At 43.9% G+C, this 71,903-nt stretch overlaps 1 protein-coding gene and 1 long non-coding RNA gene across 7 annotated transcripts; one reads left to right on the top strand and one right to left on the bottom strand.

The window, feature by feature from the left end:
• Window positions 1-21,230: 21,230 nt before the first annotated feature.
• On the bottom strand, window positions 21,231-32,823 carry LOC129054953 (uncharacterized). 6 transcript variants are annotated; one of them, XR_008519602.2, is made up of 8 exons: window positions 32,650-32,821; window positions 29,725-29,792; window positions 28,188-28,377; window positions 27,392-27,817; window positions 23,101-23,193; window positions 22,390-22,482; window positions 21,942-22,021; window positions 21,336-21,786 (listed from the first exon to the last, which is right to left on the bottom strand). It is a non-coding gene; the product is annotated as an uncharacterized LOC129054953 (long non-coding RNA). The 6 variants fall into 6 exon arrangements; XR_008519605.2 differs by lacking the exon at window positions 21,942-22,021 and having other exon boundaries at window positions 21,231-21,786; window positions 22,339-22,482; window positions 27,392-27,455; window positions 32,650-32,818; XR_008519604.2 differs by lacking the exon at window positions 21,942-22,021 and having other exon boundaries at window positions 21,231-21,786; window positions 27,392-27,455; window positions 32,650-32,817.
• An 86-nt stretch (window positions 32,824-32,909) lies between these two features.
• On the top strand, window positions 32,910-70,358 carry B4GALNT2 (beta-1,4-N-acetyl-galactosaminyltransferase 2 (SID blood group)). Its single transcript, XM_002834262.4, has 12 exons — window positions 32,910-33,253; window positions 41,614-41,814; window positions 42,402-42,539; window positions 51,872-51,978; window positions 55,635-55,672; window positions 58,112-58,292; window positions 59,636-59,722; window positions 63,172-63,359; window positions 65,193-65,333; window positions 67,757-67,976; window positions 68,592-68,799; window positions 70,238-70,358. Exons 1-11 carry the CDS (start codon window positions 33,027-33,029, stop codon window positions 68,795-68,797), a joined length of 1,734 nt encoding a protein of 577 aa, XP_002834308.3. The 5' UTR covers window positions 32,910-33,026; the 3' UTR covers window positions 68,798-68,799; window positions 70,238-70,358.
• Window positions 70,359-71,903: the final 1,545 nt, after the last annotated feature.

Genomic DNA, 71,903 nt, shown 5'->3' with positions numbered 1-71,903 from the left:
GGACGAGAGACGTGAGAGAGCTGCAGCCACTGGTTGGGACATCATAAATTAGTCAGAATGAGTCACAACCAGAGCTAAACAGAAGAGGGCACAAGGATAATTCTCTCTTAAAATTTGTGTGGGCTGGGCATGGTGGTTTATGCCTGTAATCCCAGCACTTTGGGAGGCCGAGGCGGGAGAATTGCTTGAGCCCAGGAGTTCAAAACCAGCCTGGGTAACATGGTGAAACTTCATCTCTACACAAACACACACACACACACAGACACACACACACACACACACACAGACACACACACACACGAACAAAAAAACAAACAAAAAACTACTGGGTGTGATGATGCATGCCTGTAGTCTCAGCTATTTGGGAGGCTGAGGTAGGAGGATCACTTGAGCCTAAGAAGCAAGTGAAGCCTGCGGTGAACTATGATCATGCCACTCCACTCCAGCCTGGGTGACAGAGTGAGATCTCATCTGGAAAAAAAAATTGTGTGTCTTCCTGAAGCACAGGCTGGAGGATATTGAGCTGTATGTTGAAAAGGAAAACACTGATATGAGTTAACACTTGGTCTTTGACACGAGGATTCTAGCTTATAGCCTGATGTGGTATTTAACATCCTCATCCAGCCATGGAAATATTCCCTTTAGAGCCAGGTACTGAATATATGGAAAAAATATGTGTGTGTGTGTGTGTGTATATTATATATAAGATATATATAAGATATTATATTATTATATATTATATATAAGATATATATTATATATCTTATATATAAGATATATAAGATAGATATATAAGATATATATCATATATATAAGATAGATATCTATATATCTTATATATAAGATATATAAGAGAGATATATGATATATATAAGATGAGATATATATCTTATATATATCATATATATCTTATATATGATAGATATCTTATATGTATCATATATATCTTATATATAAGATAGATATCTATCTTATGTATATCATATATCTATCATATATAAGATAGATATCTATCTTATATATATCATATTTATCTTATATATAAGATATATCTTATATATATCATATTTATCTTATATATAAGATATATCTTATATCTTATATATATCTTATAAGATATATATCTTATATATATCTAGCTTATATATAAGATAGGTTGCAGTGAGCTAGATATATATATCTATCTTATATATATCTATATAAGATATATATGATATATTTATATCTATATCTTATATCTATATATCGATATATATGATATATAAGATATATCTATATCTTATATCGATATATAGATATATAGATATATATAAAATATATACATAAGATATATAAGATATATATGTTATATATATCATATATCTTATATATATCTTATATATAAGATATATATCTTATATATCTATATATCTTATATATCTAAGATATATCTATCTTATATATCTATCTTATATATAAGAAAGATAGATTGATATATCATATATCTATCTTATATCTATCTTATATATCATATATACCTATCTTATATATGATATCTATCTTATATATCATATATCTATCTTATATATGATATATAATATATCATATATCTATCTTATATATGATATATAATATATCATATATCTATCTTATATATGATATATAATATATCATATATCTATCTTATATATGATATACATTATATATCATATCTATCTATCTTATATATGATATACATTATTTATCATATCTATCTATCTTATATATGATATACATTATATATCATACCTATCTATCTTATATATGATATATATTATATATCATATCTATCTATCTTATATATGATATATGATATATCATATCTATCTATCTTATATATGATATATGATATATCATATCTATCTATCTTATATATGATATATCATATATCATATCTATCTATCTTATATATGATATATATTATATATCATATCCATCTCATATATGATATATATTATATATCATATCCATCTCATATATGATATATATTATATATCATATCCATCTCATATATGATATATAATATATCATATCCATCTCATATATGATATATATTATATATCATATCCATCTTATATATGATATATATTATATATCATATCCATCTTATATATGATATATATTATATATCATATCCATCTTATATATGATATATATTATATATCATATCCATCTTATATATGATATATATTATATATAAGATATATCTATCTTATATATGATATATATTATATATAAGATAGATATCTTATATATAATATATTTAAGATATATATCTTATATATAATATATTTAAGATATATATTAGATATATATCTAATTATTAGATATATATTAGATATATATCTAATTATTAGATATATATTGGATATCTAATTATTAGATAATATTAGATTATATATAAAATATATATATTTTATAAGATATATCTATCTTATATATCTTATAATATATACGTATATCTTATATATAAGATATACATATATATCTTACATATAATATATACATATATCATATATAATATATCTGTATATCTTATATATCTTATATATAAGATATACATGTATATCTTATATATACATATATAATAATCTTATATATAATATATACTATATATCTTATATATCATATATACATATATAATATATACATATGTGTGTGTGTATATATACACACATATATACAAAGGGTACTTCTTTTTTTTTTTTTGAGACGTAGTCTTGCTCTGCCAGGCTGGAGTGTGGTGGCACCATCTCAGCTCACTGCAAACGCTGCCTCCTGGGTTCAAGCAATTCTCCTGCCTCAGCCTCCCCAGTAGCTGGGACTACAGGCACGTGCCACCACACCCGGCTAATTTTTGTATTTTTAAGTAGAGACGGGGTTTCACCATGTTGGTCTACTGACCTCGTGATCCGCTTGCCTTGGCCTCCCAAAGTGCTGGGATTATAAGCATGAGCCATAGTACCTGGCCCCACGAAGAGTACTTCTTTACAGAGCCAGCTCAATTCTCCCTCACAATTTTCATGGATAGGCCACAAATATTAGAAAAAGATCACTAAGAAATGTAGTAGCTTGGCAGTGCAAGGATGGAATAATTTTAAAATAAAAGCTTTATGCCTTAGCTATAAAATATAGCTGAAATCACTGCCGCTGATGAAACTCTGTGGCTGGTGCCAGAACAGTACATAACTTGGAAACAGAAATTGTGGGAAGTGGCTTCAGAATTTAATAACGAACATTTTATTATTTTCAGAAGTATAGGAAACTATGTTAATGTTTGTAAATATCAAACACTGGGAATTTATGGTCATAAATGCCAACCAAGAAAAAAAAAGGACACCCGTTTGTAGAAAAGTGAAAGTTCAGCTACCTTATGTCCTGGTTGGTGCTTTCTGGATCAGAAAGCTGTGATGTTAATACTTAAAATCACCTCCCATGTGGTCCAAACCCACAGATCCTAGATCTCAAATTCTTACGTGGAAATTTGGGATTCTCATAAATTTCAAAAGCCAACATGTCTTCTCCTTGGAACCTTCCATTTTCTTCCAGTACTCAGATATAGAAAGAGAAAAAATGGAGTCTTAAGAAAGCTATTGGCTGGGTGCAGTGGCTTACACTGTAATCCCAGCACTGTGGGAGGCCAAGGCGGGAGGATCACTTGAGCCCGGGAGTTCAGAGACCAGCCTGGCCAACCTGATGAAACCCTGTCTCTACAAAAAATAAAAAAATTAGCTGAGCGTGGTGGCATGTGCCTATAGTCCCAGCTTCTTGGGAGGTGGAGGTGGGAGGATTGCTTAAGCCTGGGAGGTGGAAGTTGCAGTGAGCTGTGATGGTGCCACTGCACTCCAGCCTGGGTGACAGAGTGAGACCCTGTCTCAAAATAAGTACATAAAATTTAAAAAGCAAGCCATTGGTGAACAGCTTTGATTTCTAGACCAGTTTTTGAGGCCGATGGCTATTTTAAGGAGGTGTATAAAGCTACTGTTTACCATAACAGTGCTGTGTAACAAACCACCCCAAAGTTAGTGGGATCCAACAGTAAGCAGTAACTATCACACTTACGCTTACAGGTCAGTTCAGTGGGTCAGCCAGAGCAGCTCTGCTTCACGCATCTCTCATTCTTCAGGAGCCACAACATTTTTTTCCCACGACAATGGCAGTGGCATAAGCAAAGTTAATAGAAACATGCAACGCCCCTAAAGGCCTGGGCTCGTTCTGGCACACAGTCACTTCCTCCCATACCCCATTGGCTAAAGCAAGTCACACGGCCCATCCCAACACTAGTGGAGTGGGAAAGTATACTTAACCTCTGATGGGAGGAACTACTAATCTAATACAAAGTCACATCACAGAGGGCACAGATACAACTGGGAACTATAGTATCATCTACTTGGCCGGTGCTGTGGCTCACGCCTGTAATCCCAGAACTTTGAGAGGCCGAGGCAGGTGGATCACCTGAGATCAGGAGTTTGAGACCAGCCTGGCCAACATGGCAAAACCCCATCTCTACTAAAAATCCAAGAATTAGCTGGGCATGGTGGTGCGTGCCTGTAATCCCAGCTACTCAGGAGGCTGAGGCAGGAGAATCGCTAGAACCCGGGAGGTGGAGGTTGCAGTGAGCTGAGATGGTGCCACTGCACAACAGCCTGGGTGACAGAATGAGACTCTGACTCAAAAAAAAATCATCTACTCTAGGTGGTACTTTCATCAGCAGTTTAGTGCGAGGAGGTGTATATGGCCCGGGATTGTGAAGACACCGTCGGGAGGTTGAGAAAGATGAAAACATGTCTAATGTGTAAAAGCATACACTAGACTTAGCAACATGATGATCATTGGTGACCTTAGCAAAAGCAATGCTGGTGACAGAGTGGCGTGGAGTCCTGGTGGGGAGATTAAGTACTGTGGCAGGTGGGGGAATGGTGGCATCAAAGATACACAATTCTTTAGGAAAATCTGGAGGAAGGGAGGAATAAAGGAAGGAGAACAGCAGCTGAAGAGAAAAACAGAGCAGACTTTTTTGTTTTTAGTAAGAGAAATATGAGCATGTTTAAATATTGCCTGTAAGGGTCCAGTGGAGAGGGAGAAGTTGAAGATACAGGAGATTGAGAGGCTATTGAAAGGGTGAGGCTCTGAGAAGGGGGCACGGAGGGACCCAGGGAACAAGTAGGACTTGCACTGTGACTAGGAGAAGGACCTCACCAGGTCCTACTCAACTCATAATGAACTTAGAGGTGACATCAATTCCCTCATCCTTTTCACAAGCGGTGTGGTTATTCCCTGAGTCCATTTTCCAGTAACAGACCAACAGCACAAATCTGAATGTCCCTCTGACCGTTTCATTACTAGATAGAGCCAACATTGGTTTTGTTTCGGTCATCTAGTATATTAGTTACACCTCTCGTCTTTGAACCATCTACCAAGTGCCATCAATATGCAAATTAATATTTATTCTTCTTATCTTTATTCTAAGAGTGTTGGTGTGAGAAGGTGGAGATGATTATAGGGAAAGGATGGGCCAAAAGGAGAGAGTAGAAGTTGAGGCCCAGGGAGGTGAAGCTCAAGGACACGCAGAGCTGGGCACAGTTGGAGCTGGGATCAGGGTTGGGTCTCTTGCATCTTGGCTTAGGGCTCCGCCACAATTAGATAGCCCAGTGAGAACTGTGGAGCCTCATAAATCCCGCTTTGTCCTTTATTCCACGTTTAGTGTGTTATCTGTAGATACGAATTTAAGAGCTGGGCAAACTCCAGTGTCATGCTAATGAATTTTTTTTCAGCTATAATTAACACCTGGCTAAAACAGCTAAAGCAGCCAGGCCATTGATCACTTTGCCTGGAGCCAGGAGAGCCTGCTCCAGGGAGGTTTCAGTGACTCACTGAGGACCTAAGCTCATCCTTTTTTCCTGCTCTGCCATTCTTGCTAGTGTTTCTCTTCATGGTGGAGATGAAGACGGCATCTCCCCAAATGGAGTGAGTGGGTCAGGGGCTCTCTTTCTTGGGGGAATCTTTCCCTGAGGTTCCTGGCACGCTTCCCCGAAGCTTCTTCCCAGCCCCAGCCCTAGCCCTTGGCTGAGCCACATAGAAAAGTCTGGCACAACAAGAGGAGCACTGCTGGAATCCTGATGTTTCAAACTCCTTTCCTAAGCGTGGAAGTTCCAGGCTAGGAATTCCAACAGTTTCAGAACTGGTGGTGTTTGCTTCGAAAGGAGAAATGTTGCTGGAATCCCAGAAGCCACCTTCCTATCCCTGGGTCATTCCTTGTCTCTGAGGAAGATCTCACTCCTTGTTTACTCTAGAAATGAGTGTTAGTGGGAAAGTCTGCAACAATGTTAGTGAGATCAAGGCCACTCAGCTCTTATACTCTGTGACTCAAGCCATTTACCTCATCTTGCTCTTTCCATGTGTTGTGTAATGCCAAGCAAAGCCTTGGAGAGGGGCAGGTTCATTCAGGTGCATTTAGGCCTAGAGAGAAAGGAATAATGTGCTCAGGATACAGAATTTGAAGACATTATGGTGGAATTACATAAGGATGTGAAGGAGTGAATGAAATAGCATTAAAGAAACCTTTAGAGTCTTAAAAATGTTAGCAAATAAGTGTATATAACTATTTAGTATTTACTCCTTTGCCAAACACTGTTCTAAATGCTTCACTTGTATTAACTCTCAATATACTTGATAGCCCTTTAAGTTAAGTACTGTTATCATCATCATTTTACAGATAAAGCAACTAAAGCACAGAGAGGTTAAGGGACTTGCCCATGGTCACACAGCTACAAAGTAGAATAGAAATTTACCCAGACAGTCTGCCTGCAGAGTCTATACTCTTACCCACCTTATTACCCTAACTTACTGCTCCTTAAGAAAATGAAAGAAATGCAAAATCCATCCAAGCAATGAAGAAATTAGATGCAATCTTTGTGAGGGTTGATCTTGTCAACTGAATTGAGGATGTTGAGGCAGAAATATATGTATATATATGTATATATATATATACACACATACACACACACACACATTTTTGTTTTTAGAGACAAGGTCTCACTATGTTGCCCAGGCTGAACTTAACTCCTAGGCTCAAGCGACTCTCTCCCTTCAGTCTCCTGAGTAGCTGGGACTATGGGTATGTGCCGCTGTGCCAAGAAATAATTTTACAAACGTTTATTGAAAGCAAAATGTGAGAATTGACCTGAAGACACAACAACAAAGTCGGAGGTGTTCTGGAGTCTGTCACATAGTGAAAGATTTTTATAGAAAAGTTTAAAAGAAGGGAGGGAGGCTCCTCACACCAGAGTTTTCCCCTCTTCATTGGAGGGTACAATATGGGAGTTATGATCATTAGATACAAATTATATCATGTAGGCTAAAAAAATGTCTACATGAAAGACATTCAGTAGAACTTCATACTTCAGCTAATCCTAAATCAGCCTCCTAGTCAATGTCAACAGGCCATACAATGATTAGTACATCAACAGTCTGAGGAACTTACAATAAGATTCCTTACTCAGTGGCAGAATGTCTCCAAGTCACAAGACCTCTCCAAAGTGGATTGATTTGGAAGCCTGCTTAACATAATGTGACTTTTAGGTTATCAGTTCCCCGCTTTTGATCAGACACTTTCCATGGGAAGTGGAGATTGCAGTGAGCCGAGAGTGCGCCACTGCACTCCAGCGTGGGCCACAGAGCGAGATTCTATCTCAAAACAAAAACAAAAACAAAAACACACCAAAACTCTTCCCGTGGAAATACTGGTGATCAGTCTCTGCTTAGGTTGGAGTGGCACATACCTGTGGTACCAGCTAGGCTGGAGTGAAAGTTCTTCATTCCTTGGCACTGGGAAGTCTCATTGGCAAGAAGTCATGTTTCTCAGCAGGGCAGAAAGAGCCTTGTTACTGCAGGTGGGCCAGGTTGCCAGCAAAGTGGGGCAGTCGTGATTTGAAGCTATTCTCATGCTATTCTCTTGAATAATGAATCATCCCCAGCACTAGAAGAGCATTATTCTGGCCTTAGTCTTTGACCTAAAGCAAACAAAAATGTAATTCATAAGTAACTTAATATTCAGGAAAATAACAATTATGCTTATGATTATAGTAACAACAACTTGAAGACCAGAATGGAATAAAAATTTAGTCCCGAGGGTAACCAATGAAAAATGTCATTTAGAGGATCAGTTTTTATTATACCTGTAACCAATTAGCCTTTTAAGTTACTATTTCTCAAGTTTCCACTTCTGTAGAGGTGTTAATATAGGTACAACAAGTAGTACCAGCTACTATGCAGACACCTCCTTGTTTAGCCAATAAATAGTCCAAGGCAATTCTGTTATTTAGTACTACCTGGGCTAAAGAATTTAAATATTTTTTGTTGAGCTGCAATGCTTTTTGCAGTGTCTCCAGCTATCTGATCCATGGTAGCTGATAGGTTTCTAATTATATGCAGATCCTCTTAGCTTGATGTAGTCCTCTTAGCTCTGTAAGATAGAGAAAAAAGGGATCTTTTCGTTGATTTTTATGCAATGACAAAGGATTTAGAAAATGTCCTAATAAGCATACGCCTTCTATCTGCCAGCTATTAAAGCAAGGCACCCATCCTTATGTAGGCAAGTCAGTCCCAACGCCACATACAAACACAGAACCCATGGGAGGCAGGTGATTCCCCTCAAGGTATTTTTGTTAATAGACTCATTCATGGGGAGTAACAATACCAAATTAAATCAGGGATTTCCTCCTTTGCATGCCTTCCGGAATCCATTTACGTGGTAGCCTATTGATTTATATTGTTGGCATAGTAGAGGCTCATTTTTATCTTAACACATTTGTTTATCCAATAACACACGGATCAAGGAGGTCCTGGAGTATAGTCTGGGTTAAAACTCAAGCCAACCTTAACAACCAGAGACAAATTAAAACAGGGGGTGACAGTATTGGGGTTATGAAGTTAGACCTGGAAAGTTAATCCCCAAAGGGTTGTTCTAAATAAGTGGTGACACCAGGGACATCTGAAAAGTCAGCGACAGGTGTTACTAATGGCATATATTGCTAATGAATAGATCTAGGAATCATATGGCAGATCCAAAAATCAGCTATGTTTCCTCCAGTGGCAATACTTTGGGATAGTTTAATCGAAGTGCTAGCCGGGCATGGTGGCTCATGCCTGCAATCCCAGCACTTTGGGAGGCCTAGGCAGGTGGATCACTTGAGCTCAGGAGTTTGGGACCAGCCTGGGCAACATAGCAAGACCTCATCTCTACTAAAAAATAATAAAAATAAAAAATTATCCAGGCATGGTGGCACACACCTGTGGTGCCCAGGCTAAGTAAGGCAGGAGGAGTGCCTGGCTAATTAAATTTTTCTAAAAAATTGAGACAGAGTTTCACTGTGTTGTCCAGGCTGGTCTTGAACTCCAGGGCTCAAGCGATCCTCCTGCTTCAGTCTCCCAAAGTGCTGGGATTACAGGCATGAGCCACTGTGCCTGACCTGGAGGTCACTCTCTGATTAAACAATCCACTCAGAAGATTTAGTATTTTTTAAAATGAGAAATATTGACTTCTTTTGATTTTGCAGTGCAGGGGTGTGAGGAGTACCTGATAAGGACCTCTCCAACGAGGCTGGAGAGAATCCTTAAAAAGGTCTTTTCCAGGATACAAAATCACCTGGTTTTAAGTTATGAAATTTTTTGTCTTCACCTCTTGGGAGTGCACTATGGAAAGTCCCTTACCGGCCAGCTGTTATTAAGAAACTTAACAAAGTTTTTACAGTAACGTAGAATTTCACCTTTTAGTCCTGTTGAATTAAAACTAGGGTCCTGTGATGATGAAGGCTAATCAGTAATGATTGCATATGGAGACAATTTGTGTTTTCCAAAAGGAGTGGATCTCATGCTAAGCAAGACCAGTGGAAGAGCCTTAGGCCATATAAGGTTAAAAGCTTCTGTTAACTTAGCCAGTTGGGTTTTTATAGTCCCATTAGTGTGCTTAACCAACCCAGAAGACTGAGGGTGAGAGGCACAATGGAAGTGTTGTATAATAGGCAAGATTTCACAAATTGATTTCATGAGCAGTCCTGTAATATGGATTCCTCATCACTGTGGAGTCCCAAGGGGATTCCCCAACATGGGATAATGCGTTCTCATAGCATTCCTCCTACAGTTAAGGTGGTGGCTGTTCTGCACAGAAAGGCTTCCACCCAATAAGAAAACATGCAAATCATAACCAGGACATATTTGTAGCCTTGGGAGGGCGGCATCTGGGTAAAATCCAATTGCCACACCTCAGAAGGTCCAAAGGATGAGGGAAGGTGCCTGGGAGTGCTATGGAAAGACTTGCCCATGTGATACATCCTTTGCAACCACGGGCACTGGTTGATATATCTAGATGCCACCTTCTCTGCTACAGTAAATGATGGTTTTCAATCCCCATTCGGTCATCTTTTTGGGACCCCAGTGGGTCCCCAACTTGTATACACACTCCAAAAATGGAAACTGCAATCCAGTGGGCATTATGGGTTTGTTATCTGGATCTGGGCTGTACCATATACGAGTCTGAGAAGAATATTGTCTCCATTTTCCTTCCCAAACCTTATTTTCTGTATCTGGGGCAGCCTGTTGAGCTTCCCTCAATATTGAGGGGGTTAATTTGAATATTTGTATGAAATAAGAGTTAGGGGAACCAAATTTCTTAGTTAAGGCAACTTCTTTAGCTACCTGATTTGCAAAATAGTTGCCTCTAGCTTCAGGCTCATTTCCTTTAGAGCGGCTATCCAGTCTTTTGGCTTCCCTGGCCCACATTGGAAGAAGAAGAATTGTCTTGGGCCACACATAAAATATGCTAACACTAACAACAGCTGATGAGCTAAAAAAAGAAATCACAAAAAAACCTCATAATATTTTAAGAAAGTTTATGAATTTATGAATTTGTGTTGGGCTGCATTCAAAGCCGTCCTGGGCCTCATGTGGCCCAGGGGTTGTGGGTTGGACAAGCTTGCTTTAGAGTGTCTCAGGACTTTTTTTTTTTGAGACAGGGTCTCACTCTGTTGCCCAGAGAGTAGAGCGAGTACAGTGGTGCAATCATGGCTCACTGCAGCCTCGACCTCCCAGGCTCAAGTGATCCTCCTATCCCAGCCTCCTGAATAGCTGGGACTATAGGTGTGTGCCACCACACCTGGCTAAATTTTTGTATTTTTTGTAGAGATGGGGTTTCACCATGTTGCCCAGGCTGGTCTCAAACTCCTGGGCTCAAGCAATCTGCCTGCCTTGGTCTCCCAAAATGTTGGGATTACACGCGTGATTACAGGTGTGAGCTAGCGCACTTGGCTCTAGGACTTTGATAATGGCCAAAGCTTTAGGTTTTTTGAACTGCACCTAAGAGCTCTGAAACTTGTTTTTCATTTTTAACGCTCCGCCCAGCAGAGGTGAGGAATACTCTTTGTTTTCATAGCATACCAAAATCATGAGCCACACCAATGGCATACCTGCTGTCAGTATAAATGCAGTTTTTCCTTCAACTAAGAAACAAACACGAGTTGAAGCCGCTAATTCTGCCTTCTGGGCTGATGAAACATTAGGGAATCATCCATCCTCAATAACATCCTCGATCAAGTACTTGAAACTACTGCATAACCTGCAGAAAATTTTCTATCTTTACTTCTCAAGTAGGATCCATCTGTGAACCAAATAAAATCTGGATTGTCCAAGGTTCTTTCCAGTAAATCAGCTCTTGGGAGAAGGAGTTGAGCAGTTAAGTGTCAGACAGTTATGGTGAGATGCGTTGAATGGAAGGGGCAAAAGAGTAGCAGAGTTCAACTATTGCATTGAGTAATAGTTACATTAGGAGATGAAAGTAAAAGGATCTCGTAAGAAACCAATGGACTCATTGATTAACATTGGGTGTGATATGAATTTAAGAGTGCTTCAATGGAATGAATGGAGCATATATAGTTATCGGGGACCCATTATTATTTCTTCTATAGACCTAAATAGCAGGGCAGTAGCTGAAATAGCACTTAGACATGGGGGCAGGCCTTGAACCACTGAGTCCACCCTCTGGTTATAGTACCCTGTGGGTCTGTTATGATTCCTATGTTTTTGTATAAGAACTCTCAAGGCATTCCCATGTGTTTAATGCGCAAATAAAGAGAAAGGCATTTTGTAATTTGGGTGTCCTAAAGCTGGAGTTCCGTTAGGGCTTGTTTAATTTGATTTATGGCTTTCTGGCTTTTTTCTGTCCATATTAATAGCTCTGATTGGTCAATTTTTAGTAATTCACAAAGAGGTTGGGTCATTAGAGAAAAATTAGGATTACAGTTTTGACAATATCCTGCCAATCAGAGGAAGCCTCATAGCTATTTCTTAGTGTTTGGTTTTAGAAAGGCAATTATGCCTTTAACTCTATCAGAGTTGATGGAAAACCCCTCTTTAGATATTGAATGACCCAAACATTTAACTTGTTCTTGGCATAACTGGAGTTTTTCTTTAGAGAATTTGTGACATTTGCCTGTGAGTTGCCTTAGAAGATTCAGGCACGCCCATATGAGTGAGCATATGTGATATTTTTCTTTCTGTGCCTGGCTTAAATAAGCTACTTAATATAATGTCCTCCAGTTCCATCTGCATTGTTGCAAATGATAGGATTTCAATCTTTTTTATGGCTGAATAATATTCCATTGCATGTATGTGACACATTTTCTTTATCCATTCATCTATGGATGGACACCTAGGTTGATTCCATATCTTGGCTATTGTAAATAGTGCTGCAGTAAACATGGGAGTGTGGATGTTCTTTTGATAAACTGGTTACCAGAAGCTGGGAAGGGTAGTGGGGAGAGGGATAAAAAGGGGGTGGTTAATGAGTAAAAAAATACAGTTAGACAGAAAAAATAAGATTTAGTATTTGGTAGCACAATAGGTTTACTTTTTTTTTTTTGAGACAAAGTCTTACTCTGTTGCCCAAGCTGGAGTGCACTGGCATGATCTTGGCTCACTGCAACCTCCAACTCCCGGGTTCAAGCAGTTCTCCCACCTCAGCTTCCTGAGTAGCTGGGACTACAAGCACGTGCCACCATGCCCAGCTAATTTTTGTATTTTTTGGTAGAGACGGGGTTTCACTATGTTGGCCCAGCTGGTCTTGAACTCCTGACCTTGTGATCCACCCGCCTTGGCCTCCCAAAGTGCTGGGATTACAGGCGTGAGCCACCGTGCCCGGCTGGGAGACTATTGTTAACAATAATTTATTGTGTATTTTAAATGTTTGAGGTAGTAGATAACTCTAATTACCCTGATTTGATCATTACACATTGTATGCTTGTATCGAAACATCACGTGTACCCCATAAATATGTAGAACTATTATATATCCATAATAATTAAAAATAAAACATCTTTAGAAAGATACAGGCTATCCTGCTGAAAGGTAAACAAGTTAGGTAAACAAACAAGTAAATCATCTATGTACTAAGGTAAAGTAGAAACATTTCAAGTGACAAATCATTTAGATAAACTTTCAGGATCAGTGAAAAATAAATGGGGCTTTCAGTATACCCTTGAGGTATAACAGTCCAAGTATACTGTCAATTATTCTGAGTAAGGCAAACAGATACTGGCTATTAGGATCCACAATAATTCTAATAGACACTATGTAAGTGTACTACTGTAAAAATGGTGCTATTCTCGGGAATGTTAGCTAACAAAGTGTGTGGATTGGGAACCACAGGGTGCTGTGGCACTACAGTGTTGTTGATAGCTGTTAAGTCCTGTACAAATCCCCATCCTTCACCATTAAGCTTTTGAACAGGCAGAATAGGGGTGCTGCACGGACTGGTGCACAGAAGGATAAATCCCTTCTAGATATACTCTTCAATTATGGGTTTAATTCTTTAGAGTGCCTCTGGTCACAAAGGATACTACTTGATGTTTGATTTTTAAGGGTTTACTTCCATTTTAATGGTAGTAGCTGAAAGAATTTCCCCAATATCAGTGAAAGACTGGGACCACAGTGGGCTAGCAAGGTATCAAGCAATTGTTTGATGGACTCAGACGACTTTTCTGGGGGGCCAGAGGTTGCTGAACAAAGTTGAATAGAACAAGCAGGGGAAGAAAAATTTAAGTGACACGTCAGTTCTGCTTCAGTTGGTTCTACTGACAGGTTCAAATACATTTTCCCCTTTGGAAAAAAAGAAATATGTGCGTTGTGTAATTCTAGGAAATCTCTCCCAAGAAGGTGAGTCAGGGCTGAAGGTACAAGTAAAAATTCATGATAACGGACTAAGGCATCTAACTGGAAAGGCAACAGTAACGTTTTGTGCACAGTCATGGGTCGGTTAGAGATTTCCACCATGTTTAAGGTTCCTGCACTCCAAGGAAGGGGCTCTTTAAGGAGGTGGAATTTAAAACAGATAAAGTTGCTCCAGTATCAATTAAAGCCTTGGTCTTTTCACCATTAGTAGTTAAATTCACCTCACCAAGGGCATTAGAAGGAAAGGAAAGGACCCTGGAATTTCCTCGAAGCAGTCCTACTCTGATGGTTCTGTCATGGCCTTTTCTTCCAGTTGCCATCTGAGCTTTCTGGAATCCTTTTTGATGTGACCAGGATTCTTACAATAAAAACGTACATTTCTCTGATCTGGTGAGGGCTGAAACTGCTGTTTTTGAAATCCCCGTTGTGGATTGGCCAACTGTTGCTACTTGAAAGCTTCTAATCCTAGCGGATTTAGACTTTTCTTTTTTGTGAAGGCCACAATATTAACTAGATCACATATCTGAGTGGTTGCTCAATTTATCTGATGTCACTTAACGAGGGTAACAAACTCTTAGTCAAGGCCATTAAGAAAAGCTGAGCTTAACATAGTTTCATTTTTTTCTATTATTAACCCTGTTATCAGACACACCAAAGTATTGTTCAAATGTCTTTTTGAATCATTCAAAATGATCTAAATCTGTTATGTTAGGACTTGGCAGCATTGCCAAATTTTACTCAATCTATATGTTTTGGAAAGACTTTTGGGATGGCATCTAAAAGCTCTCTGGCTAAAGTCCTAGCTTCTATTCTGTTGTATACCCTCATTTGCTCTACTAAAGTTTTCCAGAGGATTTTGCCAATTAGCATTTTTAATCCATTCGGTATCCCTCTCTTCTGAAATCAACAGTCCCCCTAGGAGCTGGGACCACAGGCATGTGCCAATATGCCTGTCAAATTTTTATATTTTTTGAAGAGATGGGCTCAAGCAATCCACCTGCCTTGGCCTCCCAAAATATTGGAATTACAGGCGTGAACCACTGCACGTGGCTATGACCCAATTTTTATGTTCTGTTTTATCCCAGGGAGTATAAACAAGAGCAGGTGTGCCTCAGTTAGTAGATTTTGTCTGGAACGGACAGGGGGCTTCTCAGGAGGATCCAAAAGCAAGGGAGAAGAAAGAGGAGAATTGAGAGTTCAGAGCAAGGAAGTTCAGAAAGGGTAAGGTCTAGTGGCATGGAAAACATATCAACAATGTTGGAGGTGCTCTGGAATTTGTCACAAGGTAGATTTTTATAGAAAAATTTAAAAGAAGGGAGGGGGTAACTCCTTATACCTGAGTTGTCCTCTTTTCATTGGAGGGGACAATACAGAAGTTACAATCATTTGCTACAGATTACATCATACAGATTAATTAGTCATTAATTAGTTTGGAAGCCTGCTTAACATAATGTGAAGTTATCAGCTTCAGTATACTCAAATTTAATGAAAGAATTGATGATGGTGTAGCATGGACTCAAATGGATAGGTCCCATGAGAACTCTGTTACTGGATATAGATTTGCAATTCCAGCTGGCTGAGCTTTTGTTTAAAAAGGGCTCAGCACATCTGTCAGGGAGAATCAAGTTTTGCCTACCAGTCAAAACTTTCCATGTAATAAACAACTCAGCCTACTGAGATGGTAATCCTAGTTATTGCTGGGTAGAGTGAAATTGTCCTCTTAGTAACTAAGTTTATGGACAGTTCAGAGTTTATATATAGAGATAATAAAATAAATCCATTGTATTAGTACTTTTCTGTTATCTTCAGTAATAACACATATTAATAAGCAGTTAAGTAATTGATTCTAAGCACATGATTTTTAAGAGAAATATAAGAATATATGAGGTTTATAAACAGTGATGGAATGTTTGCAGATAACTTGAGATTTACTATATGTTATCAGTTTATTAGGGTTTTCTGATTAGATGCTTAGAGAAGTTGTACTTAGCTGATGAAACAAGTGAAATGCTTAAAAAAGAAATATGACTATGTTATCTTTAACAATGCAAGTTAAAATGTTTAGGGAATTTAATTAACTAAGATTGTCATGGAAAAGAAGGCTATCTGACCACCAAATAAGCTGGGCTCCCTTTCCACAGAAGTCCACTGTAGCTTGTTGTTAATAGGAACTGGCTGCCTGACATGGGACTCCATTTTCAACCTTTTGTGGTTAAGTGGACCAGGTGACCAGCTATAGTCAGTGGGAGGGAGTAGAAGTTAAGTGTGTCCCCTCTGGGCCATCAGGTTTGGGTATCTGGCTTGCTTTTCCCATGAGCGTTTTCCATTGTGTGTTGACTTCAGAGGCCACACATCAAGGATGAAGACTTTACCAGATGGAAAGAGCCTGAGTCCTTGAATCACTTTTTCTTTTTTCTGAGACAGAGTCTATCTCTGTTGCCCAGGCTGCAGTGCAATGGTGCAATCTCAGCTCACTGCAACCTCCACCTCCTGGGTTCAAGCCATTCTCTTGCCTCAGCCTCCAGAGTAGCTGGGATTACAGGTGCCCGCCACCACTCCTGACTAATTTTTGTATTTTTAGTAGAGATGGGGTTTCACCATGTTGGCCAGGCTGGTTTTGAACTCCTGACCGCGAGTGATCCGCCTGCCTCAGCCTCCCAAAGTGCTGGGATTACAGGTGTGAACCACCGTGCCCGGCCCCTGAATCACTCTTTGATGGAAAGCCACCCAACAGAGCGACCCAACCAGGAGCATCCAGGAACCACGAACAGTGGTCTTTACATGAGCAAGAAATAAACTTTTATTGTATGTTAGGCCACTAAGATTTCTTAGTAGCTATTATCCTGTGCCGACTGTTTCAGCTGTGAGAGGGGACTGTGTGCTATTCAGTCTCTGTTCCTCCAGCTCTGTCCTCCTCCCTACTCCACCCTGTTCTGTGATCCAGGAGGACATCCATTGTCTGTGTGACTCATGCTCCCTTCTCCTCTTGTTTCCAGCTGGGTTCCGTCAATGGGAAGAACCAGCAAGAGATGAGAAAGTAGGAGAAGAAAGAGGGCAGAGTATTTATTCCTTCAGCTCCCACCTGGCCAGGCTGAAGTTGAGCAACAGCTGTGGTTCTTTCACCTAAGGCTGCAGGTGTTTCAGGGTTCAGCTATCACTGTTGCCATCCCTTGTTCACTCAAGCCAAAGGCAGTAATAGCTTCCTGCTCTTGCTAGTCCCTGAGCGCTTCTCCATCCCTTGTTAGTTTCCTTAACCCTATGCACATCTCTGTAAATAGGCCCTTGTTCAAACTCCCTGCAGTTACCCCCTTTTGAGTGTGCCATGTTTTCTCTCATGAAACTGACATTGACTGATGCATATGATTGTTTAAGGAAGTTTAAATATTCATCAAAGTTCCCTTGAAACATTTTATTATTTTGAGACAGGGTCTCGCACTGTTGCCCAGGCTGAAGTGCAGTGGTATGATCATGGCTCACTGCAGTCTTGACCTCCCAGGTTCAAGTGATCCTCCCACTTCAGCCTCTCAAGTAGCTGGGACCAGAGGTGTGTGCCACCATGCCCAGCTAATTTTTGTATTTTTTGTAGAGATAGGATGTTACCATGTTGCCAAGGCTGAATTATTTTTAAAATTTATTAGATTTATTGATAGAAACCTGTCTTAGGTGTTTCCTTTTGCAATAATGATGCTATATAACAAACCACCCCAACCATGCTTACAATGAGTTTTATTCTCATGCTTGTGGGTATGAATGTCAACTATAGTTCAGTTGATCTAGGCTGGGCTCAGCTGGGTGACTCTGCTACAGACTGCTGACCAGCTGGGCTTGGCTCCCCCTGGCCATGGGTTCAGTTTGGATCCAATTCCTGGGTTTTCTCCTGGGGCCAAGGCTGAACAGGCAATAGGTCCCTGGAGCATGTTCTTCTAATAGTGGATCACTGGAACTCAGGAGAGAAAGCTGATCCATACAAACATATTTCAGCCTCTGCTTGAGTCCTCATCTGCTAACATCCCTTTGGCTATAGTAAATATTTTGGTCAAGCCCAAGGTTGAGGGGCATTGTCCATTCTGAGGCTATGGCAAGGTGTGATATTCAACTCTTTTATAAGGAAGCAAGGAATTAGAACTAATAGTTCATCCCATCACAAATTAAAAGGTCTGTTTATTGAATATGGAGCTTGTACTTGTGACTTCACTACATTTATTTGTTTATTTTTTTGAAACAGAATCTTGCTCTGTCACCCAGGCTGGAGTGTAGTGGCGTGATCTCAGCTTACTGCAACCTCCGCCTCCTGAGTTCAAGCGATTCTCCTACCTCAGCCTCCCAAGTAGCTGGGATTAAATGTGTGTGCCACCATGCCCAGCTAATTTTTGTATTTTTAGTAGAGACAGGGTCTCATCATGTTGGCCAAGCTGGTCTCAACCTCCTGACCTCAAATGATCCACCTACCTTGGCCTCCAAAAGTGCTGAGATTACAGGCATGAGCCACCATGGCCTGCCTACATTTAATATTAATTTAAACCATAATAACCACAGGAGACTTTTCAATGCACAAAAGATGCCCTTCAAATAATAATTGCTAACACTATGGCAAATGTTACTTCCCAAGCACTGTTTTAAGTACTTTACATTTATTAACGCATTTAATTCTTAAAACAACCTCATGAGGTAGGTGCTGTTATCATCCATATTTTACAACTGAAGATGCTGAGGCACAGAGATGTTTAATCACTTGTTTAAGGTTACACAGCAGGTTGGGAGGAGGAGCAGAGCCAGCCTCCGGAATTCATCTTTTAACTAGGATTGCACTGCCTCTTGAAGACATCAAGATAATTCAGAAGATAATTGAGAAGAAATCCACAGCCCCTCGAGTCTGCACCCCCTTTGCCCTGCTCCACATCAATGACATACACCCATTCACTCATCCTTCTTGACTTCCAGGGTCAGGCTGAAGTCAGCTGGGCAGCATCCTGGACTTCTGTCCCTTCCTCACTGTTCCAGACTTGGCCCTGGCCCTTCCTGACTGTCCTCCTGTCTCCCCTGCATCTCTCCCATTCTCACTAACCTGGATCCTCTGCTTCACCCAGGCAGCAGGGCAGATGTGGGCTGTAGATTCAGTAGAACTGATTCCAGTCCCCTCTGTGTCCCCCTAGAGTTCTGATTTCCACTTTCCTCATGTGAAAGGGAGACAAATACAACACTGAAGAACCAAGATTGTTCGGAGCATTAAATGATAGAATACAATTCATTCATTCCTTTCTCCATCAGACGGTTTTTGAATATCAACTATGAGCCAGCCCCTATGCTGGGGATACAATAGAGAGCAAAACAGGAGTGGCACTGCCTTTCAGGGAACAGGGGAAACAGACAGCAAACAAACATACACAGAGTAATATGCAATTACAAACTCTAATCAGCATTGTGACTGGAAGGTACTGGATGCTGGCTGTCAGGGCACGAAAAGAGGACTCTGACCTACTCTGGTGGCTAGGAAAGGTCTCCTTGAGGAACTAACATTTAACCAGAGGCAGAAGGGTAAAAGTCAGAGAAAAGCACAGGTGAGTGGAGGAGTCTTGTGTGTGTGTGTGTGTGTGTGTGTGTGTGTGTGTGAAACAGAGTCTTGCCCTATTGCCCAGGCTGGAGTGCAGAGGTGCGATCTTGGCTCACTGCAATTTCTGCCTCCTGAGTTCAAGAGATTCTCCTGCCTCAGCCTCCTGAGTAGCTGGGACTACAGGCATGCACCACCATGCCTGGCTAATTTTTTTTTGTATTTTTAGTAGAGACAGGGTTTCTCCATGTCGGCCAGGCTGGTCTCAAATTCCTGGCCTCAAGTGATCCATCCACGTCGGCTTCCCAAAGTGCTGGGAATACAGGCATGAGACACTGTGCCCAGCCTAGAGGAGTGTTTTGAAGAGAGGGAGTATAGCAGGTGAGAACTTGAATAAGCTTCACGCCTCACTGAGATCCTGGGGCAATCTGTTTAGAACCTTCCCCATGATTGAGGACCCAACTCCACACACCTATTGCTTAATCCTCATCCTTGAGCAAGTGACATCACTTGCTTTTTCCTTGAGATTATGACAAGCCTGGATGTTTTGTTCCCACTTCTTCAGTCCTCTGAAGAGCTGACCCCTCATCTTTTTCCTTTCAACATACATTTATTGAGCAACAACAAAGGCTGAATTTGAAGAAGAGGAAGGGTCACTGATCATTTGGGTGGGAAAACACTCCCAGCACTCATGGGAATAGTTCATTCAGTCAATGAATGGTGCCTACTTTGAGCCAGGCCTGTGCAAAGCTCTGGGAGCAGAGCAAGGAATAAGACATGGTCTCATTTCTCTGGAGTCAAGCAGTTGCTAACTGGCATCACCACCTTGTTGGGGTGGCCCAAATTGTTCTACTTTCTTCTTACCTGAGCACTTCTCTTGGTAGGAATTGCTGTTTTAACTGGGCCAAGATGCAAAGCTAGCTTAATCAGTCTTCCAGGAACAACTTTCAGAAAACTCAGTTATGGCACTAGAATCTGTTAGCTGAATCTGTTCCCATGTGGACCACTTGAAGCTTCTCCCATAAGGGACGAGTAGACAGGGGCTTGATGGTGAAAGGTAAAAAGAGTTTGTCCTTTGGCCCAGCAAGACCAGTGCCAGAGGTGGGTATACAGGGCACTGGGAGTAGCTGGAATGACCAAATACAGGGGAGATTCAGGTTACTTAAGAATTTGCCAGTTTGTCAAAGGTGATAACTGGAAATGGGTCCACAGCCAGGGGGAAGTGGAAGTCCTGTAATGGTAGTAAAATGGACCCACCACAGTGAAAAAGCCTGGGGTCACCATTGGGGGTAGTTACCCTCAGACTGACCCCAGACAGGGCCTGCAGTGTGATGTGCACAGGCTGGACAGCTATCAGGGCTCCAGGTGGACTTGGACAGCCATCTCTTCTTTAGTCTTCAGTGTAAGAGTTAAAGAAAGAGGAAAGAAACACGAAAAGCAGCTCAACAGTTAAAGTCAGGTTTATTTTGGAGAATAAACCTGAGAGGGGCTTCTGGCCAATTTCGGTCAGGAGTGCTCTCTCTTACAGACTAAGAGTATTGGTTTTAGGGTGAGAAAGCTTATCACAGGCTTGGAATCTTTCTGTGTGTAGGGGAGAAATTTATTGCAGGTTGGAATGTCTCTGGTCGGAGGAGAGGTTATCTTGGGGCTGGCATGTCTCTGGTCGGGGAGGAATTTATCTTATAGTTGGAATGTTTCTGGTCAGAGATGTCATTTGTGGCTTATGGTCATGCTGACCTTAGCCATTAGGCTGATGCCCTTTGGATTTAGGTGGTTTTTGATCAAGGTAAATTTTAAAATGGCGGTGCTCGTCCAAGATGGTGATGCTCCTGCTCTGTCAATCCAGACCCTATAGTTATAAAAAGGATGAGAGGTGGCATGTTCTTTCTGGCTACTTCCTGATGATGGGAAGACAGAGAGTTTTCTGGTCTCAGATTGACTGTAGGAGTAACATCATCTGTAGATGTTTTTGGGTAGTTGTCTGTGAAATGGCCATGATCCTGTCAGTTAAAAATATTTGAAAAAGTTAATTAGGCAGGGTAAGAACATTAGTCCTAGGCATATTATTAGAAGAGAAGGCCCAGAAATGGGATGACCCATGCTTGATTTTGTTCCCAAACCAATAATCTATTTGGTTGTTTTGGTATTCCCTTACCTTTTCAGCCCTTTCTTTAAATTTTTTAGCAGCATCTCTTACTAGGCCCAACTGGTTGAGATAGAAACAACATTCCTTACCTAATGAGAGGCAGAGGCACATGTTTGGAAAGGCCTGTGTGTTATTTTCTGTTATTAACAATTTTTCCTGCTATGAGGATAATAATTAAGCAAAATGCTACAGTAACTGAGATTCTCTGTCTGATATTCCACCCTGAGGCTGCCACGGCATATAGTCCTACTGCAAATAGTAGAGTGAGTAAAGCAGTTCCCACAGGGTGGCATAGTCGAAAATTTCCATTAAAAGGTTTTAATATTTGGCTGAGAAGGAGAGGTAGGAGCGACAAAAAGTATTTGGTGAAGTAGGGGTGAGACTGAGTAAGATGACTAGTTCTCACTTAGTTACTTATTTTTTATGATTTTCAGCTTAAGATTTCCTATTTCTTTACATTGATATTTAGGATGTTCCTTCGGGCTGTCAGGGGTTGCTTCCTCAGCCTTCCAGGCTTTGACTTGAGTGTGATGTATCCAGGAGTTGATTCCTGTAACAGATACTGTCTCAATTACCCTGGGTTCCATGGACTCACTAGACGTGGGGGCAAAGGATTCTGGGCACCCTCAGTTATTAGTTGTCAGTGCCAGCAGTGAAGAGATTTCCTCCTGTCATGATCGGAGGCTTAGAGGCAGCACCTGCTCAAACAGCTAGTTTTCAGTTCATAGGGCTTTAAGAAAGCACAGCTTATTTTGGAAACTTGTAGCCAGAAAAGTTAGAATTTAATTCAAACTGTAGAAAATAATAAAAATTGAAAAACATTTGGCAACACTAGAATTTAATAACAGGTGTGCTGTAGTTTTTGAAACATAATTTCCTTTCTCCAATTTCCCATTTTTATTAAAAGACAAATCATGGTAGGAATGGCTTGTTTTATTATACTTGGCTTAATTATTTGCATACAGTGCAGCAAGAATAATTATTTGTTACAGAGGCCTTTTAAATTGGCATTGATGGAACTTTGTTCCATAGAAGGAATCTCAGATAAGACTTTTTAAAGCTGAGCCTAGCCATGGAATTGTACCATTAAATACCTATGAGTTTCCCCTTGAGATTCCAAAATAACTTGGGGTTCCTGGCCTATCAGAAAGTGACAGTCTTTACTTACCACAGATCAGAAACCCTGTACAGGGACTGTGTACACAAAACATAAGGCCAATTTCCCAAGAGCTTTCTTGGCTTCATAAGTCAGGTTTGATTCCTTAAAAGAAAGCACACCATTCCAATCAAAGCCTTGGTAAAATAACCAGTATTTCCAGTTGTGTCGTGTTACAAAAGAAAACAGATTCTTATTGCACTTATGCAAATAACTGTACTGCCACAACTTAAGAATACTCACAGTTTCCAAATTCTGGAGAAAATCAGGTAGAGAGAAACAAGTATGCTCCAAATTTTGTTCATGGGAGTATACTAAATTGTTAAAAGCTGTCAATAGCTCAAAAGAAAAGTTTCTTTGACTTTGAAAAGCAAAACAAAGGATTAGCAATATTTTAAGCAAAACATCAAAAAGATCACTTCAGTCTCCTATTAGTTCAGTTAATGCAGTTAATTTCTGTCCTGCTTGATATTAATGAACATTTTAGCTCTTCAAGAGTCCTGAATGTTTTTCCTCTATTCTGATGTCACAATCTCCAAAGTTATCAAAAAACTGCATTCAAGAGCGCCTGTTAGAGCTTTATAGCTGATTATAAGACTACCTTCTAAAGAGGACCAAAACAAGACAACAATTGTTTATGGATGACAAAAAGTTTTAGGGTAGCCATAGTTAAAGTCACAATTGACAAGGATATTTGTTACCTTTGTGGCACACAATAGTTTTAACATAACAATTATAATTATTACTGATAACATACGCTAAGATATATCAGAATTATAGGAGTTTCCCATAACTTTGGAACACATACCAATAACATATTTATACAAATATAGCCCAAAGAAAGCCAAACACCATTTTCTATTTGACAATGCTTCCTGTATGATTTTATACCAAATTTTACCATTATGTTAGTGTCCTATTAATGTTAAGCTCAATTTTTAATAAAACCTTGTAGACAAATTTACCAAATTTTAATGTTTGACCATAAAGTAAAGATTTTTATAAAAATCTTTAAAAAGGTCTATAGACCCTTTTTAACCCGTTATAATTTTTGCTAAGAGCAGGTTAGTGCTTTAAGAGAAACCCGTTGTGCTTTTATTTTAATGCTTAATTTACAGAAAAACTGGATGATACCCCTTCAACTTTAGGCAACATGTTTACACACAGAATTTCCTTTACAATTAACCTCCCAAAAATTGCTTAAACCTTCATTTTTATTTTATTCAACTTAAAACAGTTCTTTAACCTTTTAATCTAGGTAAAAATCCACATTACATTTTCATGCCTTCTTATAATCTTTTTACCAAAAGTATATGTAAACTTTTTTCAATAGTCTTAAATACATGTTACACTGTTAACTTTTAGCAACCTTTACTTTTGTTGGTGTTTGGGATTTTATTTTATTTTTATTTATTTATTTTTGAGATGGAGTTTCACTCTTGTCACCCAGGCTGGAGTGCAATGGTGCAATCTTGACTCACTGCAAACTGTACTTCCTGGGTTCACACGATTCTCTTGCCTCAGCCTCCCGAGTAGCTGGGATTACAGGCGAGCGCCACCATACCTGGCTAATTTTTGTATTTTTAATAGAGACGGGGTTTCACCATGTCGGCCAGGCTGATCTCGAACTCCTGACCTCAGGTGATCCTCTCAACTTGGCCTCCCAAAGTGCTGGGATTACAGACATGAGCCACTATTCCTGGCCAAGCTTGGGATTTTAATTATGTACTAGGTGTAGAGCCTAGGACCTAGACAGAAGTGCAGATAAGGTCTGACTTATCCCAGCATTTAACTCCATGTGTCCTAGGTCTTACCTAGCTTCAATGAAGGCCAGTTGTACAGCTAAGAGTTATAGTGGCATTGTATAAAGCATTCAGGAGGCCTAATCACTTTTAAATCGTACATTTCTTTTTTTTTTTCTTTTTTCTTTTTTCTTTTTTTTGAGATGCAGTCTTGCTCTGTCGCCCCAGGCTGGAGTACATTGGTGCAATCTCGGCTCACTGCAGTCTCCACCTCCTGGGTTCAAGCAATTCTCCTGTTTCAACCTCCTGAGTAGCTGGGACTACAGGTACATGCCACACGCCCAGCTAAATTAACTTTTGTATTTTCAGTAGAGACAGGGTTTCACCATATTGGTCAGGCTGGTCTCGAACTCCTGACCTCAGGTGATCCACCTGCCTTGGCCTCCCAAAGTGCTGGGATTACAGGCATGAGCCACTGTGCCTGGCCTAAATTGTACCTTTCTTACACAAATTCCCTTTTATAAAATTTTTTATGACTTAGACAATTTCTGATGTGCCTCAACTTTCTGACTTGTTGTAAACATTCCTTTCTTTAAACAACCAGTTAATTTACTTTAGGACAAGAATTTACCATATAAGATTCTTTTTTATATAAATTACCTTTTCTTTAATTTCAAGATTAGAAGTTAGGGTATTTCACTAAACAGTTCAAGATGTAGCTATCTTTATTAAACCAATATTAATGTTCATTTATCAAAAAATTACACAAGCAAAGATTATTCTGTTTGGGCTGAGTTACAGTTTTATAGCCCCTATGCCAAATTTTGACACCTTATAGTATTTGCCAGAGATAAGTATGAAATTGCTTGATTAATAAATGCAAACAAAAATGTATGCTGGCAACTCTTAAGACATTTCTAATCTTACTGTACCAGTAAGTTTTAAAGATTAAAGTCATATGAACTGAAGGTCCTACAACTTTTACTTTGTCCTTAAAAATGTTTAAGTGCTTATTTTTCTTAGGCCAATTAATTAGAGCTTTTTAAATACATATTGCACACATAACACATATATAGCCACACAGACAACCAGAAGAAGATCCAGTAATTATAAGATTTAAAAAAAAATTTCCCTATTGGATTAATGGCCTTCTGGTGAGGCCCTTTAAAAACAGGACTAGGAAAACAGTTTCCAGGGCCTAATAAACAAGCATAGCTGGAAGACAAAGACAGATTTTGAGAAGCACTTATTCACCTCTAATTCTAGGGGTTCCATAAGGAAAACAGAGATTTTTCCCAAAACGGGATTTGTGGTGCTTTTTGTTTTCCCAAGGAGTCCCAGGCCACCAGAAGTCATTTTAGGGTCTTTCATACATGCACCAAGAATGGCAAGACAGAGTGGAGGAAAGTAATTCAGTTGATTGGGAGAAAACCTTTCCTAGGAAAATAAGATTTATGAAGAGACAAAACATAAAGGCCTTTTGAATATACTCATAGCTTGGATATCCATTTTAATTAAGCTGAGCACTCTTTTTTTTTTTATCAGGGGTGAGGGTGAAGGTTAGAATTATATAAATGTCAGGCCAGGTTAAAGGATTGGGTTATGTGCAGGAATTCCCTGCGGTAATGAGAGGGATTTTCATAGAAAGATCCTAGGTACTGTTTGATTTGCAACAAATCAGACATGGAGAAAGGGCATGAACACAAGCAATGCCTTCAACCCCAGCCACTTTCCAGAGAGGGAGAATGGCAGAGATGATTTGACTGGATGGAGCAGTTTTTGAACGGGTCACAGGTGGAGAAGGAGGGGAAGCGGGGTTTGGGGCTGAAGGTTTGGGGGCAGGAGGGGCCGCCGGGGCAGAGGGTTCAGATGGGCGAGGAGCAGATGCAGAGGGGAGAATGCAGAGGGGGTTCATCTGCAGGGTCAAAAGGGATTTCAGAGGAAGGGGTTTTGAAAGAAGGAGTTTCAGAGGAAGGAGAGACCTGGGGAAGGTTTTCATTAAGAAGAAGGATTTCATGAAGGGTGCAAGCTTGACACAGGGAGGGTTGGGATCTAAAGTAGAAGAAAGCCTGAATATAGAGAACCTCTTGGCGTTTGCCATTCCTGGTTGTAAAGTTGTCAAGGTCCCTGAGAATTTGAAAGTAAGAGGTGCCATATTTGGGCCTTAGGCTCGAAATTTTAATTTGCCATTATTTAATTTGTACTGGGGCCAGGCCGTGTTGCAATAAAAATTCAAACACTTTGGCTTTATATTTCCTGTAAGCCAAGTTGGTGAGGTTGTGAAGGAGACAGCCCAGTGGAGAGGATGTGGGAATGCAGGATTGTTTGGCACCCATGTGGACTGGTAAGAGGAAGCCGAGGGTGTCTGTTTTAGTTCTAGGCATCCCCAGTCAAAAGACAGAGACCCGGAATCCTCTTTATAAAAAGGATGGTCAAGTTGAGAAGAAACTGGGCGTCCCCAAGATTTCTTCTAGCTTAGTCCCACTGGTTCTCTGAAGACCAGGATGGCAGACCTGACTGTCCCGAGTACCACGAGAAAGAAAGGGGAAGGCAAATCTTACCAGTTAGCTGGATTAGTGTCTGATGTTGGATGTTCCAGCTGGAATTGGCAAAGGGCCTCTTGGACTGGAGCCACAAGAAGTGGGGTTGCGGGGGGAGAGAAAGAGAGAGACAGAGAGAGAGAGAGAGAGAGAGGAGGATGAGTGAGGAGGAGGGGAGAAAGCGAAACACCTGATACCCATTGCAGGCAGTCAGAGGTGGATTCCTGAGACCTGAGGGTTTTGAGGGCTCACTGGAGGGTAGCCCCAGCCCGAGCATTGCAGGCCCTTTCAGGTTAGTTGTCTTCCTTATGCAAATTGCTCAAAAAGTAAAGTGAGAGACAAGATGGGGTGGGTGGCCAGAGAGTCTCAGGATCCAGTGGGATGAGCAGCTGGTGTCCACTGCTTCCTTGGTTGCAAGAGAGCCTCTATCCCCAACACCTGTCCTGGCTTTCAGCACCGTTAAAGAAAGGAAAGAAACACAAAAAGTGGCTGAACCGTCAAAGACAGGTTTATTTTGGAGAGTAAACCTGAGAGGGGCTTCTGGATGATTTTTTTTTTTTTTTTTTTTTTTTTTTTTTTTTGGTCAGGAGCATTCTGTCTTACAGACTAGGAGTATTTATTGGTTTTAGGGTGAGAGAGCTTATCACAAGCCTGGAATATTTCTGTGTGGGGGGGAAGTTTATTGCAGGGTTGGAATGTCTCTGGTCAGAGGAGAGGTTATCTCAGGGCTGGCATGTCTCTGGTTGGGGAGGGATTTACCTTATGGTTGGAATGTTTCTGGTTGGAGATGTCATTTGTGGTTTATGATTATGCTAACCTTAGCCATTAGGCTGATGCCCTTCGGATTTAGGTGGTTTTTGATCAAGGTGAACTTTAAAATTGCGATGTTCGTCCAAGATGGTGATGCTCCTGTCTGTCACTTAGGGCAGCAGCAGGGCAGCTGCTTGGCTGTGGTCTAGACAGCCAGGGACCACAGCTAGCTCTGCCATGGAGAAACCCTGATCAAGCTGAAAAAGAGTAAACACATTCTCCTTTAATCCACTCTCCCTTCCTGCAGTCATCCCTAGAGCAGGGAGAGAGGATCTACAACCATAGAGGGTTCACCTTGGAACCACAATCACCAATCACAACACTAATGTGAAGCAAGAGTTATGCCTGAACTATCCTCTTCCCTGCTTCCAAACCACAGATCTGATGGAAAAGAGCTTTCCTACTTAAATAGAGCTGGTGTGGGGACAAGAGCCACTTTATTTTAAATGCAAATCCGCCTGGTTAACCCCAAGTCCCAGGAGTGCCTCTAAAATGTCTAGTTGGGCCAGGCCCGGTGGCTAATGCCTGTAATCCCAGCACTTTGGGAGGCTGAGGTGGGTGGATCACCTGAGGTCAGGAGTTCAAGATCAGCCTGACCAACATGGTGAAACCCTCGTCTCTACTAAAAATACAAAATTAGCCAGGTGTGGTGGTGCGTGCCTATAATCCCAGCTACTTGGGAGGCTGAGGCAGGAGAATTTCTTGAACCCGGGAGGCAGAGGTTGCAGTGAGCCAAGATCACACCACTGCACTCCAGCTTGGGCAATAGAGTGAGACTCCATCTTCAAAGAAGAAAAAATGTCTAGTTGATGTATTACTCTTTATGTATGAACACTTATTCATTGTAAGTTTCCTTCTTATTGTTGCAGAAACCATAGTTTCTGCCTGTAGCCGCCTATGTATTCCTTCTAGGGTACATATGTTTTTTGCCCAAGATATATGTTCTGGGTTGAGGGGTTGTAGTGTAGAGATCTACCTGCCTTGTGGTGTCCAGGACCACGCTTCTAAGTTCCCTTAATAAATCACCCAATACCAACAAACTGGATTTGTCTGTGCCTCCTCCTTTGGTTTCTCAGCTCCTTCAGCATTTGGGGGTCTCTTTGTGTATACAACCCTTTCACAGAACAGCTGGTGATACAGGGGGTTTGAGGGAGCCAGCACTGGCTTTAGAGACACAACTCCTGGGTGAAAATCCTAGCCCCATTACTGGCCACATAAGCTTGAATGAGTCATGAAAGATCTCATAGGCTCTGTCTTCACATCTGAGAAGTGCCTGACAGTGTTATTACAAGAGCTGAATGAAGGAGGGGAATGAATGTGGAAGCTCTTTGTAAGCAAGGAGGTGTTATACAAATGTCTTTTTTTCCCGCCTACATGCACGTGGTCAGTACAACACTTTTCTGATTGATCTTGTCAAAGAGGATCTCTTTTCCATTCTGGAGCTAGAAAATAGTTATCTGCATTTGCTACGTTAAAACTCCCTTCTGAGAGACTCCCTTTCTCTGCTGGCTGCCAAGGAGCTCAGGCCTGAACTTCGGACTCACCTGCATCAAAGTTGTAGATCACACTGGCATTTCCTTCTACTCTTTTCCAAGACTCATTTTCCCAGACTCTGAAAAAAAAAAAAAGCACTGGCCATTTTGCTTTTTTTTTCTTTTTTTGAGATGGAGTCACTCTGTCACCCAGACTGGCGTGCAGTGCCATGATCCCGGCTCACTACAACCTCTGCCACCTGGGTTCAAGCGATTCTCGTGTTCTCATGCCTTAGCCTCCCAAGTAGCTGGGATTACAGGTGTGTGCAATCACCCTGGGCTAATTTTTGTATTTTTAGTAGAGATGGGGTTTCACTATGTTGCCCAGGCTGGTCTCAAACTCCTGGCCTCAAGTGATCCACTTGCCTCAGTTTCCCAAAGTGCTAGGATTACACACGTGAGACACTGCACCCGGCCCCATTTTGCATGCATTTTGCACGCCAAATTAAAGATTCTTGCCGGTCGTGGTGGCTCACACCTGTAATCCTAGCACTTTGGGAGGCCGAGACAGGACGATTGCTTGAGCTCAGGGGTTCAAGGCCAGCCTGGGCAACAGAGTGAGACCTCCTCTCTACAAATTATGATTATTATTTTTTAATTAGCCAGGTGCGGTGGTGGGTGCCTGTAGTCCTAGCTACTTGGGTGGCTGAGGTGGGAGAACCATTTGAGCACTGGAGGTCGAGGCTATGAGCTATGATTACACTACTGCACTCCAGGCTGGGTGACAGTTTCAAAAAATAAATTCTTGTATTTGTGACAGCTGGGTCATTAGAATACAATATAATCATGCGTGAGAGGAGCCATGGGAAACACTGAGCCTGGCTTATGAAAAAGGTCCTGCAAATCTAATTTCATCTGAAGTTCAACAGACTCTTTCTTCCAGGCACACAGGCGTTATGTGGCCGTATGGGTCCCTGCCCATTAGAAGGATTCAGCCACACCCCAGCTTTCCAGTTCCTGGGGTCTTTTGCCAGGAGAGTACGTGTGGAGTGCGTGGTGAAGTGGAGGGTGGAGGTGGGACCAAGGCCCAATTTAGCGACCCCCAGCATGAGCTGCGGGCGGGTCAAGACCGCGAGGTTGGAGGGCACGGGGACACAGCATAGCGAGGAAGGAAAGGTAGGGACCACGGTGATAGACTAGGGGTGGACGCGGGGATTGTGTTTTTCTGTAAGCGGGAGAGAGAAGCCGGATCACCCGCAGCGGAGGAGAAAGGTCCAGGGTAGAGATGGGGGCGCTGGGGTGGGGGCGGTCAGGAGAGAAGGGCAGGGGCCGGATTGCCGCCCTGGCGCTGGGCTAGCTCCGGGTTGACGGTGCAGTGCAAGGACTGGCTCCGACAGCCCGGGGAAAAGACACGGGCGTGGGGCGGGAAGCGCAGGGGACGCCGCTCGCTGCTCCTGGTGGGCGAGTGGAGACGCGACCGACCCCGGGTCACGTGAGCCTCCCTGCCCGGTCTCGCCCACCCCTTTCCACCCAGAAGTTCTGGGACTCTCAGCTCGGACCACCCGCGCGGTAGAGTCCGGAGGGTCTGGAGGCGAGCGGTGGTGTCTTACAACTGCTTCTTTTTTTTTTTTTTTTAACACATAATAACTTTTTAAATGTTAAGATAACACAAGTTAAGAAAGCAAACTTGACTGTCCTGTTCTGTGACAAACAGCTGTTATTTGCAAAAAGGACTCCCTGGGTTGAGGGAGACCAGAGCTCCACTTAGCAAGGCCACTCAGGAAACAGATGGACCAACTTGAGTTCTTTTTCTGTGTGAGCTTATCTGGGGAATGAGACACTGTGGATCTTCTGAGTGGAAAACTGGAGTCATTCAAGCCTTCCTGACTTCTACAGAGGTGAGAGCTGAAGTTCTGAAAGGGAACTGACATATTCCTGTACATTTTATGGCACTTCCAGACTAAAATATAACTTTCTGGCCTCCATTTCAGTGAATTTGAGCTTCCTCAAAACTCACGCTCCCCTTTTTATTCCATAATTTTTATGTGAAGGATAAAATTTTCTGTTTTACAGCCTGATTCTGGCTACTTATAGAATGACTGCACTTTAAACCCAAGGTGCTCTTTGCACCCTGTAGCCCCAGCCCATGAAAGAGACAAACACTGGCAGAGAGATGGTCCCATGAGACCAGCCGGGAGGAGGCACTGGAGTTTAGGCCTCCAGTCCCAGCTCTGCTCATCTGGCTCCTTTGACAAGGGTTGTATCCAGTGTATGGACGTCCCCTCTCCTCAGTGAGGCTGCAAACCCTCTGAGGTCAGTGCAGAGCCTCGGAATAGTGACATTGACATCTGTCTGGCACATAATGGCCTTCAAGGTGTCCTAAGTTTACAAAGCTCTTTCCCAGGCATCTTTCAGTTGTCTCCCATAACAAGCCTTGGGGCCCAGTAAAGCAGGCTGTATTAATCACAGTTTACGGATGAGGAAACCAAGACTTAGAGACACAAAAGTGACGGGCCCCACTCCAAGTCACTCAACAAATCGGTCGCAAAGTTCAGCACAGGACCTTATTATCCCCTCTCCTTCAGCCAGAGCCTCATTTTTGCCTCTTTCATATCTTCTGTTTCCCAGGTAGATTTTGCTTCATAAAAAGGGGTCTGCTGCTTTAAAAGGTTTGAAACCTCCAGAATAATGTTTCCAAATTCCCAGCGAATACTTCTGTTCAGTATCCACGAATGAGAAATTGAAATTTCTGGGAATTCATGAGCATTCCTGAAATTATACATTAATTTTTTTTTTTTTTTTTTTTTTTTTGGAGACAGGATCTTACTCTGTCACCCAGGCTGGAGTACAGTGGTACGATCATAGCTCACTGCAGCGTCGAACTCCTGGGCTCAAGTGACCCTCTCCTTCCTCAGCCTCCGGAGTAGCTGAGACTATAGGTACATGCCTATAGAGTGTGCCCTCCCATTCACAATTGCTTCAAAGAGAATAAAATACCTAGGAATCCAACTTAGAAGGGATGTGATAACTTAGCTCAGAGTTCGAGGGACAGAAAATGCACGACTGGTGAGGTTCGGGTCACCCAGACTCGGTTTGAATCTAGCGTCTGCGCTTTCCAGCGGGTTACCTCACTTTGCCTCGGCTTGCTTTTCTGAAGGGTGCGCTGATAACTGTCCTCACCTCGTGGGGCCGTTGTGACGAATAAATGACCCCGCGTAGATGAAAAACGCTTAGCGCGGAGCTCACTGTTTACCTAGCGAGTGTCCCACGCAGGGGCGGTCGTCGTCCTTGTAGCCTTCTGGAGTTCTCCTGGGCGCGGGCCACTGGCGGGGCATTGCGCCGCGGGGTCCGGTGGTCCCCAAACCACGACAACGATGCTTGGACGTGTCGGCGCCGGACTGGGCGCACAGAAAGACCTAGGGCGTGGGCGGGGGGGGGGTGTGGGTGACGAGGGCGGGGACCGTCCCAAGCGTCCTGCACCGGCTACTCGCCGAGAATTTGCCCGGGTCGGTGCCGGGGCGGGGCAGTCGGCGGCCTGGCTGCTAGGCTCCGAGACATCCGGCAGTCTGAGGGCAGCGGGACTCGGGATGACTTCGGGCGGGTGAGTGTCCCCGGGACAGAGCAGAGCGAGAGGTGAAACTTCGGGAGCTGGGAGCGCCGCGGGTCCTTTCTGGCGTCTGCAGAGCCGGCAGGTGCGGGGGCCGCAGACGCCGGAGCCCAGGGAGCGGGCGGTTGGAGTCTTAAGTCCAACCGGTTCCCTGCATAGGTGGCTGCAGAGGCGAGGTAACGGCGCGTGCGGGACGAACTCTGCACCCCCAGGAACGGGGAGCGCTGGCTTTTCCGTGGGAAAAGTCTACGTGGAGGTGGCCTCTCGCGGCCGGGAATGTGTTTCGGGGACGCCCGAGTGTGGGAATCGGCTCGGGAGTGCGGGCTTCGGGGCTCTCTGCTTGAAACTCAGAGGCGCTGACCCAGCCTGGGGCCCGTTTGCTGCCCACGGGAGGAGCCGCCGTCAGGGGTATGCGGGTGCCCGGGCGCGGGGACTGCGGGCTGTGGACAGTCGGGGAGCCCGGCGGCTTTGTCTCCTCCACAGTCCGCGCGGAGTCAGGGAAAAGTCGGTTTCAAATCCAGGCGCCCACCGCAGGGCAGAGTGAGGTGCGGTTGTGTGGCCCCGCGTGCTAAAGAGCCTCTACGGAGTGACATAATAATTAACGGGGTAAAGTACATTTGAAAGTCTAAATTAATTTTTATAAGCTACGAAGAAGGATCAGACATACATTTGGTGTTCTTTTATCCCCAAAGTTTATTTTGTTTGTATTTTCCAAAACTCTAAAACAATCGCTAAACATTGACAAAGAAGTCATCTCACAAAAATGCAATAACATGTTTGTGACATGACATCTTGTAAGCATGAAAAAGAACACGTTTGGCCGGGCGCAGTGGCTGTCACCTGTAATCCTAGCACTTTGGGAGGCCGAGGTGGGCGGATCACTTGAGGTCAGGAGTTCAAGACCAGCCTGGCCAACATGGTGAAACCCCGTCTCTACTAAAAATACAAAAATTAGCCGGGTGTGGTGGCAAGTGCCTGTAATCCCAGCTACTTGGGAGGCCGAAGCAGGAGAATGGCTTGAACCCGGAAGCAGAGGTTGCAGTGAGCCGAGATTGCTCCATTGCACTCCAGCCTGGGTGACAGAGGGAGACTCTGTCTCAAAAAAAAAAAAAAAAGCAGCAGCACACGTTGAACAGAGGATTGGCGGAATGGGGGAAAGGAAGGCAGCTTTGCATCCCTCCACGTCCCTGGCTAAGGCTTTCATTCCCGCGTTCCCCTTCCCAACTTCCCCCACTCCACATTCCTTCATGGGTGACTGAAAAGGAGGAAGCTGGGAGGCCTGATACTGATGCCGATAAATTTAAAGCTGGCAAATCCTTGGCAAATTTGACTTTTCCTCCACCTGTGGAATCATGCATAAAAGGTCTGTGGTTTCTTTTTAACGGACAAATACTAATCGTACATATTCATGAGGTACATAGTGATATTTTGATACATATAGTGATAAACACATAGCATAGTGATCAGATCAGGATAATTAGCATAAACATCGTCTCAAACGTTTATCATTTCTTTGTGTTGGGAGCAAACATTCAATATCTTCCTCCTAGCTATTTGAAACTATATTATTATTATTATTATTTTGAGATGGAGTCTCACTCCATCACCCAGGCTGGAGTGCAGTGATGCGATCTCGGCTCACTGCAATCTTTGCCTCCCGAGCTCAAGCGATTCTTCCACCTCAGCCTCCCAAGTAGCTGGGATTACAGGCGTGCGCACGCGCGCCACCATGCCCAACTAATTTTTGTTATTTTATTTTATTTTTTTTAGACAGAGTCTAGCTCTGTCGCCCAGGCTGGAGTGCAGTGGTGCAATCTCGGCTCACTGCAACCTCCACCTCCCTGGTTCAAACAATTCCCCTGCCTCAGCCTCCAGAGTAGCCGAAATTACAGGCGCACGCCACCACACCCTGCTAATTTCTTTTGTATTTTTAGTAGAGACAAGGTCTCATCATGTTGGCCAAGCTAGTCCTGAACTGACCTCAAATGACCCACCCGCCTCAGCCTCTCCAAGTGCTGGGAGTACAGACATGAGCCACAGTGCCCAGCCTGAAACTGTATATTATTGTAACTATGTTCATCCTACAGTGTTACAAAACACTGAAAGGCATTCCTGCTATCTAGCTGAAACTGTGTAATCATGCCCTTGTACTTCCTAGTGTTCAGGACCATGAGCCGAATAAATTTTTCTGTATAAATTACTCTGTGGTATACCTGTGGTATTTTGCAATGGCAGCACAAAATGGATTAAGACAGTTTCTATAACTCGAATAGTTTAAATGTATTTATTTTTCTGGGTACCATTTTAGAAAATTTAGAAGTTGTTACAGAAATATGTGACAAAGATAGTGCAAACTCAAATCACACACACGCACACACAGAGTGTTTCTGAGCTTTGGTTTGTTCCATTCACTTATTTGCTTATTCCTGAATTGGTAACATGCTTTTAATAACTGTGGCCTTATCATAACTTTGCTCTTTAGTAGTAATATAGCTATCCTTCTTTTTTTTTTTTGACGGAGTTTCACTTTGCAACCTCCGCCTCCCAGGTTCAAGTGATTCTCCTGCCTCTACAGGCGCGTGCCACCACACCCACCTAAGACAGAGTTTCACCATGTTAGCTAGGATGGTCTCGATCTCCTGATCTCGTGATCCGCCCGCCTCGGCCTCCCAAAGTGCTGGGATTACAGGCGTGAGCCACCGCGCCCAGCCCATCCTTCTAATTTTTAATATCTTCCTTGCTATTCTCATGTGTTACTTCTAATAAATTTTAGAGTCATTTTGACCAATAAAAAATCTGTTCTGCTAGCCTCTGTGGTGTGTGCCTGTAGTCCCAGCTACTCAGAAAGCTGAGGCAGGAGGATTACTTGAGCCCAGGAGTTTGGGACCAGCCAGAGCAACATAGTGAGAGCCTGGCTCTAAAAAAAGAAAATCCTGGCCTGACACGGTGGCTCACGCCTGTAATCCCAGCACTTCGGGAGGCCAAGGCGGGCGGATCACGAGGTCAGGAGATCTAGACCATCCTGGCTAACACGGCAAAACTCCATCTCTACTAAAAATACAAAAAGAAAAAAAAAAATTAGCCGGGTGTGGCGGCGCGTGCCTATAGTCCCAGCTACTTGGGAGGCTGAGGCAGTAGAATGGCGTGAACCTGGGAGGCGGAGCTCGCAGTGAGCTGAGATCACGCCACTGCACTCCAGCCTGGGTGACAGAGCAAGACTCTGTCTCAAAAAAAAAAGAAAGAAAAAAAGAAAATCCTGTTTCGCTTTTATTCATTTGGTTATTATATTGAATTTATAAATTACTATAGGGCAAAGTTACATCTCTACAAAATTGAGCTATTCTAGTCATGAATAAAAAGAAGGTATTTCAATCTATTCATATATATATTTCCCTAATACAGTGGTAATTTGCTTAATTCTTTATTTGTTCAGTGAAAAATTAATTCTTGATCATTATTAAAAAAGAAAGAAAAAAGAGAGACTATAGAAACATGTTCATTTAATAGTGCAGATCACAATTAAGAACTTGATGTGTGTCATTTCAGGCATACAATCCAATAAAGTTTTAATTTTTTAAGGACACATATTTTATATTTTGTGTATATTCAGTAATTTGATTTTTTAAAAGGTGCCTTTATTTACTTAGATGTTTAAGCTCTCACATTAGAGTTTATTTATGTATTTATTTATTTATTTTTGAGTTGGAGTTTCCCTCTTGTCACCCAGGCTGGAGCACAGTGGCGTGATCTCAGCCCACTGCAACCTCCACCTCCTGGGTTCAAGCGATTCTTATACCTCAGCCTCCCGAGTAGCTGGGATTACAGGTGCCTGCCGCCATACTCAGCTAATTTTTGTATTTTCAGTAGAGACGGGGTTTCGCCATGTTGGCCAGGCTGGTCTCAAACTCCTGACCTCAGGTGATCTGCCCACCTTGGCCTCCCAAAGTGCTGGGATTACAGGCGTGAGCCACTGGGCCCAGCCTCACATTAGAGTTTTACAAGCTGATGAACACTTGGCAAATTGTTTCTCCCAGAGAACTACAAGCATACATTCTTATACATTAAACTAATATCAATACACATCACAATTTTATCAATTACATAGTAAAACAAATTATCAAGTATATAAATATTAAGTTACACAGCTTAAAAGGCATGTAATATATCAGATGTCTGCTCAGTTCATTACCAGAAACCCACTTTTTTTTTTCCCAGAGATTGGCAAGAAAAGGAAAAAATTCACACTTAAACAAAATAACTGTAAACAACTTCCAACAGGTATTTTAAAAATTACAAGTTGTTCAGAAATTTTATGATTAAAAATTGCTTTAGTTATATAACACGGTTTGAATGTGCCCCTCAGAGTTCATGTGTTGGAAACTTCATCCCCAATTAGACAATGTTAAGAAATGGGGCCTTATAAGAGGTGATTAGGCCGGAAGGGCTCTGCACTCATGAATGGATTAATGCCATTATCATGGGAGTGGGTTCATTATAGTAGGAGTGGATTCCTCATAAAAGGACAAATTCAGCCCCCTCTTGCTCTGTCTCTCACATGCACTCACTTGTTTTTCCACCTTCCACCATGGGATGATGCAGCAAGAAGGTCCCCAGATGTGGCCCTGGGATCTTGGATTTCCCAGCCTCCAGAACATAAACTTCTGTTCCCTGTAAATTACCCAGTCTCAGGTATTCTGTTATAGCAGCACAAAACCGTACAAAACAGACCAAGGCAGTGTGATAACAGAGCATTGTTTCCTTTTAAAATGTATTTACTAAATTAAAAGGTATATTCTACATATTCTGCATAAGACAAAAAACACATTTTACCAAAAATATTTAATTGTTCCCTCCCTTCTTTTTCAGAACGTAACAGGGAGGGCCCTGTTAAGTTGCCCACTAAAATTTAAGCATTCGATGAAATGTAATGTCTGGAGATATTAAAGACATGTGCCCCATACAGTGTAGATTTTCAAAATGAAAATCCATAACAGCACAAGATGAGACTTAGAGGAAGACGTTAAATGATCTCTGTGAGACCTGATTAAAATCCAACAAAAATCAGTGGTTGCACAAACCTGATGTATATTGGTACAAATGCAGTAGATATAAACATAAAGTGAGCAGGCAAATAATCAGATAGGCCCCACTTTCAATGTTTGAAATGACAGGAGGAATAAACCATGTAAGGTCTAGAGTGTTCCTAGTTCCGGGGATTTTAGTTCTGTGTGATACTAAAAATATACAAGTATTGGGCAGGCCATTTAGGCACTTAATCTCTCTAAATTTCCTATATATTAATAAGATTCTAGCATGGCAATAGACTTAAAAAAGATTTATAACTCAAGACTGCATGATTTCAGGAAATGTCGGTTGGTACCAACCATAGGCACATCTTAAGTGCTGAAAACCAAGAATCTTTTGCTAAGTGCCCAAGAGATCAAGATCATATGGGCCACCTAAGAGTCTGCCACATAAGTCCCACATGTTTCTTCTTAAGTGTCTGCCTGCCTGGGTCATTTTGTGTTGTGTTGTTAATTTGAAGCAGATTTCTGCTTTCATTATGTTTTCTGACTTGTTGGCTTATAGAAACCTGTGTAGGGTAGTGGTTAAAAGTGTGGTCTGCTTTTGAATTCTGCATCCGTCATAACCAAGAGAGCAGATTACTTTTCCTATTTAGCTTCAGCTATCTCATCTGTTCATTGGGTGGAGTAATCAAACTTCTCTCGGCCAGGCGTGGTGGCTCATGAGTGTAATCCCATAAGTTTGGGAGGCCGAGGCAGGCAGATCACCTGAGGTCAGGAGTTCAAGACCAGCCTGGCCAACATGGTGAAACCCCGTCTCCACTAAAAATACAAAAAGTAGCCGGGCGTGGTAGTGGGCGCCTGTAATCCCAGCTATTCAGGAGGCTGAGGCAGGAGAATCACTTGAACCCGGGAGGTGGAGGTTGCAGTGAGCTGAGATTGTGCCGCTGCACTCCAGCCTGGGTGACAAAGCGAGACTCTGTCTCAAGTACAACAAAAGAAACAACAACAACAAAACAAAAACAAAAAATAAAACTTCTCTTGTTATGCTCTTGTGAGGATTACATGAGATAATGCACACAAAGCTTTTGGCAGGGGGTCTAGAACATACTAAGCGGACATTAGATAATTATTATTATTAATTTTTTACTATATTTTGTCACCAGATACCCTATTAAAATCTTACTAATAGTTTCTCATCTAATACATTTTAGTTTTCTGAATATGTAATCATTTCATCTGTAAATAATACTTTTTATTTCCCTTTTCGTTATTTATCTTTTTATTCCATAAACTAATCTTACTGCATTGATTAGCACTTCTACGACAATGTTAGATAATAGCACTGGGCTTTTTTTTTTTTTTTGGAGACAGAGTCTCCCTCTGACACTCAGGCTGGAGTGCAGTGGTGCAGTTTTGACTCACTAGAAACTTCGCCCTCCGGGCTCAAGTGATCATCCCACCTCAGCCTCCCAAGTAGCTGGGACCACAGGCCTGGGCCACCACGCCCAGCTATTCACCATGTTGCTTGTCTCAAACTCCTGAGCTCAAGCGATCCGCCTGCTTCGGTCCCCCAAAGTGCTGGGATTACAGGCGTGAGACACCATGCCCAGCCTATTATGTTTTTAGAGATGGGGTCTCAGTCGCCCAGGCTGTAATGCAGTAGTGCGATCATAGCTCACTACAGCCTTGAACTCCTGGGCTCAAGGGACTCTCCTGCCTTGGCCTCCTGAGTAGTTAGGACTATAGGCACATGCCAGTGTGCTTGGCTATTTTTCAAATTTTTGTAGAGACAGGGTCTCGCTTTGTTGCCCAGGACGGTCCTGAACTCCTGGTTTCAAGTGATCCTCCTACCTAGGTCTCCCAAAGTGCTCAGATTACAGGCATGAGCCACTATGCCCGGCCAGGTTACATTTGAATTGCATTGTCAGAATGTATGATCTGAATGATTTCTACTTTATTACAGTTTTCTTTGTGTCCTAATATGTGGCCAACTTTTTTCTTTGAGATGGTCTCAAATTACCTCTGTATTAGGGAAATATATATATGAATAGATTGAGATACCTTCTTTTTATTTTTGACTAGAATAGCTGAATTTTATAGAGATGTAACTTTGCCCTATATTAATTTATAAATTCAATATAATAACCACGTGAATAAAAGCAAAACAGGATTTTCTTTGTTTTTTTTTTTTTTTTTGAGACAGAGTCTCACTCTGTCATCCAGGCTGGAGTGCAGTAGCGTGATCTCAGCTCACTGCGAGCTCCGCCTCCCAGGTTCACGCCATTCTCCTGCCTCAGCCTCCTGAGTAGCTGGGACTACAGGCGCCCACCACAACACCCGGCTAATTTTTTGTATTTTTAGTAGAGATGGGGTTTCACCGTGTTAGCCAGGATGGTGTCGATCTCCTGACCTCATGATCCACCCGCCTTGGCCTCCCAAAGTGCTGGGATTACAGGCGTGAGCCACCACGCCCGGCATATGTGGCCAACTTTTATAAATGTTTTAAGAGCTCTTTAACATAATACAAATTATATCATTTTGTTGTTCTGCTGCTTTAAAATATTTTTGAGACTTGATCAAGTTAGACATGTCAACATCTCTAACTATCTTTGTATTTCTAATCTTTCTTTCATATCCTGCCATGTTTTACTTTGTATACTTTAATGCTATTATTAGTGGATAAAGTTCACGGCTATCTGTTTTGGTATCATGCATTTGATCACTATAAGTGGTCTTTCTGTCCTATTTAATACTCTTTTTTATTGCCTTGAATTTAGCTATGCTGACATTAACATTACTAACCTTTTTTTTTTTTTTTTGAGAAGGAGTCTCGCTGTGTCACCAGGCTGGAGTGCAGTGGCGTGATCTTGGCTCACTGCAACCTCTGCCTCTTGGGTTCAAGCGATTCTCCTGTCTCAGCCTCCCAAGTAGCTGGCACTACAGGCACACGCCACCATGCCCAGCTAATTTTTGTATTTTTAGTAGAGGCTGGGTTTCACCATGTTGGCCAAGATGGTCTTGATTTCTTGACCTCGTGATCCACCTGCCTCAGCCTCCCAAAATGCTGGGATTACAGGTGAGCCACCGTGCCCAGCCTCTAACCTTTTTTTTTTTTCTGGATTTTTTTGCCATCCTTTTATTTGTAATTTTTCTAAGTCCCTTTGTTGCAACTTGATTCTTTCCTCCTCTGTTTATCAGAAATCGATTTTAGTGACCAATATAAGCTATGTGCTTAGCTTACATTTTTCCTGAAGTTATCAGTCTCATATACATTACATAATCAAGAAAAAAGATTTTAACATAATCTGTTCTTTTGTGTCCCAACAGCTCAAGATTTCTGTGGCTCCTCAAGATAATGGTCATATTCCTGGTACTTGGCATTGTTGGATTTATGTTCAGAAGCATGTTCCTTCAAGCAGTGTTCAGCAGCCCCAAGCCAGAACTCCCAAGTCCTGCCCCGGGTGTCCAGAAGCTGAAGCTTCTGCCTGAGGAACGTCTCAGGAACCTCTTTTCCTATGATGGAATCTGGTAAGAGACTGAGTGTTCTTTCTTTCACCTTAATACACACATCTTCCTTGCTCCTTCTCAAGTACCGTGCCCTACTGTGCCCATTGTACAGATGGTTCCCTTGCTTTCCTAAACCTGTGCTGAATGCACAAGTGACTGCAAGCCAGGATAGGGCTTGGTCTGTAGGATCCAGTCTATGTTCTCTGTAGCACCTAGCAAAATCCCTTAAAACTTTGGAGAGCAGGTAGTTTTTTTTTATCAAAACTGCAGAAAAGATGCTGCTTCTCTGTCTCTCTGCCCTCCTTTTATGGTGGGGTGAGATACAACTAACAGTCATGTGGCTCTCAGATCTAAAGAAGTTAGGTGCAGGGGATAATTCAAGAGAGGAAAAGTCTTCAGCCTTCCTCTGTCCCTGCTTCCCTCCCTTTGTCCCCTTGTCTCTGTGAGGGGCCAGTGCAGGGGATTCCAGGGTCTCATCATCTCAGAACAGTTGGGTGTAGGAAAGAAGATTTTCAGGGTAAACTACACATTGGATTAGGACTCCGGTTTCCTCTCACCCACCAGCCTACCCACCCAATCCGTGTTTACAGTCCTCTCACTTGTTTCAGGCTGTTCCCGAAAAATCAGTGCAAATGTGAAGCCAACAAAGAGCAGGGAAGTTACAACTTTCAGGATGCCTATGGCCAGAGCGACCTCCCAGCGGTGAAAGCGAGGAGACAGGCTGAATTTGAACACTTTCAGAGGAGGTAATGCAGGTCATGAAGGCTCTTTGTTTCTGAGATGGAACAAAAGCTCTCCCTATGTCCTGAGGGTGTGAATCTTAAGAGAAAAAGCAGGAAGGAATTCTCTCTCTTGCAAGGGTCCCTGGGAGGAACTATTAGGAATGAGACAAAAAGAAGGAATCGAGGAAATCATCCTTAAATGAAGATTTACAAAACTTTGTATGTATAAAACATTTCATAACAACAACAACAACAAAAAGCTGGGGTTGGTGACACATGTCTGTAATTCTAGCACTTTGGGAGGTCAAGATGGGAGGATAGCTTGAGCCCAGGAGTTTGAGACCAGTTTGGGCAATATAGTGAGACACCCATCTCTACAAAAAATTTTTAAAATTAGCCAGGCATGATGGTACATGCCTGTAGTCCCAGCTACTCAGGAGGCTGAAGTGAGAGGATCACTTGAGCCCAGGAAGTTGAAGCTGCAATGAGCCAGGATCACACCACTGCACTCCAGCTTGGGCAACAGATGGAAACTCTGCCTCCAACAAAAGCAAAAGCAAAAACAAAAACAAAAACAAAAACAAAAAAAACAAAAGGAATGGAGATAGTTTGAAACATCTGGTGGTACATCCTCCATGCACCCAGGCCATCATAGCAGTGTAGTCATCACCAAGGTGCCCTATTTTATTCATTTATATGTCGAGAGCATACTACCCTGTGCTATATGCAAGGAGTGTAACCCTTTGTTTTAAATTACAAGGGGTGTCAACACTTAGGTGTATCAACCAGGATTGTTGGTTGAAAAAGGCAGAATTTGGCTGGGCGCGGTGGCTCACGCCTGTAATCCCAATACTTTGGGAGTCTGAGGTGGGCGGATCACTTGAGGTCAGGAGTTCGAGACCAGCCTGGCCAACATGGTGAAACCCCATCTCTACTAAAAATACAAAAATTAGCTAGGCGTGGTGGCGCACGCTTGTAATCCCAGCTACTTGGGAGGCTGAGGCAGGAGAATCACTTGAACCCAGGAGGTGGAGGTTGTAGTGAGCTGAGATTGTGCCACTGCCCTCCAGCCTGAGCAACAGAGCAAGACTCCATCTTAAAAAAAAGAAAAAAGAAAAAACAAACAAACAACAACAACAACAAAAAACAAACAAACAAACAAAAAAACCAAGAAAAGGGCTGAACTTGATTCTGGCTGGCTTACATCAAAAGGGAATTTGTTAGAAGGATGCTGGGGCCTTACCAAATCCATAGGTGGTAGGATGTCCAGGCTAGGAAATCAGATAAGAACTAACGGAGCACTGAAGAACTGGTCAGGCTCCAGGGCCATCTGGTCCCCATATTGTTGTTGCTTCTGCAATGAACTGTCCCCAGGTTACTGCCTTAGTGCTAGATTAACCGAGCCTAACTCATTAATCGAAAGGAAGGGAAAGGGTGCATCAGACCCCTCCAGGTTTGACTTTTGAAGCTAGCCACTGTCTTAGTCCGTTTTCTGTTGCTATAGCAGAATACTACAGACTGGGTAACTTACAAAGAAAAGCTAAGTTTATTTAGCTTACGATTCTGGAGGCTGAGAAGTCTAACAGCGTGGTGCTGGCATCTGGTGAAGGCTTCTTGCTACATCATAACATGGTGGAGGGTATCACATATTGACAGGGCAAGAGCACATGCATCAGCTGAGGTCTCTCTTCCTTTTCTTCTTATAAAACTACCAGTCCCTTGGTTGGGCGTGGTGGCTCACGCCTGTAATTTCAGCACTTTGGGAGGCCAAGACAGGTGAACCACCTGAGGTCAGGAGTTTGAGACCAGCCTGGGCAACATGGCGAAACTCCATCTCTACTAAAAATATAAAAATTAGCCAGGGTGTGGTGGTGAGTGCCTGTAGTCCCAGCTACTCAGGAGGCTGAGGCAGGAGACTCGCTTGAACCTGGGAGGTGGAGGTTGCAGTGAGCTGAGATCAGACCACTGCACTCACTCCAGTCTGGGTGACAGAGTGAGACTCCATCTCAAAACAACAACAACAACAACAACAACAAAAACCACCAGTCCCATCATGGGGTCCCTACCTGATGACCTTATCCTAATTACTTCCTAAAGGCCCCTACCTCCAAACAACATATGAATTTGGGAATTAAGTTTCTAACACATGAAATTTGGGGAACACAAACCATAGTAGCCACTACCCTCCAAATTACATGCAAGTGGAAGGCTCCCCAGAAGACAGATGGAGGCACCATCTCTATCAGGAGGTGTTGAAAGCTGGACAGCCAGTGGAATACACAGGTGATGCTGGCATGGATTTCAACCCTGGTGCACCTAGCTATGTGAGGAGCAACTGGTCTTGGTAGTTAACAGTGCTGCAGCGGGAAGCTGACTGGCTGCATTCAGGTCCTGCATCCTCTATCTGCCAGCTAGGTGATCTTGGGCAAGCTGCTTAATCTCTGTAAAATGGGGATGCTAATAATACCTAGCTCCAGTTGGGTGTGGTGGCTCACACCTGTAATACCAGCACTTTAGGGGGCCGAGACAGGCAGATCACCTGAGGTCAGGAGTTTGAGACCAGCCTAACCAACATGGTGAAACCCCATGTATTAGTCAGGGTTCTCTTAGAGGGACTGAACTAATAGGAGAGAGAGAGAGAGAAAGCGAGCGAGAGAATTTATTAAGTATTAACTTACATGATCACAAGGTCCCACAATAGGCTGTCTGCAAGCTGAGGAGAAAAGAAAGCCAGTCCAAGTTCCAAAACTGAAGAAGTTGGAGTCCGACGTTCCAGGGCAGGAAGCATCCAGCACGGGAGGAAGCTGTAGGCTGGGAGGCTCGTCTCGTCTCGTCGCTTCACGTTTTTCTGTCTGCTTTATATTCGATGGCGGCTGATTAGATGGTGCCCACCCAATTAAGGGTTGGTCTGCCTTCCCCAGCCCACTGACTCAAATATCAATCTCCTTCGGCAACACCCTCACAGACACACCCTGGATCAATATTGCATCCTTCAATCCAATCGAGTTAACATTTAGTATTAACCAGCACAAGTTCACCCCTTGTCAACTTGAACCCATACATATCTCCTGAGATCATACATAATCTTAAAATAAAGATAATAATAAGGTCATAATTACGCCTAACATAATACAACTATCTTTTGTACAACCAGAAACGCACCAATCCCCAACCCAAATACTATTACATAAAGTTAACAATACTTAGATGCTGATATGAAGTCAATAAATCTTATGTCACATGATAAAGGAAAAGGAAATAAAATGAAGATATTTTCTTAGTACAAGTGTGTATATGCACAAACATTTTTTTAACAAAAGAAGGAGGAAATACTCATGACAATTACAGTCCTCATTTCTGCAGCTGGTCACATGGTCATAGCTGGTATTGATGATTATCTTCTTTTACTACCCATTCTGTATTCCCCTTGCCTTCAGCAAGCACCTCAGCAGGTAATGTTTTTTTTCCTGGTGGAGTGACCCAAACCTTCATTCCTGAAGGGTCTGGGTCATTTGTAGTCCTGCCTGGATTGGGCTATTGTAGTTTCCCATTGACCTTAATCACAGGGCATGGTAATACTAAGAGACACCCTAATGGATCTCCTGTATTCCATGTGCACTCTTCCTTACCTCCATTGTAGAGTAGTAGACTGATTTTATCTTGATAGCCCAGGTCAATCACCCCAGCTAACACAGTAACTTCCTTCTTAGCCTGTTGACATAAAGGTAGGAGGAGTCCAAAGTGTCCAGGTGGCAATATTAACTTCCACTTTAATGGAATCGTTGTTGTGTATCCTGGTGGCAGCGTTCCTCCCTCTGGAACTAAGACCTCTAGGTCAGCAGAACATAATGTCGCGGGAACAGGAAGCAAAAATTTTGCTAGTGGATCACTAGGGGTGATGGTGAGTAGTGCTACTTCCCCACTTTGATTCCTGGACCCGTGAATCCTGGCCGTGGGAGAATCAGTACCATATATTGGACACTGATTCAGAGCATACATGGCCTTCTGGAGAACTTTGCCTCAGCCCTGCAAAGTATATTGTCACCTAGTTGGCATATAATTGTGACTTCAAAAGGCCATTCCACCGTTCTATCAATCCAGCTGCTTCAGGATGATGGGGAACATGGTAAGACCAGTGAATTCCATGAGCATGAACCCATTGCCGCACTTCTTCTTCCTCTTTTTTTTCAAGATGGAGTTTTGTTCTTGTTGCCCAGGCTGGAGTGCAATGGCACGATCTCAGCTGACTGCAACCTCCACCTCCCAGGCTCAGGCAATTCTGGCTTAGCCACCCGAGTAGTTGGGATTACAGGTTCACGCCACCACGCCCTGCTAATTTTTGTATTTTTTATAGAGACGGGGTTTCCCCATGTTGCCAAGGCTGGTTTTGAACTCCTAGCCTCAAGTGATCCACCCACCTTGGCCTCCCAAAGTGCTGGGATTACAGGCGTGAGCCACCATGCCTGGCCCAACACTGTCTTTTCTTAATTTCCACTGCTGACTGCTCTGTAGGGATTCCCAAATTCTAGCTAAGCCATGTGTCTAAACATTCCTGTCTGATTGAGGGCTCCTTAAGGTGAGACTGTAGTTTTCCCATCAGTCCAAGGGCTCTATGAGAGCTGAACAGTCCTCCATCAGACTGGAAGGTTCATGCTTACAAGGGCTATGTCTCCTCCCTTAGACTGGTACTTCTAAGGCTGTACTCTCTCTCCTTCCTTAGATTAGGGATTCCCTGAAGGTTGGCACTGCTCTTGCAGGATGTATTCAGCTAATGAAATTACATATGATAAATAACCCAGAATCATTTGCTCCCTGGTCAATGTCACATAAGCTATATAAATCTCTGGAGTATATACAGGAGATGTTTCATAATTTACATTCTTCGTTACATGCTGGGTAAGGTAATCTGACAAAATTGCATTTGGAGACCACATCTGTTATCCTCCAGAGAATGCATGACTGATGTGGAAGGAATAACCTGGGGATCCATACAGGATGACTAATTAAGAGGATGTCTGTGCCTCTTGTCTGTATCCTTGAAATTACAAGTAGAGCTTGATACTGGGTGACATCTCTGACTCAGTTGAGGCTGATTGGTCAATCTGATCCTGTGTGTTAGTGCTATATTATACTTCCATTAAAAAGCAGCATGTGCAATCCTCTTCTAAGAAAAAGTTAATTTTTTTCTTTTCTTTTCTTGTTTTATTTTTCTTTATTCTTTTTTTTTTCTTCCTTTTTTTTTTCTTTGAGACAAGGTCTGGCTCTGCTGCCCAGGCTGGAGTGCAGTGGTGCAATCTCGGCCCACTGCAACCTCCACCTTCTGGGCTCAAGGGATCCTCCCACCTCAGGCTCCCAAATAGCTGGGACTACAGGTGCATGCTACCATGCCTGGCTAATTTTTGTGTTTTTTTGTAGATATGGGGTTTTGCCATGTTGCCCAGGCTTGTCTCAAACTCCTGAGCTCAAGCAATCCACCCGTCTCAGCCTCCCAAAGTGCTGGGAATACAGGCGTGAACCACTGTGCCTGGCCAGAAAAAGTCCATTTTAACCCACTCCCCTGACCATTACCACTGCTATTCTCATCCCTTTCTTAAATGATAGGTTCCCTTGTAAACCTAGATAAGGAGTCTGCCATTATGAATTTGGTGTGTATTATTCCACACTATTTTTAAATACTGTTATATACACGTATGTTATATATATATGTGTGTGTGTGTGTGTGTGTATCCATATAAACATATACTTGGTTTTTTGTGTATTTTAGTGTACTTGGCACCATAAAAACAAATCACTCTGAAATTTGTTTTTTTCATTCAATTATATATATATATATATATTTCAGATTATGAATTTATTCAATGCAAAATAATCCTCTGGCTGGGTGCGGTGGCTCATGCCAGTAATCCTAGCACTTTGGGAGGCTGAGGCAGGCAGATCACCCGAGGTCAGAAGCCCAGCCTGGCCAACATGGTGAAACCTTGTCTCTACTAAAAATACAAAAATTAGCCGAGCGTGATGGTGGGTGTCTGTAATCCCAGCTACTCAGGAGGCTGAGGCAGGAGAATCGCTTGAACCTGGGAGGTGGCGGTGGCAGTGAGCCAAGATCATGCCACTGCACTCCAGCCTGGGGGACAGAGTGAGACCCTGTCTCAAAAAAAAAAAAATAAAAACAAAACAGAAGTCCTCTCCAATTTTACTGAGGTGGCTGACCACATCCACGACCAAATCTGCCTCTTACTGGAATTTGGTTGTTGACGCAGCCTCAGCCTCAGCCTCAGCTCTCTTGTTGGCAGCAGGCTGTCGGCTTCCCCACCTGTGGGTCTTGCAGGTGGCTCACCCTCCGGACCTTTAGGCAGAGACCTGCCAGTCTCTGGACAGCTGTGGCATAAGGTGGCAAGGACAATCCTGGGGGGCAGATGGAGGTCATCATGGAGATACTGGATACCCTTGTTGGTAAGGTACCCGCAGAAATGTCTCCAGGCAAACTGTTCCTGCGCAAAGCCTCGGGACTTGAGAGACTGCATGACCTTCATGACATGAAGGTTGGGCACCTTCTTGTCATGAAGGGCGCGGTGGCTCACACCTGTAATCCCGGCACTTTGGGAGGCCGAGGCAGGCGGATCACGAGGTCAAGAGATCAAGACCATCCTGGCCAACATGGAGAAACCCTGTGTCTACTAAAAATACAAAAATTAGCTGGGTGTGGTGGCACGTGCCTGTAGTCCCAGCTACTTGGGAGGCTGAGGCAGGAGAATCGCTTGAACCTGGGTGGTGGAGGTTCAAGCCGAGATCGTGCCACTGCATTCCAGTCTGGCGACAGAGCGAGACCTTGTCTCAAAAAAAAAAAAAAAAAAAGGAGTTGATAAATGCATTCCCATTCTTCTTAGGCATCAACATCTTGGCGGCTGCAGGGTCCAGGGCCAGAACTGGAAAGGAGTATGAAATGTTTTTTTAAGAGCTATGTGTATATCTAGTTCATCTCTCTTAATTGCAATATAGCTATGAATATGAATATGTTGCATTTTACTAAGCCATTTCCCTATTGAAAGGTATTTAGATTGTTGAAAAACCTTCATTTTTACATTTACATTATTTACAATAATATTACATTATATTTACATTATTTCCTTTTTCATTAAGACATGTATAAGGGCCAGGCGCGGTGGCTCACACCTGTAATCCCAACGCTTTGGGAGGCTGAGGTGGGTGGATCACTTGAGGCCAGGAGTTCAATACCAGCCTGGCCAACATGGTGAAACCCCATCTCTACAAAAAAATACAAAAATTAGCTGGGCATGGTGGTGTGTGCCTGTAATCCCAGCTACTCAGGAGGCTGAGGCAGGAAAATTGCTTGAACCTGGGAGGTGTAGTCTGCAGTGAGCCGAGATTGCACCACTGCACTCTTGCCTGGGTGACAGAGTGAGTGAGACTTCGTCTCAGAAAAAAGAAAAATACATGTATAAGGATGTTCATTTCAAACGATGCTGAAATGAACATTCTTATGCTTGTCTTATTGCTTACACATGCAAGCATTTCTCCTTTAACCTAGCATCTTACTTGCTAGATCCCAGGGTATGCCTTTTTTATTTTTGATAGATATTGCCAAATTTCCCTCAAAAGGGCTTGTGTGAACTCATACTTTCAAGAGTGGGTAAGTGTCACACCTTACATACACCTAACTAACATTTGCTATCATCAAATTTTCAAACTTTAATGAAAAAGGTATTCCATGTTTTTTTAAATTCACATTTCCCTGATTGAAGCTGAGTATGTTTCATATGTTCATTGCCATTTGTATTTCCTCTTCTGTTAATTACCTGTTTATGTTCTTTACCATTTAAAAATTTTGCCTTTTTCATATTCCCATAAGTATTCACTATGATGGTCTAAGATTTTTTTTCAAGGTAATTAAATGACCTCCTGGTTAAACTGGGTCCCGAAGGCTAACATTTCAACTATTTTACCTTAGTTCCTCAAAAAACTAATCTTGCTGGATGGTGCTATGTGCTTGCTTTTGACTAAAGATTGTTATTGGCCGGGTATGGTGGCTCACGTTTGTAATCCCAGCACTTTGGGAGGCCAAGGCATGCAGATCATAAGATCAAGAGATCAAGACTATCCTGGCCAACATGGTGAAACCCCATCTCTACTAAAAATACAAAAATTAGCCGGGCATGGTGGTGTGTGCTTGTAGGCCCAGCTACTAGGGAGGCTGAGGCAGGAGAATCACTTGAACCCAGGAGGCAGAGGTTGTAGTGAGCCGAGGTCGCACCACTGAACTCCAGCCTGGCAACCTAGCAAGACTGTGTCTCAAAAAAAAAAGTTATCAACAACCAAAAAACCCATAAAAATAGTTACTCTGTTTCCTCTAAAAATACTGTGACAACAATTACTCCCATATACACTTTCTTGTGATTTAGTTTATTTATTATTTCAGTGGTAGGAGAAGTTCCGCCTCCCTTCAGGAATTGGTCTACTTCTTCCTTTGGATAGTAAGGACCATGTAATGGTTGTCAATCGCTTTTATCCTGGTTCCCATGAAATTCAGATGTGACTTTGGTGTTTAGCTGCTGCAGCTGGGTGGGCCCCTACCGTCTGATAATTTTCTTCTTCTACGCTGGTCATGGTTTTTTTAAAAAAAATACGCTTTGTTAGCCAGGCATTGTGGATCTCTCCTATAGTCCTGGCTTCTCTGACGGCTGAGGCAGGAGGATTGCTTGAGCCCAGCGGTTGGAGACCAGCCTGGGCAACATAGTGAGACCCTATCTCTACAAAAAAATTTTAAAAAGTAGCTGGGCTTGGTGGCATGTACCTGTAGTCCCAACTATGAAAAGGCTGAGATGGGAGGACTGCCTGAGCCAGGGAGGTCAAGACTGCTGCGAGCCGTGATTGTGCCACTGTACTCCAGCCTGGGCGACAAAGTGAAACCCTGTCCCAAAAACAAAAATGCGGCTGGGTGCGGTGGCTCACGTCTGTAATCCCAGCACTTTGGGAGGCCAAGGCAGGTGGATCACTTGAGGTCAGGAGTTCAAGACCAGCCTGGCTAACATGGTGAAACCCTGTCTCTACTAAAAATACAACAAAATTAGCCGGGCGTGGTGGCGCACTCCTATAATCCCAGCTACTAGGTAGGCTGAGGCAGGAGAATCGCTTGAGCCTGGGAGGTGGAGCTTGCAGTGAGCCGAGATCGCACCATTGCACTCCAGCCTGGGTGATGAGAATGGAGGGAGACAGGGACAACCCAATTTTGATTTCTCCACGTTGTTAGGGCAAGGCTCTGTGCACAGGCACCACTTAGAACGAACCAGGGACCAGCATCAGGGCAGCTGCTGACGTTTCTGTTCTCCTTCCTGCAGAGAAGGGCTGCCCCGCCCACTGCCCCTGCTGGCCCAGCCCAACCTCCCCTTTGGGTACCCAGTCCACGGAGTGGAGGTGATGCCCCTGCACACAGTTCCCATCCCGGGTAAGTACATCCACATCCCGAGAGACCCCAGACAACATTCTCACTTTTCTAAGGCAAAAGGAGGGAGAGGTCGGGTGCAGTGGCTCATGCCTGTAATTCCAGCACTTTGGGAGGCCAAGGCAGGAGTTCAAGGCTGCAGTGAGCTATCATCTTGCCAATACACTCCAGCCTGGGTGACAGAGTGAGACCCCGCTGTCTCTTAAAAAAACAACAACATAAAAGGGGCCAGGTGCTGTGCTCGCGCCTGCCTATAATCCCAGCACTTTGGGAGGCTGAGGTGGGTGGACTGCTTGAGCTCAGGAGTTTGAGACCAGCCTGGGCAATATGGCAAAACCCTGTCTCTACAAAAAATAGAAAAATTAGCTGGATGTGGCGGTGGGCACCTGTAGTCCCAACTACTTGTGGGGTTGAAGCAGAAGGGTTGCTTGAACCTGGGAGGTTGAGGCTGCAGTGAGCAGAGATTGTGCCACTGCACTTCAGCCTGGGTGACAAAGTGAGATTCTGTCTCAAAAAAAAAAAAGAAATATATGGAGCTGACATTCATTGGTACCTGCTCTGTACTCAGCACAAGGCAAGAAGCTTGATGTGATTTTTTTTTTTTCCTGGGGGGACGGAGTCTTGCTCCATCTCTCAGGCTAGCGTGCAGTAGCATGATCTCGGGTCACTGCAACCTCCACCTCCCAGGTTCAAACGATCCTCCTGCCTCAGCTTCCCAAGTAACTGAGATCACAGGCGTCTGCCACCATGCCTGGCTAATTTTTTGTATTTTTAGTAGAGACGGGTTTTCACCATGTTGGCCAGGCTAGTCTCAAATTCCTGACCTCAAGTGATCTACTCACCTCGGCCTCCCAAACTGCTGGGATTACAGGCATGAGCCACCGCGCCTGGCTTGATGTGATTTCATTTCATGTTAGCCTTATTGTATCCACAACTGGGAATCTCCTTTAGTAGCTATGACCTCCTGGGGCTCCAAGATAACACAGAAGAGGACAGAAATCTGTGTGCCTCAAAGAATCTTAGGACATAATTGGCTTTTCAATGTCCTCCAGCATCATGGGAGCAGGCAAAACATGAGCCACTCTGTAAGGAGTGCTTTTTTTTTTTTTTTTTTTGAGACGGAGTCTTGCTCTGTCATCCAGGTTGGAGTGCAATGGCATGATCTCGGCTCACTGCAACCTCCTTCTCCTGGGTTCAAGCCATTCTCCTGCCTCAGCCTCCCAAGTAGTTGGGATTACAAGTGCCCACCACCACACCTGACTAATTTTTGTATTTTTAGTAGAGATGGGGTTTCACCATGTTGGCCAAACTGGTCTCGAACTCTTGACCTCAGGTGATCCACCTGCGTTGGCCTCCCAAAGTGCTAGGATTACAGGCATGAGCCACTGAGCCTGGCTGGGAGTGCATTGTGAAAAGAATATTTAAGTTGGTTAAAACTGCCCTCCATGATGGATTTTTACACACCACTCAAGTTCAGCATCACATTCCTCATCAGAGTAAAGTGGAATATTATCAGAAGGACCAGAAGGATGAGCCTGCAGGCACAGATGTCCCCTCCCAGTGCAGAGATGTTGGATTCTGTGGGTCTGTCCAGTGAAGTCTTCTTCTGCTTGTGGGCTCTTGATATCTTGAGGCAAACAGCCCCCTGAAACCTGCAAGCCCCAGAAAAGACCTCCAAGTAAGGTCTGGGTGCGGTGACACCTGGGGATCTGACATATCTCATGGACCCAGCCGAGCTCTCTCCAGGTCCAGCACTGAGGAGCATGACAGATACCTGAATTTCACAAACCCCACCTCAAACAGGTGAGATGAGAATGAGTGCCCGAGACAGAGGGGGATGCGGGACATCAACAGATGGCAAGCCCCACACAGAAGGAAGGGCAAGGTCCCAGACAGGGGACAAAGGGGACGGGGAAGCAGAGGTGAGAGTTTAGTAAGTTATCAAAGTCCACATAGAGAGGATGTATTTGAATTCAAATTTGAATTAGTCCTACTATGAGAACAGAGATACATTCTAAAGTAAATGTATCTGGGGTCAAGCACTAGTGTTCTTGAATAGCCATCTTAAAAACTGTTTTTCATTTTGGATGATTCATTTCTTATTGTGATAAAATATATATAATGGGCTGGGCGCAGTGGCTCATGCCTGTAATCCCACCACTTTGGAGGCTGAGGCGGATGGATCACTTGAGGTCAGGAGTTTGAAACCAGCCTGGCCAACATGGTGAAACCCTGTCTCTACTAAAAATACAAAAATTAGCCAGGCGTGGTGGTACATGCCTGTGGTCCCAGTACTCGGGAGGCTGAGGCAGGAGAATTGCTTGAACCTGGGAGGCAGAGTTTGCAGTGAGCTGAGATCGCACCACTGTACTCCAGCCTGGGGGACAGAGTGAGACTCAGTCTCAAAAAAAAAAAAAAAAAAAGGCCTGATGCAGTGGCTCACACCTGTAATCCCAGCATTTTGGGAGGCTGAGGCTGGTGGATCATTTGAGGTCAGGAGTTTGAAACCAGCCTGGCCAACATGGTGAAACCCCATCTCCACTAAAAATCAAAAATTTGTCAAGTGTGGTGGCTCACACCTGTAGTCCCAGCTACTCAGGAGGCTGAGGCAGGAGAATCACTTGAACTTGGGAGGTAGAGGTTACAGAGAGTTGAGATTGCGCCACTGCACTCCAGCCTGCACAACAGAGTGAAACTCTGTCTCAAAAAAAAGTATATATATATAATATAGAAACATATATATTATATTAATATTATATAAAAACATATGTATTATATTATTTATAATATATAATATTTAAACATAAAATTAACAATTTTTTTGTTTTTGTTTTTGTTTTTGAGACGGAGTCTTGCTCTTCGCCCAGGCTGTAGTGCAGTGTCGAGATCTCGGCTCACTGCAAGCTCCGCCTCCTGGGTTCACGCCATTCTCCTGCCTCAGCCTCCTGAGAGGCCGGGACTACAGGCGCCCGCCACCATGCCCGGCCAATTTTTTTGTGTGTTTTTAGTAGAGACGAGGTTTCACCGTGTTAGCCAGGATGGTCTCGATCTCCTGACCTCGTGATCCGCCCGCCTCGGCCTCCCAAAGCACTGGGATTACAGGCTTGAGCCACTGCGCCTGGCCAAAATTAACAATTTTAACCATTTTAAAGTGTGTACTTCAGTGACATGAAGTATATTCATGTTGTTGTGCAACCATCAGTCACCACCAGAACTTTTCCATCATCCCCAACTGAAACTCTGTACCCATCTAACTGAATTCCCCACTGTCCCTCTCCCTGGCCCCTGGCAACCACCGTTCTGCTGTCTGTATGGGTTTGGCTACTCCAGGTGCCTTATACCAGATGATTCATTATTCATCCATTGCTTCCTCCCCTTCAGTAACAGAGATTCCCAGAAGGAACTGAATTAATTCATAGCCTCCAAAGCTGAGGACGGGCATCAGAGGTTTTAGAACCGTTGGGGTTTGAGAAAGACCACGAAACACCACTTAACAGAGCCCTGGGGAGAGGTGCACGTGTCAGCAAACACTCTGGGTGGGAGGTGACACTTGAAGGAGCTCTCAAGGATGTGCAGGAGTCCACGAGTTTGGCGAGAGCAGCGGGGAGCTGCGGTGTCTCTCACGAGCAGCTTTTTTTCCTTTTCCCTGTGTCCTCCAGGCCTCCAGTTTGAAGGACCCGATGCCCCCGTCTATGAGGTGAGTCCTCCTCCCAGCCCCTCTTTGCACTTGGTGTCGTGTCCTCATTCCTTCAACTGTGGCTGCTCTCAGCCTTTGATGGAGCCCCTGTCCAGATTCGAGGTCAGACATGAGCCCAAGGAGGGAGGGGATGGAAGGGTGTGTAGAAAACGTGACTTCTAGCCTTGGGAATGGCTGGAGTTCCAGAGAGGACTTCCCAGACTACACTGAAGAATGGGACCCACTGGCTGCTGCTGCTTCTGGTGCAAGAGGAAGCGGCCACTACAGCCATGGGCTCCGGCACTGTGTGGCCTCTGTCAGGGTTAGGGCTGGCAGGACAGACGGTGCTTGTGCCCTGCCTTCCTTTCCCCACTTTACGCAGCTCCACATCAAGGTCTTATGGTGCTATATCTGACCAGTGGGATGCAAATTGTGCCCAGAACCCTCACCAAGAGGAGTCTGGGAAGTGTGGTTTCAGTTTTTCCACCTTTACATGTTGGTCAGAGGTTGGAATGGGTGATGAGTGAGCAGATCGGCAAGGCCTCCACCACCTGTCACTGCTGAGTTCTTGTTTCTCTATGTTGTCTTCTTTTTTTGAGACAGGGTCTCACTCTGTCACCCAGTCTGGAGTGCAGTGGTGCAATCATGGCTCACTGCAGGCTTGACTTCCTGGGCTCAAGCAATCCTCCCGCATCAGCCTGTGAGTAGCTGGGACTACAAGCACGCACCAACAAACCTGGTTAATTTTTTTTTTTTTTTGAGATGGAGTCTCACTCTGTCACCTAGCCTGGAGTGCAGTGATGCGATCTCTGCTCACTGCAACCTCCACCTCCCGAATTCAATCCATTCTCCTGCCTCAGCCTCCCAAGTAGCTGGGACTACAGGCATGCACCACAACACCCAGCTAATTTTTTGTATTTTTAGTAGAGACAGGGTTTCACCATGTTGGCCAGGCTGGTCTCGAACTCCTGACCTTAAGTGATCCATCTTGACCTCCCAAAATGCTGGGATTATAGGCATGAGCCACTGTGCCTGGCCCCTGGTTACTTATTTTTTATTTTTAGTAGAGATGTGGTCTCGCCATGTTGCCCAGGCTGGTTTTGAACTCCTGCGCTCAAATGATCCTCCCACCTCGGTCTCCCAAAGCACTGGGATTACAGGCGTGAGCCATCATGCCTGGCTATATTGTCTTCTTCATAGTCCTGCTCTGGATCTGAATTCCCTGCTGCACGTAGTTCCATGCTTATCATCTCTCTTCCACACTGGAATACAAGTTTCATGAAGGCATTTACTGTTGTTTTCCCAGCGCCTGTAACTCGGTTTTTAGAAAGTGTCTGTTGACTGACTAGTATCAACACTGTCGGGAGTGACACTGTTCAATTTCCTTTAATAGATAACTGTGATGACTCACAGAAGGCAAGAGAAGAGAGTGGCTGTGGGGATAGCAATGGAGTGGAGAGGAGTAAGCCAGTTCTAGCTGCATTTTGGAGGCAGAGCTGAGAGGACTTGCCGCCAGATGGGCTGTCTGTGTGCAGAAAAGGGTAGAGCAAGGAGGACTTCCCTTGGGGCCTGGAACAACTAAGTGGATGGAGGTGCCATCCACAAGGCAGAGGGAACGGAGGTGAGGGTGGGAGGAAACAGGTTTATAGAGGAAAATCAGTAGTTCCATTCTGAAGACAACAAGTTTGAGTTGCTTGTGAAAGGTCCCAGCAGTTGGATCTCAGAAAGGTGAGCTAAGTCCTACTACAATGTGACCCCATCTGCAAAAGAACGGGTTTTAAACCATGGGAACAGATGAAATCTAGCAGGAAGGTGTGGAGTAAGAAGGGAAAAGAGTCTAGGATTGGAGTTTGAGACCAGCCTGGTAAACATGGCGAAAGCCCATCTCTACTAAAAATACAAAAACAAATTAGCCAGGTGTGGTGGCTCATGCCTGTAATCCCAGCTACTTGGGAGGCTGAGGCAGGAGAATTGCTTCAACCTGGGAGGTGGAGGTTGCAGTGAGCTGAGATCATGCACTGCACTCCAGCCTGGGTGACAAAGCAAGACTCCATCTCAAAAAAAAAAAAAAAAAAAAAAAGAATCCAGACCAAGGTCTGAAAAACTCCATTTGGAGATATAGAGAGAGAGGAAGAGGAGGAGTTGTCAAAGAGAGGTCAAAAAAGGCTGTGGGTGGAATAAGAAGCCAAGAAGAATGGAACCCTGCAAGCTGAGAGATGGGAATGTTTCCAGAAATGGGTCCTTTCATCCTTGGGGCCCTAGGACTTGGGGGGTTAGGGGCAGGGGCACTAGCACAGTGCCTCCCTGCAGAGCCAGCCCTACACTGTCAAGGGCATCCTGGTGCTTCCCCCTCACCCTTATGTGCTCTGCCCTGGCTCCCGGCCTGGGTATGTGTGTACCTTTCCAGAGAGATATTTTCCAATCCCTGCATTGAGCATCATTCTACCTCACCCACCGTAGGTCAACCTGACAGCTTCTCTGGGGACACTGAACACCTTTGCTGATGTCCCAGACAGTGTGGTGCAGGGCAGAGGCCAGAAGCAGCTGACCATTTCTACCAGTGACCGGAAGCTGTTGAAGTTCATTCTTCAGCACGTGACATACACCAGCACGGGGTACCAGCACCAGAAGGTGGACATAGGTGAGAGCCTGTCCTTGGGGTGCAAAATGCTTAGGGATCCAGAAGATACATCTGGGCCCTCTCAAAGTCTTCCTCCTTCAGGAAGCCTTCCTGTTTTTTGTGTTTTGTGTTTATTTGTTTGTTTGTTTTGTTTTGTTTTTTGAGACGGAGTCTCACTCTATCACCCAGGCTGGAGTGCAGTTCTGTGATCTCAGCTCACTGCAACCTCCACCTCCCAGGTTCAAGTGATTCTCCTGCCTCAACCTCCCAAGTAGCTGGGATTACAGGCGCCTGCCACCATGCCTGGCTAATTTTTGTATTTTGAATAGAGACAGGGTTTCACCATCTTGGCCAGGCTGGTCTTGAACTCCTGACCTCGTGATCCACCTGCCTCAGCCTCCCAAAGTGCTGAGATTACTGTCGTGAGCTACTGCGTCCGGCCTTCTTGCCTGCTTTTAAGATTCCTTCCCTCTTTCCTCTTTCTAACCCCAGACACATAACTTCATAATTACTGTACCCAGTACTATCCCCACATTGCCATTAACCCCATAGAGCCACTCGAGGAGAGAACAAATCATGCTGTGCGCGTTACACCTGGTGAGAACCATCCAGTTCTGCTCCCAGTCCTCTGCAGCTCTCAAAGCTGAAGATTTCCACTGCAGTAGAGGAGGGAGCCAGCCTGTGCCTCAGCATCTTGTCTTGGGCACTAATAGGAAAGAACTGGAAGAACTCCCCATTCCAAGGGCAGTGGCTTTGTCTCTCCCCTCCTTCCCTCCCACCAAGAAATTCTAGGGAGAACAATCTCTGCCACTCTCAGGGCAGCTTGAGTTTCTTTCTGGATGAGTTAAAAGCACCCTTTTCTCTTTTGACCAGATACACAGGATGCACTCCCAGGACATCAACAGAAAAAAATGTAACACGGTTACAGATGATATTCATGGCCACTGGCTAAAGAGATAGTTTTCCCTACCTTCAGATTTTCAAACATTCCTCTTCATAAGATTACCCTGTGAGGTAAAATAGGGTGGGTATTGTTATCCTGGTTTTGCAGACAGAGAAAAAAAATCAGATAGTAAATGCTGAAGTCAAACTTAGCCCAGATCCTCTGGTTTCAAGCCCACTCCACCCTACCACATTCTCACAGGGGAAGAAATGTGAACTTAGGAGTCATTCGGCACGTTGCCCCAGGGACACAGCAAGGTGTGAGCCTGAATGCCAGAGACTCTATGGGGTCCTTGATCTCATCCCAGCCAGGACTCTCCCGGCCAAACCTGTACTCGCCTGTCATGGTGGCTTCCTGGGGTGGCATGGAGTTTGATCCAGACATGATACTGCCTGTGTCATGATCTTATTTCTCCCTCCAGTGAGTCTGGAGTCCAGGTCCTCAGTGGCCAAGTTTCCAGTTACTATCCGCCATCCTGTCATGCCCAAGCTATACGACCCTGGACCAGGTAAGGCGCTTGTCCTTGGGGCTCCGTGGTGGCAACCCTGTGAAGCTATTGGTGAAATTCAGAAGGGATCATCTCTGAGATGGAGGAGAATTGATCAAAATGACAGCTCTGATATGCTCCCTGACAAGCTTCGTTTGGAGGAAAAAAACTCTAAGACACAATCCCCTAAAATTGCTTAATTATATTTAACTTATTGTGTGGTTGTGTGCTAATTTTGGGGAAAAAAGCTAGAAAATTATAACATTTTAGTAAGTAATAATAATAAAAAGAGTGGTATTGAATCAAATTGGAAATCCTGATATAAACCCAATACATGTTGGAATTTCACTATGTGATAAAGACAGCTTGTCTGGCGGGGCCCAGTGGCTCATGCCTGTAATCTCAACACTTTGGGAGGCCTAGGTGGGCAGATCACCTGAGGTCAGGAGTTCAAGACTAGTCTAGCCAATATGGTGAAACCCCATCTCTACTAAAAATATACAAATTAGCTGGGCGTGGTGGCGGGCGCCTGTAATCCCTGCTACTCTGGAGGCTGAGGCAGGAGAATCACTTGAACCCAGGAGGTGGAGGTTTCAGTGAGCCGAGATTGCACCACTGCACTCCAGCCTGGGCAACAGAGCAAGACTCTGTCTCGAAAAAAAAAAAAAAAAAGAGAGAGACAGCTTGTCAAATTAAAGGAGGACAAATGAACAAATTAAAAATTGGCTTTTCAAAAAATCACGTGAGATAAATGGTGTAGCTATATGAAAGATAAAAAGTTGAATCCAAGTGTGATGGCCTGCACCTGTAATCCAGCTCACACCTCTAATCTCAGCTACTCAGGAGGCGGAGATGGGAGGATCGCTTGAGCCTGGGAGGTCGAAGCTGCAATGAGCCATGATCACCACTATACTCCAGCCTGTGCAACACAGCAAGACCCTGTCTCAAAAAAAATTAACAATTGAAAAATAACTTTTAAATTAGAAGTAAAAGTTGAATCTATGCCACAGTTCATACCAAGATAAATTCAAATTGATCAGATATCTAAATACGTTTTAAAGTACTAGAAAAAAAAAAACTTGTAGTTTTTAAAAATTAGCTGGGTATGGTGGCATGCGCCTGTAATCCCAGCTACTGGGGAGGCTGAGGCAAGAGTATCATTTGAACCCTGGAGACAGAGGTTATAGTGAGCCGAGATCCTGCCACTGCACTCCAGCCTGAGTGACAGGGCAAGACTCTGTCACAAAAACAAAAAAACTTGTAGTTTAAAAAAACAATCTTAGGGTATAAGGCATGACACAAAACTCAGAGACCATAAAGAAAAAATTAAAAATATAAAATATATAAAATTTTATATATTAAAATTAGCAAATTTTTTTTCTTTTTGAGACAGAGTCTCGCTGTGTTGCCCAGGCTGGAGTGCTGTGGCACAATCTCCGCTCACTGCAAGCTCCGCCTCCTGGGCTCACATCATTCTCCTGCATCAGCCTCCCAAGTAGCTGGGACTACAGGTGCCCGCCACCATGCCCGGCTAATAAAATTAGCAAATTTTAATAAGTAAAGTCAAATAACAAAGGACAAATTGGGAAAAAAATCTTCAATTCACATTAAAGACAAAGGTCTAATTTTACTTAAGAGCATCTATGACTCAATAAGAAAAGAACACCCAATAATGGAAAAATGCACAGTTCAGAAAAAATTAAATTCAGTAACACTTTTAGCCATTAAAATATATGCCCACTCTCACACTGAGAAAAGTGCATATGAAAACTACTTTCACATCAAAAGGTTTTGGACAGGGCTGGAAAAACAGCGTATCAACTGCAGTTAGGAATGTAAATTGGCATCTCTCAGGAGGCAATTTGGCAGTTCCTATCAACATTTTAAATGTGTATATCCTTTAGGCCAGCAATTCCACTTCTAGAAATTATCCTACAGATATTTAAATCTGTGTGAAATGGCATTTGTTAGATTGCAGGGCTGTTTGCAATGAAAAAAAAACAGAATGGGCTGGGCGCAGTGGCTCACACCTGTAATCCCAGCACTTTGGGAGGCCGAGGTGAGCAGATCACTTGAGGTCAGGAGTTCAAGATCAGCCTGGCCAACATGGTGAAAACCCATCTCTACTAAAAATCCAAAAAATCCAAAATTAGGCATGGTGGTGCACGTCTGTAGTCCCTGCTACTTGGGAGGCTGAGGCAGGAGAATCGCTTGAACCTGGGAGGCGGAGGTTGCAGTGAGCCGAGATCATGTCATTGCACTCCAGTCTGGGTGACAGAGCCAGAAACTGTCTCAAAAAAAAAAAAAAAAAAAGAAAAAAAAAAAAGGCAAGAGGGTGGCACAGGGGGAGGGTTCTGGAACAATTTCTGTCCAAACCACTTCTGATTTTTGTCATTCTGGGAAAGTGGCTCTGTGCACTCACCCACAAACAGGTAGGGTTGTGGCTTCCAGCATGCATTAACTCCAGCTGGCCCCATGCCATGCAGACATGGCAACTGCATAGTCAGATGCCAGTTCTCCGTTTAGTGGCTGAATCCCAAACACATCTGCAGCTCCAGTTGTGGCATCATGGGGTCTTTTCCATAGGAAAGCTGCCCCCTCTCCAGTCTCTTATACATCACATGCCTTAAGATGGAAAATTCGGTCCAGGCCTTGCGATCTCCAAGTAAACCGATTTCTAACCATGTCTTCCTGAGGATAGAGATCAGGTAAGCTTTTCTCTAGGAGTTGCAGATGATGGTAGAAGCAAGTCTCAAGATTTGTAGATGTTTCCTCCTCTTCCTGGGCTTCATGACCCTCCATATTGAACCCTTAGATGGGCAAAGCTCTATGCATTTCGACTCTTAATATTAAGATGAAGGCCAGGAGCAGTGGCTCATGCCTGTAATCCCAGCACTTTAGGAGGCCGAGGCAGGCGGATCACCTGAGGTCAGGAGTTTGAGACCAGCCTGGCCAACATAGTGAAACCCTATCTCTACTAAAAATACAAAAATTAGCTGAGTGTGGTGGCGCATGCCTATAATCCCAGCTACTTGGGAGGCTGAGGCAGGAGAATCACCTGAACCTGGGAGGTGGAGGTTGCAGTGAGCCAAGATTGCACCATTGCACTCCAGCCTGGGCAACAGAGGCGAAACTCTGTCTCAAAAAAAAAAAAAAAAGAAGAAAGAAAGCAGGACATAAGCAAAGTGCTAACAGGCAGGAGGTGTAAAATGAAGCATTCAGACAGACAGTTGGGAAATGACATAGTGGAGCCAACAGAACCAGGAAATGCAACAAATTGGGTATGTTGTAAATGTCTTTATTTTCTAATGCAACTAACAAACTCTTATTAAGCACCTCCTGAGTACAAGAGGCATGAGACCCACAGACACTGACAGGTTATGGCAGAAAGAAGCCATCAAATCAAAGCAGGAAAAGACAGTGAAGCTTCCTACAGGACAGAGCTCTGACACCCACTGTTTTCCGCCCAGAGAGGAAGCTCAGAAACCTGGTTACCATTGCTACTAAGACTTTCCTCCGCCCCCACAAGCTCATGATCATGCTCCGGAGTATTCGAGAGTATTACCCAGACTTGACTGTGATAGTGGCTGACGACAGCAAGAAGCCCCTGGAAATTAAAGACAATCACGTGGAGTATTACACTATGCCCTTTGGGAAGGTATGTCCCTCTCAGATTGGGTGGCACCTGCATTCCAGGACAAGAGGGCCCCAGGGTCAGGTTCTACCCTGGATGGGGCTGCTTCCTCAAGGGTCTTCCCAAGAAAGCAGAGTCCAGGAGTGGGAGTGGGTGAGGGCTGTTCTCTGAGTCCCACTGCTGATTCACAGAGAAATTGGTCACCCTCACTTCTCTGCATTCATGAGGTGGTTATTCCACCTTTCCTCATTTTTTTTTTTTTTTTTGAGATGGAGTCTTGCTCTGTCGCTCAGGCTGGAGTGCAGTGGCATGATCTCAGCTCACTGCAACCTCCACCTCCTGGGTTCAAGTGATTCTCCTGCCTCAGCCTCCCGAGTAGGTGGGACTACCAGCATGCACCACTACACCTGGCTATTTTTTGTATTTTTAGTAGAGGCGGGGTTTCACCGTGTTGGGCAGGTTGGTCTCAAACTCTTGACCTTAGGTGATCCACCTGTGTTGGCCTCCCAAAGTGCTGGGATTACAGATGTGAGCCACCACACCCAGCCTCTCATTTCTATTTTTTTATTTTTCATTTTTTTTGAGATGGAGTCTTGCTCTGTCACCTAGGCTGGAGTGCACTGGTGCAATCACAGTGATCATGGCAGCCTCAACCTTAAAGGCTCAAGTGATTCTCTCACCTCTGCCTCCCTAGTAGCTGGTACTACAGGCATGCACCATGATGCCAGGCTAATTTTTTAAATTTTTTGTAGAGATGGGGTCTCACTGTGTTGGCCAGGTTGGTCTCGAACTCCTGGGCTCAAGAGATCCTTCCATCTAGGCTTCCCAAAATGCTGGGATTACAGGCGTGAGCCACTGTACCCTGCTCCCATTTTTCCTCATTTCTGATGTGGAAATCGATTGGGGTCCTTATAAGTGACTTGAGGTCTCTGACATCCCAAAGACTCCTGACGTAGAGAAATCTGTCATCTCCATGATTCTACCAGAGCTAGGGTCTTGGTCTCTCTCTCCTCCTTCTCTCTCTCCCTCTTTCTCCTTGACTCTCTCTCCCTCCCCACTCTCTCTTTCTCTCTCCTTCTCCCTCTCTTCTTCCCACCCTCCCTCTCTCCCCTACCTCTCTTCCTCCCCACTCTCTCTTTCTCTCTTCTTCCCACCCTCCCTCTCTCTCCCCACCTCTCTCTCTCCCCCCACCTCTCTCTCCCTCCCCACTCTCTCTTTCTTTCTCCCTCTCTTCTTCCCACCCTCCCTCTCTCCCCCTACCGTCTCTCTCCCTCCCCACTCTCTCTCTCTCCCTCTCCCTCTCTTCTTCCCACCCTCCTTCTCTCTTTTCCTCCCCACTCTCTCTTTCTCTCCCCCTCTCTTCTTCCCACCCTTCCTCTCTCTCTCCCCACACCTCTCTCCCCCCTTGCTACTCTCTCCCTCTCTCATTTTCTTCCTCTCTCTCTCTCCCCCTTCCTTCCTCCAAGGACAAAGGAGGAAATAAATATTATACCTACTAGATGTCCTTCAAACTTGACATCTTACAGGAGACAAAAGGAGAGCCATAGAAACTGTCAGGTGAAAAGGGACTTCAGCCAATTTATATAGGCCACAGAGCCAAGGAATGACTTTCTAGCCTTTCTTTGTCTCAGTCTTTGATCCGTGTAGTCACTGTCCCTTCCAGACTTTCTCTGAGACATGGACTTCCTTCAACCCTGTGGTTCTCAGCCTTGGCTGCACATTGGATTCGCTCGCACCAATTCTAACGGAATTTGTCTGGAGTGCATGCAGCCTGGCTGTTGGGAATTTAGAAAGCTCCCCAGGTGATTCTAATATGTAGTATGGGCAACCACTCCTTTAACCTCATTTCATCTACAGGGTTGGTTTGCCGGTAGGAACCTGGCCATATCCCAGGTCACCACCAAATACGTTCTCTGGGTGGACGATGATTTTCTCTTCAATGAGGAGACCAAGATTGAGGTGCTGGTGGATGTCCTGGAGAAAACGGAACTGGACGTGGTAAGGGACAGTTGCCAGTTTCACCCAGCTGCAATCTGTAGAGATGGAGAACAGGGGAGAAGAGAGCAGGAAGAAATACATAAGAGAAGAGGAGGGGGAGGGAGGGGAGGGAGAGGGGCTGGTGCAGGAGGTGAACAGGCCAGTGCAACCTAGGTGGAGAGTGCTGCACCAGCTCACGCCTCCACACTGACTTTTCTTTGAGTAAATTACACCCCCTCCCTCATTTGCAATTGTTCTCCTTTAAAATTGTGTGTTTATGCAGCATTTCTAACTCCCTCCGTTGACTAGTGTGAGATTAAAGACAGCAGCATTCTGGTTCTATCACACAACATTAAAAACAGTATAAATGGTACAAAGCTTTAAAAGCACACACGGCGCTAATGACATTTTTAAAAAGAATAAGAAGAAAATAATAAAAACAGCCTAGGCATGGAGGCTTACACCTGTAGTCCCAGCACTTTGGGAGGCTAAAGCAGGAGGATCGCTTGAGCCCAGGAGTTCAAGACCAGCCTGGGCAACATGGCAAAACCTCATCTGTACAAAGAAATACAAAAAATTAGCCAGGGATGGTGGTGCGCATCTGTAGTCCAAGCTACTCAGGAGGCTGAGGTGGGAGGATCACCTGAGCCCAGGAGGTCAAGGATGCAGTGAGCTGAGATTATGTCACTGCACTCCAGCCTGGACGATAGAGTGACACGTCTCAAAAAAAGAAAAGAAAAGAAAAGAATAAAAACATCAAAAGTAAATTCACTGTAGAAAAGAAAAAGGGGCATGGATGAGAAGGTAAGTGGTGTGGTGATCACAGTTAACTCTACTGCAAGTGGACAATCCCCAAAACACCTAGATAAGCAAAGACGTCTCTTGGCAACTCTTACAGAGACCAGATCATGATAACTTAAGAGAGAAGATGTTCCAGCTCATGTAACAACCACACTGGCAGCTGAGTTGGCTCCAGGATCATCCTGGATCAGCTTCCTTTTCTTGTTGCTCCTCAATCCTTTGGTCCCTGGCTGCATGGCCAGGAGGAAGAGGGGAAGAGGAAGTGAAGGGAGAGCAGGTTTCTTTTAAGGATGTGACGTAAACGTTTCTCGCATGGGTTCTAAATCATATCCCTTCAGCCAGAAATTTGTCACACAGTGAAACCTTGCTGCAAGGGAGGTGGGGAAATGCAATCTTTTTTTTTCTTTAAATAATAAATGGGCTTTTGTTTTTTATTTTTATAGATTGAGGGGGCACAGGTGCAGATAGCTTATACACATGTATTTCGTAGTGGTGAAGTCTGGGCTTTTAGTGTACCCATTACCCACATAGCGAACATTGTACCCAACAGGTAATTTTTCAACCCTCACCTACTCTTTTTTTTTTTTTTTTTGAGACAGAGTCTCGCTCTGTCACCCAGGCTGGAGTGCAGTGGCACAGTCTCGGCTCACTGCAGCCTCCATCTCCCAGGTTCAAGGGATTCTCCTGCCTCAGCCTCCCGAGTAGCTGGGACCATAGGCACATGCCACCATGCCCGGCTGATTTTTGTATTTTTAGTAGAGACAGGGTCTCACCATATTGGCCAGGCTGCTCGAACTCCTGACCTCAGGTGATCCACCCATCTCAGCCTCCCAAAGTGCTGGGATTACTGGCGTGAGCCACCACGCCTGGCCTAACCCTCTAGCACTCTTAACCTCCTACCTTTTGTATTCTCCAGTGTCCGTTATTCAACACCATATGCCTGCGTGTACCCATTGTTTAGCTCCCAGAAATGCAGTCTTTAGCTGACTAGTTGACTATGTTGTAAAACTCAGAAGGGTCATTTACTAAAAGGAAGAAGGAAAGAATGGGTGATGGGGGACAATGAGCAGACTTTACCATGTCACCCTTAGAGGATTATGATTCTTTCAGAAATAGATGTACTTGCTCATCTGTTGTGCTCAGGCTCAAACATGAAAATGCACATCTTTTCCGTGAGTGCATCGATAGGCAGCTCCGAGAGGTAAGCCAGGAGCAGAAAATACTAGGAAGACAGCTCGAGACAAACAGCTCCCTGCAAGAAATCTAACAAGTGGAAACTCCACAAATGGACCAGTGCACACAGGCTACCTCTTACCTGTACTGCAGTACTCCTCTCCCAGTGGAAGGGAGTGAGTTATCTTCTTCTGGAAAGATAAACTTCTTTGGTCTTGGGTAAGGGTTACTCATGCCAAGGAGATTTTCTGGGGTAGGCAGGAAATAAAAGAGCCCAGGGACCCAACAGTGGTATAGTGAAAGCCATGGCCACAACAGCAAAAAGGGAGTAACTGAGGGATAATTTGAAGGATAGATAGAGAAATAACAATTCTTGTTATAACCGAGGTGCAGTCCAGCAAGTCTTCCTGGAAGAGGCAGGATGAATATTGATCTGCACTCTAACATGGATTTCTCTGACTGCTGGCTAGGTAGGCGGCAGTGTGCTGGGAAATGTGTTCCAGTTTAAGTTGTTGCTGGAACAGAGTGACAGCGGGGCCTGCCTTCACAAGAGGACGGGATTTTTCCAACCCCTGGATGGCTTCCCCAGCTGCGTGGTGACCAGTGGCGTGGTCAACTTCTTCCTGGCCCACACAGAGCGACTCCAAAGAGTTGGTTTTGATCCCCGCCTGCAACGAGTGGCTCACTCAGGTGGGAAGGCTGAAAGAGTGAGGGAGGGAGCTGGGCTGGGAATTAGCTACAGAAGTTTGTTCTTTCCAAGGGCTGTACCTGGCTGGCTGATTGTAGTCGCCTGCCCAGCAGCAGTACGTCCCTTTCCCCTTTCTCCCCAGACTAGGGAGCTCTTGATCTCTGTTACCTCCCTCCTCACGTCTCTTTGACTTCTGTGTCTCCAGTAGGCTGCCCTTCTTTTCCTTCCCCTTCCTTTCCCTACAGCTCTGTCTTCCTCCTCCTTTCCCATGCTGCTTCATATTCTATTTTTCCAGAAATCCTTTCCTATTAACTGCTCTCTCTTTCCCTCTTACTCCATCAGCCCTGGAGTCCACAGTTCTGTCCAGTTTGAAAGCCAATCTATGCCTCTCTGCCTCTGTGCCCATATCTCTGCCTGAGAAATGAGCTTATTTATTTCCTTCCAACTCATCAGCAGGGACAGGCTGCCAGAGTTAAGGGTGTGGCTTCACGTGGGGCTGAACCTCCCCAGTGTATGAACTGTGTCCTCTCCCTGGGACTCTCCCCCACCAGACCTGGAATAGTACCCACTTTTCTGACTGCAGCTCCCACTTCCTTCTGCTCTCCCTCTCTTTGCAGAATTCTTCATTGATGGGCTAGGGACCCTACTCGTGGGGTCATGCCCAGAAGTGATTATAGGTCACCAGTCTCGGTCTCCAGTGGTGGACTCAGAGCTGGCTGCCCTAGAGAAGACCTACAATACATACCGGTCCAACACCCTCGCCCAGGTCCAGTTCAAGCTGGCTCTCCACTACTTCAAGAATCATCTCCAATGTGCCACATAAAGGTGTGAGGGCATAGGAGAAACACTAGGCTAGCTGGTTATGGTATCTATAGCAGGCCACCAAAAACTGGACTCCTGATAGGTGAACGTTGTACCAAACCAGCTGGTGGGTAGGGAAAAGGGAAATGGCTCAGTTACTGGAAGTACCAATCAAAGGTGAAGGGTCATTAGAAATGAACCAGTCACTGACCAGGGCAATGGAGACTGTATTAACAGCAATGATGATTTGTACAATGCCCTGCCTTTTTTGAAGCATTTGCATGGGCAGTATCTCACATCATCTCATCTGATCTCACACAAAGACTACATTGGTTGGTGTCTTCAGTCAAAAGAACAGCTGCCTGGTCCTTAATAGTTGTTTGGTGGAGATTCTGTCACAGTCAGAAGCATTGGCTCCAGCATCACTGTCATCCCTACATTTTTATTGGGTTCTATCTTGTAGACTCAAAAAATGTGAACAATCCAGGGTCCTTGCCTTGAGGAGGTTTGCAGCCTGGTTCAGTTCAGTCCAATCACAGAATTAGGCAGCCAGGGTCAGAGGATCAGAGAAGGGAAAGGGTCACCATGTCCCAAGCAGTGGAGGAAGACTCCGTGGAGTGAACTTGTTAGGAGCCTGAAAAGCAGACATTCAGCCATGAGAGAGGGCAGGATGGCCCTGGGGCCATCCCACTGTCCACCAGAACAAAGGCTGTCCTGGCATCAGACTTGCTCCAGACCTGTTTCAGAATGCCAGGGATTGAACTCAGAGCCCATGCCAAGGCATGATGGTGAACAGTGTGAGTGTGGTGACATGCCATTAAGCTCCAGGGACCTAAGGCCAGTTGCTGATCACTCAAAACTCATGTCATTTACAGAGTGGTCCTATCACTGTGTTGTTGGATAAGCCTCTTTCTGTTGCCTGGGGGTTGGCAGATTGCCAAGACCAGCTCAGTCGTGGAGACCCAGCAGTGCTAGAGGAATTAAAGACACACAGATAGAAATATAGAGTGTGGAGTGGGAAATCAGAGGACTCACAGACTTCAGAGTGGACAGCCCTGAACAGAGTTTGACCCACATATTTATTGACAGCAAGCCAGTGATAACCGTTGTTTCTATAGATGATAGATAAACTAAAAGTATTCCTTATGGGAAACAAAGGGATGGGCCGAAACAAAGGGATGGTCTCTGGCTAGTTATCTGCAGCAGGAACATGTCCTTAAGGCACAGATCGCTCATACTATTGTTTGTGGCTTAGGAATGCTTTAAGCGGTTTTCCGCCCTGGGTGGGCCAGGTGTTCCTTGCCCTCATTCCAGTAAATCCACAACCTTCAGTGTGGGCATCATGGCCATCATGAACACGTCACAGTGCTGCAGAGATTTTGTTTATGGCCAGTTTTGGGGCCAGTTTATGGCCAGATTTGGGGGCCTGTTCCAAACATGTTCCCCTTTTTGTTTTCCAAAGCGATAAAAGCAAAGGCAGCTTTGTCACAGTGAGCTACTTCTTGCAGGAGTCAGGAGCCGCACCTGCAGACTATACAAAGACAAACAACACAGATTAAAAGCACAATCATCATTGAAATCACAGAGCTTCCAAGTGTCTTTATCTGTTTTAATGGGTTAGTAGCTGCTAATCTGTCTGCAGCTCCTTCAAGCACTCCAGTTCCTGGCATTAAGGTCAGGTGTGCCAAGGATGCTTTAAATATTTGTTCTTTTAATTTTGCAATATCCAAAGACAAGTTTGTAGAGTGTCCTTCTAGATGCTTTTTTATTCTTTCCCAAATTTTGATCTTATTAACAGACATTAATAGTTTCCACAAATCCTTATGTTTAGCTTCTACAGCAGGCCATATCATTTGAGGTTGAGGTGCCACTATACCGCCATGTTTTCAGATAATAGGAACTCTTGCTGTATTTCTTACCATTCCTACCATCTGACTGTTTTGTTTAGACCAGCTGAACATAGTGTGGCTGTGGCACGCAGACTGAGAGGTGCAATTCCAGCTAAACATCCCCTTAGGGGACCAATCAATAATGATTCCATAGGAATAGTTGCGCAGCACCTCTGCCTGTTCTGCAATGCAGTCTTCCCAAACAAGTACATTCATTATTTCTGGCCAGGTCCAATTCTATTTACAAATAGGTTTTTGAGGGCAGTATGCCTCAATTATAGGAGCAGATTTATTATGGTAAATACTAAGAGCAGAAAGCATGTGTAACTGTGTCATACAGTGTTTACATCCAGGCATTATTGCCAGCCAAGATTGATAAATATGCCCAATAAGTATAATTGTTCTCTGTGTTGTTCCTTGTTGAAGGAATACTCACGGCAATGGTGATCACCACTATTATATCTATCGTTAAATTACTCATTGTGACTGGTTGTCCCACTTTCCTCAGGTTTTCTTCCGCCATCTGTGACAGCTTCTTGATCTGTCCCCAGGTAGGTGGCTGTGTTCAACAGCTGTTACTCGTGATAGTTGGGTTCCTCCTCAGCATCAGTCTTGACATGGCTGCAACCGGGGGATCCTTGGGATCCTCCTGGAATCTCTTCCTCAGCATCTGGCTCATGGTAAGGTTTCAGATGTCTTGATGGCACCCAAATTAGCTGTCGATTCAGTCCTGGAGAAACACAAGCATAACCTCTACCCCAAGTTATTATTTTACCTATTTCCCAACTTTTTGTTATCGGATCTCTCCACCAAACCAGTTGTTCTGCTTCTGTCTTTGCAGCTGGTTTCTGCAGATGTTGTTCAGCTGCTGGCCTTTAGGCAGGCTAAAAAAATTTAAAGTCAATAATGCTAGAATCAATTGCATATGGGGTGTCCCGTAGTCCCTGTTTCTCCCCTTTTGCTTTTGCAACTGCTGTTTCAGGGAGAGATTCATTCTTTCTACTATGGCTTGTCCTTGAGAATTATATGGGATGCCAGTAATGTGTTTAATATTCCATATAGAGAAAAATGTAGCTAGAGCTTGGCTAATATAGCCTGGGGCATTATCTGTTTTAATAGAAGCTGGAATGCCCATCACCACAAAACACTGCAAAAGGTGACGTTTAACACAGGCAGAAGACTCTCCTGATTGGCAGGTAGCCCAGACAAAGTAAGAAAAGGTGTCCACACATACATTTA

The sequence above is a fragment of the Pongo abelii genome, chromosome 19, assembly GCF_028885655.2.
Source record: "Pongo abelii isolate AG06213 chromosome 19, NHGRI_mPonAbe1-v2.0_pri, whole genome shotgun sequence".
In the NCBI taxonomy this organism is placed as follows: domain Eukaryota; kingdom Metazoa; phylum Chordata; class Mammalia; order Primates; family Hominidae; genus Pongo; species Pongo abelii.
Note: the sequence above shows the minus strand (reverse complement) of the source record. Positions and strands in the feature narration are given on the sequence as shown.

Excerpts from the sequence above, each read along its gene's own strand:
- B4GALNT2 (XM_002834262.4), top strand. The coding sequence starts at position 33,027 with ATGCTTGGACGTGTCGGCGCCGGACTGGGCGCACAGAAAGACCTAGGG. Across the intron at positions 33,254-41,613 it reads CTCGGGATGACTTCGGGCGG|CTCAAGATTTCTGTGGCTCC; the intron begins GTGAGTGTCCCC and ends GTGTCCCAACAG. Across the intron at positions 59,723-63,171 it reads GCTATACGACCCTGGACCAG|AGAGGAAGCTCAGAAACCTG; the intron begins GTAAGGCGCTTG and ends TTTTCCGCCCAG.